A 72,089-nucleotide genomic window follows, 5' to 3' on the forward strand; every position below is an offset into this window, starting at 1 on the left:
TGCTTAAAGAGCAACTGTAAACGTTGCGCATTTTGTAAACTTTAGGTTTTTTTTGAAGATTTTATTTGTTTTTGTGGCAGAGAGAAAGAGCACAGTAGGCAGAGCGGCAGGCAGAGAGAGAGAGAGAGAGAAACAGGCTCTCCACTGAGCAGAGAGCCCAATGCAGGGCTGGATCCCAGGACCCTGGGATCATGACCTGAGCCAAAGGCAGCCGCTTAACCAACTGAGCCACCCAGGCACCCCTTGTAAACTTTAAAAAGCCAAGATTAAATGTTTTAAGGGGCTGTATACTCTCTCTCTCTCTCTCTCTCTCTATATATATATATATATATATATATATATATACTGTATACTATACACAGGTGTATGTTTCATTTAGGTTGCTAAGTTGCAGTTGGATATAGTTTATTAGTCCAAGATAGGGAGGCCTGCATTTTATTCTGTCTCTCCTATCCATACATGATGATCTTTGTTGATATATATTGTTATTTCTTGACTTTTCATGAATGGAAAATGGCCTTTGGAGATAGTCAAACCTCAGTCTGAGTTAAGGATCCCTACGTCCTTCCTTCATTCACTCACTCATTTATACACTTTTTAAAGATACTTATTGGGTGCCTGGGTGGCTCAGTCATTTTAGTGTCTGCCTTTGCCAGAGTCCTAGGATCGAGTCCTGCATCCGACTCCCTGCTCAGTGGGGAGTCTGCTCCTCCCTCTACCTCTACACTTCCCTCCTGCTCATACGCTCTTGCAAATAAATAAATAAAACCTAAAAATTAAAAAAATAAAATGAAGATTCATATTTTGTTCCAAGTTTTACATTAAGGCACTAGAGATAACGAGGCCTGTAGCCTCCATGATCTTACAGTCTAATGGAAAGAAAAACTAAGTATAAGAAGGTATAAAATTAAGTTTCCAGTTTAAGCACCCAAAAAAACAATACATATTATATGTGGAAGCAAGTGTGAGAGAGAAGTTCCTGGATTTTTATATCCTATAGAATAAATGCCGTGATTCTTGAACCCCCTCAACCACTTCGAGAATGTAAAATAGGGGCACCTGGGTGGCTCAGTCCATTAAGCATCTGCCTTCTCCCCAGGTCATGATCCCAGGGTCCTGGGATTGAGCCCCTAATGGAGCTTCCTGCTCAGCAGGGAGTCTTCTTCTCCCTCTCCTCCTGCTTGTGCTCTCTGTCACATCTCTGTCTCTTTCTCAAATAAATAAATAAAATCTTTAAAAAGAGAGAGAGAGAGAATAGAAAATAGGGAATGGAGGGGTAGTGAGGTATTTATAAGCATATTTGGAGAAGAATGGTAAGAGATACTATATTTTCATCACAAGCTAAAAGAGAGGAAACTTCAAAGTGACCATGTGAATGTCAGTTGTTACTTCTAGTCACATTAACAAGATAGGAAACAACACAAACACATGGAGTAACTCAATGACAGGACATGAGCGACTTCTTATCTGAATCAGCTAATAATTTTCAAATACTGCAAGAATAAGTCTTTTCTTTCTTCTTTCTTTTTTTTTCTTTTCATAATAAAACTGCTATGGACACAGGAAACTTTTAAGTCTTAACCAAATTGTAAACACTTTCTCCATCACATTTTTAAACCTAGAGTAGACACTGAATAAAGCAATAAATCAAATTTTTATTGTGGTATTGCCAATTTCTGAGGTGTAAATACTGCCATCATGGTAAATTTCAAGCTACCACATGCTGTGGATGAATGCAAATGGAGTTCAGAAGAGGTATGCAGTAGCATGTCATAACATAGTATCTCTACCATATGGATGTAAGAGATGTAAATAACCTCAACAGCATGGGTAATAATAAAATGTATTTAAATAATAAGGCAATGATGATTTTTCAGTATTTATTACATTGATTCCTCATATGATTTCATTGTAGGTTTATGTAATTTCCTTTTTAATAATGGCTATGATTAATAACTCCTTATAAAATTCCTGAAAAAGTAACAATGGGCTCTCACAAGCCAGTATAAGCCACTTCTTGCACACCATTGACTTTAAGTACATTGAAAACATGGGTTTCACTGTCCTAGCTGCCACTCTCAAGCTACTAAAATATGGATTTTCCTCTGTATGAAATTAGTAGTGACCTTTGGTACACCAGTCTCCTCTTCCTTTAATCCAGTGGATACCTTCTGGTCCTAATCTTACTTGGTTATCTTATAGATAGATAGATAGAAAGAATTGGTCTTCTCCTTGAAACCTTGAAACCTTCTCATCACTAGTTTTTCCAATCTCTTTGTCTTCATCCTACCTGTCTGAGGATTCCTTAGGTCTACTTTGAATGCTCTCCTTTCTCCATCAAATCCTTCAATGTTGGCTTTTCTGTATACTGTCAGTACTCATACCTTCTCATATTTCACACTGCTGCTGGAAGTCTCATCTACTCTCCTATCTCTGATAGTCAACACCAAATCTATTTCCACCACTACCCACGTTTGCGATTGCTCCATGATTCCTTTTGCCCTAGAGTTTCACATAAATTTCAAGTTCAAAATGTCCATAATAGATTTGTTTCTTTCTTTTGAAGTCTGCTGCTCCCTTTTAACCCAGTGACTTGAGGGTAGTGCCATTTACCAAACCACCTAACTAAAACCCTGAATGTCATTCTTTATTCCTCCTTTCCAGTAGATTCCAGCACCTATTGGGTCTGACCCTAATACCTCTACCAACTATTGCTTCTCTCTGTACCCACTGCTACTGATAAAATTTTAGTCTAATCACTTCTCCATGTTGTAATAACCTTCTAATTTCCTAACAATGATCCATCCTATACACTGATGCCTCTGTGATCTTTCTAAATCACAGATCCTTTAATGTCTTCCAGGTGGCTTAGATCAGTGGTTCTCAACCATGGCTGCACAAAAGAATTATCTGGGATGATTTTTTTTTCAACCAACTTTATAAATGTATAATTTACACATAACAAAAGATACCTATTGTTCATATAAAGTTCAGTGTGTTTTTAACAAATGTATATACCTGTGTAATCAGCACAAAATATAAAACATTTCCATCATCTCAGAGAGCTCCCATATGTCCTTTTCTTGACAAATTCCCCAAGCATATCCTTCCCTGAAGAGACAACTTTAAGCAACTACCAGCTTTCTACCCATAAAGATTAGTTTTGTCTGTGCTGGAATTTCATATACATTGAATCAGACAATATTTACTCTTTTGCATCTGGCTTCTTTTACCCAAGATTCTTTGGGATTTAACCATGGTGTGTGAATCCATAATATCTTCCTTTTTTCTGTTGAGTAGTATTCCATTGTGTGCATTTATCAAAATGCTATCCATTCATTTTTTGACAAACATTTGGATTGTCTCCTGTTTGGGGTTATTATGAATGAAGCTTCTATGAACATTTGGGTGCAAATATTTTTGTAAGCATGTTTTCATTCCTCTAGCATGAATCTTAGGAGTGGAAATGCTAAGTCTTATAATCGAATCTTCAACTTTAGAAGAAACTATCTCCCAAAAGGGCTGTGCTATTCTCCATTCCTAGCAGCACTGTGTGAGTGTTCCAGGCAGAAAGCCAGAGCAAACACAGCTCATCTTGCTTAGTTCCCTTCTTTGGGATATCACAGACATGTACTTCCTGTTACTCAATATCCAAAAACAATAGTTTCATGTACTTTGTCTAATTTTTTAATTGTTGGGAGAGGGAAGACAAGTCTAGTACCAGATACACTGTCATGGCTAGAAGCAAAGTCTACTTGTAGAGCATCTTTAAAAATATGAGCTTGGGGCGCGTGAGCGGTTCAGTAAGTTAAACATCTGCCTGTAGCTCAGGTCATGATCCCAGAGTCCTGGGATCAAGCCCCATATCAATCCTGCCTCTCCCTCTGCCTGTGTGCACGTGCTCTCTCTCTCCTTCTGTCTCAATCTGTCACGTAAATAAATAAATAATCTTTTAAAAAAATTAAAGAAAATCAAAACAAAAAGTATGAGCTTGAGTCCTACCCCATACAAATTAAATCTGAATTCTGGGGTTAGGTGGGGAGGGTGAGGAGGGAGTTCTAATATGGACTCTGATGTGCGGCAGCTTTGGAGAATTCCTGGCTCAGAGATAATGTTCAATCTCTTCACTAAGGCAGGATCTTTCAGAATCTATCCTAAGCCTACATCTCCTATCTAGATCTGTACCCTACAACCCATTGTTATCTTTTGTCATTTCTTCTAAGCTTCAACCACGCAGTACTTCATCAACAAGGACATGGTATCTCAACCCAATGCCATTCCTTGTGGTCCCTTTTGGTTCAAAGTCTGCTGAAAACACTTATCTGGGGCATCTGGGTGGCTCAGTAGGTCAAGCATCTGCTTCATGAAGCTCAGGTCATGATTCCCAGGTCCTGGGCTGGAGTCCCACATCAGGCTCCTTGCTCAGCAGGGACTTGCTTCTCCCTCTGCCTCCTGCTTCCCCTGCTTGTGTTCTCTCTCTCTCGCTGACAAATAAATAAAACAGTTAAAAAAAAAAAAAAAGGAAGGAAGGAAGGAAGAAAAACAAAGCAAAGCAAAGCAAAGACAAGAAAAGAAAAAAGAAAACACTTTTCCTTTAAGGTCAGCCAAAATGTCTTGGCTCTGTGGGACTTAAAGAAGAACCAGGAATTTCTAGGGCAGTAAGTTGTATTAAAAAGAATACTGGGACAACAAATGCCAGGCTTAGTATCTGGTACTGCCATTCACAACAGGTGAATCTAGCTGTTACTTATCATCTGATTTCCTTGGGTATAACACGATAATAGCAATGCTTAACTAACAGGGAGATAGATGAGATCACACAAGGAATGCACCTAGCATCCTGCACCCAGCATGCACCAAAAGAATATCCTCTTTCACACCCCACATCTCATTCATAACATTTAATGCAAAGCTCTCTTGCAAATTGAATTTTATTATCTTTTACATCTCTCTTTTTCCCACTAGATTGTGAGCTTTATAATGACCAGGGCTACCTCTTTCAACCTTTACATCCCAGAGGCATAAAAATGCCTGGAATAAGGCAGGAGTTTAAACAAATCTCAGATTAATGGAGAGGGCTTAAGCAGTCTCCAGCTCTGATTACAAAGAGATTTAACGATGTTTTCCATCCTCAACACCAGTTCACGCACTGACGGCGACTTACCACCCAATCTTTGGAAGGTAAGATGAGAGAATTTGGCCAAGACTAGAAAAATAAGTTTGCAATTTGCATCAGATGATGCATCCAGAAGATGCTTTCATTGTGGAGTTATAAGAACCTGTAAGTCTGTGCTGCCCTCTAGAGCGGCCTACAGTGCCTTCAGGCGTGCTGAAAAGAGAACACAAGGTTTACGTAGACGGTCCCTGAGGCGAAATTCTCTGAGCCAGTTTTCTTTAAGGAAAAGAGAGATACAAAACTGGACGGCTGGCGCCGGAAGACGGAGACGCGCGCCCCTTAAGAGGGGAAATGGAGGAACGTAGGCACCGCCTCTCCTGCGGTTGCTAGGCAACCGGCCCCGGAAGGCGCGGAGGATGCGTCGGCGCAGGCGCCGGGGAGCCGGTGAAAGATGGCGGAAGGTGGAGGACCCGAATCGGGGGAGCAGGAGAGGTCTTCTGGGCCGCGGCCCCCGAGCGCGCGGGATCTGCAGGTGCGGCGAGCGGCCGAGGGCGGGGCGCGGCGGCGGGTGACTGCGCGGAGGGGTGCGTGTCGGAGTCCGCTGCTGGCCTCGGCTGAGCCCTTGCCAGACCCCACCTGGGGACTGAATTGTGACTCCGGCATAGCAGGTCTCTGGGCGGTGCATCGAACAGTGCTTTTCGAGGAAACAAGTGCCAAAGCCCAACTCTCCGTCGCCCCGGTCTCATTCCCCCTCCACCCGATTTGCATTTTAAGAAGCAACTGTTCGTTTAGAATGGCATTGTGTTGGGGTCAGTTGAATGGTTCACTGGTTGGTACTTCCTTAGGAGACTTACTATAGAAGAAAGCTTTACGGTGCCTGTGAGAAATGAGGATCACTTTATAAGCAATAATGTGTGCTGGTTTGCTCTTTCTTGTCTTGTATGCTGTTTCTGTTTGGATTGCTTTTATATAAAAATGGTTCCTTTTTATCAAATAGCTTTTCCCTTTTAAAAGTGTGAGCTAAAGTATTCCATCCTACAGCTGCACCCTAGTTGTCAAAGCTACCGTCTATGAAACATTGCACAGAAGAAACAGCGAAATAAAATTTCATGGTGACATTAGTGAGCTAAATACGGATGTAGCAAATCTCGCTTTTTCAGATGCTTAACACTGCTTTGCTCACTGAGGCTTTTTTCCCCCTGTCTCATAAGACCATTGATAAAATCAACAAGTAAACAATCATAAGGAACTGTGTAATTAAAAGTAGATGACACCGAATCTACCTGCCTTGGTAGAAAAGTTCTGTTACAGTTACACCTTTAATTCTACTTCTCTGAACAAGATTTGACCACCTGCCATGCAACATACTGCTAAACTCCAGGAATGCAGAGATGAATAGGACATCAAATCTATAGTTGGTGCTGGACACTATGGAAGGGGATCGAAGTGTAAAGGCATTTCTATCTGTTTTTTGCAGAAATAATATATATTGACCATAACATCTTAAGGTGGAGTATGATTGAATGCCAAATTAAGCAGTACATAAAATGAAAAATTCAAAGAATAGAGAGCTCAGTGTCAGTTAAAAGATGAATCGAATGCAGAGTAATTCCAGTGCTTTTAAGTCAATTCAGTAGTAGTAAACAGACTCAGGAAATAGGAAGCTACCATCTGCCTCATCTTTTCTGTGGAAGACTACCATCACTAAGAGGGAACATGGCAGGTTGGGAAAAAATGGAGTTTCTGGTTAGACCCAACTTCTGTTTGCATCTTGGTTCTGTCACTTAGTAGGCTTGTGAATGTAAGAGAAGTGTCTTAACCTCTCTGATCCTCAGTGTCTTTATTTGTAAACTAGGGGTGGTGTTGGTGGTGTCAAGGATGAAATATCCATGAAGTACCCATGCACTCCCATATTATCCTGGCTTTGTACTTGCTTGGTAAATATTTGGTTCCTTTTCCTTAAAGGAGGAAAATACTGTAACTTTAAACTGGTTAGCCCATTCTGTTAAAACTATATAACTTAATATCCTTTGTCTAATTTCATTCTATTCTTCTCATGTGAGAAATGAGAACAGCTTAGCTAGTGATTGCCTAATGCTTGGCAATTTTACAGACTTAATCCAGCAAATTAATATATGATTAATAGTTCAAGTTATTTTGGTAGATGTCCCTTGAAAGAATGCTTCCTCTTCACCATCAGTTAGAAGATAGAGATTTTTTTTTTCAGATTATTTGTTTATTTATTTATTTGACACAGAGAGAGAGAGAAAGCACAAGCAGATTTAATGGAAGAAGGAGACGCAGGCTCCCTGCTGACCAGGGAGCCCATTATGGGGTTTGATCCCAGGACTCCAGGATCATGAGCTGAGCTAAAGGCAGACGTTTAACTGACTGAGCCACCCAGGTGCCCCGGGGATTTTTTTTTTTTTTAATTACTTATCTACTTCTGGTAGTTAGTTTGGTAGATAGACAACTAATTTCTTACAGATGTGATTTGGATATCAGAAACTTTAAGTGTTGGTAATATTTCCTTTGGAATTTAAAAAGAATCTGAAGAACTTGCTAAGAAGCCTGGAAACAACCAAAGTGATGATGTGTGAAGAAATAAAGTATGTTTAAAAGAAATAGAGTAGGTTTAAAAGAAATAAGTAATATTCTTCTCCCTGACTAGTTTTTTGAATAGTGATTACTATTAGATTATCTTGTTACTGTTTCATCTAGCCATGTGTAAGTATACTTTTCAGTAAATACTTCTATCTGGACAGCTTGCTCTAAGAGTCAGTCATTCACAGTATTATAGAGGAAAAGGGAGATTTATTACTAATTGGAACAAGGAAAAGATACCCCTGAGTATGTATATCTTAGCTGCGAGGCAGTGTAGGGTTTTTCGGCATCTAAATCAGGAGACATTCCTCATTTAGCACAGGAGGAAACATGGATGGTTGTCTCCCAGAAAACCTCCCAGCACTGTGAGCCTCTGACTTACAAACTACACAAATCTCCTGTGGGTATCAAACCAAGAGCAGATCATAGCTCGCTTCATCCCCCCAAATTGGGAAATATTCAATGGGAAGGTTTAGGATGGTATTGTTAGTGACAGTGATCACCCTAAAAACCTAAGTGTTCTCTAGTCTTTCTGAACGTTTTCGGAGACCTTTCTCTCTTCTGGTTCCCCTCAGTCCATCTATACACAAGGGTTTAATAGTTGGTTAACATATTTAGTTGTATGTTTCTGTCCCAGTTTTCCTCCAGAATAATATCAAAAGGAAAAGATTTCTGTTCTTAATTCTATATTTCCATACAAGTTGGAGTTGGTGGGTAATTAGTGATAGACTTTAGTACTTATTAGGGTTAGGATGGGGTGAGGTAAACAGTGGCATTCTGTAAGTGAGAAAAGAATAAGAATGTCTGATACTGTGTTACAGTTGCCACAAGTATCGTAATCCTGTTGGACATCAGTAGTTCCCAGTATTGGTTCTCAATTTTAGCGTGCATCAGAATCATCTGAAAGGCTTGATGCAGCACAGATTGCAGGGCCCTACCTGAGTTTTCATTCATTTGGTCTGGGGTGAGTCTGGCGCATTTGCATTTTCAGAGGTTCCCAGATGACGCGGATGTTGCTATTCTATATTTTTTTAAAAATCCGTATAATACCTTCTGGGCAGGTGTCACTCTAGGAATGAGAATTCTGGTAGTTTTAATCTTTTGCTATATACTTGATTTTCTCCCTCTCAGTTACTTTGCTTTCAGGTTTCTTTTCATGTTCTTCACATTTCGAATTCTAGAGCAAAGATTATCAGTACTTACGTACTTTATTCCTTCTGCATAATCGAAATAGCTTCATAATCTAGTTTAGCCTAAGGGACCCACTGTCCTGATAATTCACAGTGATTCATTACTTCACAATACTCATATTTTTGTCTCTTTATTTGACCAATATTTAGTTGTTGTTCTGTTCGTTTTAACCAGTACTTTAGTTTATTTTGATCAGTTTAAATAATCGTTTCCTCTTCTGTGGTATCTTTGCTGTGTCAACTAATATAAATTGAATTTCTTTGTAATATTTACTGATGAACTTATACCATATGATGCTGCAGGGACATCATGAATCCCAGCATTAATTCCCTCTAAATATCATTCATTTTCATCTTAGTAATGCACCATTAATAACTAAGACCTTTTCAACTAGGTGGACTCCCTGCTCAATTACAATTTTCTCCATATTCCTAATTTGTGAATATATATTAATATTTTATTAATATATATTTCATACAATCAAAACACATTATTTGCTTTATTAATTTATTTTACAGAAGAAAATTAGTTGATTGACAGGATTTGTACAAGTCAAACAAAAAACAGACAAGGTACAAAACTATATAGAAGATGTAATCTCAGCTTTAAAATCTACAGCTTGGGGCGCCTGGGTGGCTCAGCTGGTTAAGTGTCTGCTTTCAGCTCAACCAAGCCTCACATCAGTCCAGTTCCCTGTTCAGCTGAGAGTCTGCTTCTCCCTCTGCTCCTCCCCTTCCCTGTGTTTATGCTCTCTCATGCTGTCAAATTTTTAAAAATCTGCAGCTTTATTTATTACCTACATAATTCATCATGAATTTGTTGGGTATCCATGAAGTATTATATTAGAAACAATCTAGGAAATCTAAATTATAATAGGAGGGATAAAATAGTGAGAAAAGTACATAAGCAATGATAATATAATGTTTAATATAAATGTTAATAATAGACTAGCATATACTATGAGGAGTTAGGAAAGAAATACCATTTAGTTAAGAAAACTAGAAAAGGCTTTGTGAAGGATGGCTGAAGTGCCTTTGCAATATAGGTACCATTTCCATTGATGGGATTAGACATCACGTAAAAGTAATTCATAGAGCTGAAGTAATCAGCTCAGGAGGAACTTCCGTAAAGGAATACTGTTCGTAACAGATTTCAGGGAGGTAAAATTTCTGAAAACTTTGGACTCAGGTAGTCAGGCAGAATGTCCATCTCCGTCTCATTTGTTTTGTTTCACTTTCGAGGGGTTAGGGTGGGGAAGAGACTATAATATGTAGATAACACTGAAGAAGGAAATCTTGAGGCAAATGAAACACTGATAATAGTCATTGTTAAACATTTTTTAATATCTTCTAGTAATAGAGCACTTGCCTTGTGCTTTACATGCATTCTGTGATCCTTAAAGTGATACTTTAAGATAATTTTTTTAAACAGACATTTAAAGATGAGGGAACCATGGCTCAGAGAAGTTAAATAACATGTCCGAGGCACACCATAGGAGCCCAAGTTAGGATTTTAATTCAGTTCTTTTAGATTACAAAGCACTTTCATAATTAGGATAGCTAACAAAATTGCCATGCGAGAAATATGAAAAGTTGATGGAGGTGTATGGGAATGGGATAGAGAGTAAAAATTAGGGAGGAAAATTAATTCTTTTGTTTTTGTTTTTCATGTGTGGATGTTTTAAAAGTTGTCTAATAGAATCTTCAAAGAATTGACTTGGTCCCAATTCTTCTTTTCCTTCTAAGCAAAGAAGCCCTGGATGTAGTTTTCATATCTCTTGAATTTCTAGAAGGAGCACTTTATCTGTTTATTAGGGGGGATTTTGTTTTTTGTTATTTTTTTTTCCCCAAAAGATTTTCTGGAAATTATGATCATGCCAATTATGGGAGCATTGAGGGAAGTTTTTGAATTGTTGTCCAAGATAGAACAAAATAACTTAGTGCTGAAATATTTGAATGACTTTTCAAAAGTCCAATTTCAAGAACTGTATTGTGTTTATTTCATTTTAAAGGTACCCAGCCGTATATTTAGAATGCATAATTTGGTAATATTATTTTCTAAAACTTATATAAACCATATATATAACACATTGTCTTATATTTTTAAAAGTTCATGTTCCTACACTTGATGAAACTTATGTGTCAGGTAGAATTTTAAATAGAATAATTTTAAAATTATTTTATGTGCTTGGTTTTGAAAACTTGAACAGCTAAATGAAAAAATTTTTATGAGATCTGATGAGAGCAGGCAGATATTAGCAGATATTAGTGTGAAATATCTTCAACTATTTTTTTTTAATTCTAGGAAAATTGTAGGCTCAACTTTCAAAATGATCTGTTACCAAATACAGTTTTTGAAACAGTTAAATAATGAATTGAAAATAATTAAGCAGTTATTGTAACTTCAATATATTACAGTATTTTGGTTAATTTTATCAAGTGAGAGATACATTGGTTTTATTTTGGAAGAGGGTCATCTGAAACAGCACCCTTTATTTCTCATTAGAAATTTATACTACACAATCACATGTTCTAGTCATAATTTCTACTTTTGTAGAATAGTTTAGTCCTACTGTTACACTTCATAACAAATTTGTTGTTTTATAGTTGGCCTTGGCAGAATTATATGAAGATGAAGTGAAATGCAAATCTTCCAAATCTGATAGACCTAAAGCTACAGTCTTTAAAAGCCCACGAACACCACCTCAGAGGTAAGTTTTGTTTTGGTTGTAAATACTGTATTTCTTTTTAGTTCACCAATTCTAAATTATTTTAAATGGTCTTGGGAATTTTCTTTAAAACTATGATTTCTAAAATAAATATTATTTAGATAGCACTCCTAAAATGGTAGTAGTCAGAAAGCTAAAAGAAACGGAAAAGTTGGGATGCCTGGGTGGCTTAGTTAAGCATCTGACTTTGGCTCAGATCTTGGGTTCAAGTTTCGCATCAGGCTCCTTGCTCAGCGGGGAGCCTCCTTCTCTCTCTGCTCTGCCACTCACCCTGCTTGTGCTCTCTTTCTCTGACAAATAAGTAGGATCTTTAAAAAAAAAAAAAAGAAGAAGAAGAAGAAAGAAAGAAAGAAACAGAAAAGTTATCTTAAATACCTGATACTTCGGTAGACATCATAAAGACATACACTGAATAGTACTTTTCTTAGACACAGTGGTTCTTTTTGAGTCATAGGATGCATTGAGGATCTGACAAAAGCTACAGCCCCTCTCCCCACAAAACAGCATTTATGCACAATTTTGTCAATTGTTTTTAAGGATTTGTGTTTCTGAAAACCCACTCACGGAGCCCCTATGTGCCTTTTGCCCTCCATTTAAGAATCTAGAACCCGGGGCACCTGGGTGATTCAGTTGGTTAAGCCTCTGTCTTTGCTAAATTCATGATCCTAGGGTCCTGGGGTTGAGCCCTGCATCCATCTCCCTCCTTGGTGGGGAGCCTGCTTCTCCCTCTTCCTCTGCCCATCCCCTAACCCCCGCCCTCACTCAGGCTCGCTCTCTCACTCTCTCAAATAAATAAATAAAATCTGGAAAAAAAAAAAAAAAAGAAGAATGTAGAACTTCAGGAACCTGTCTATGTTTTCACTAAATGATGACACATCTAATAAGTGATCTCTATATAGTATTTGCTACTGTTAAAATCCCCGAACTAGAAAGAGAGCCAGCAATGAGGATTCAAGAGCTAGGTATACTTTATTACAATGAATTTTCTTGTTTTTAGGAATATTTTCATTAATGTCTTTTTTTTTTTTTTTAAGATTTTATTTATTTGAGAGAGAGAAAGTGAGAGAGAGTGTGAGAGGGAAGGTCGGAGGGAGAAGCAGACTCCGCATGGAGCTGGGAGCCTGATTTGGGACTCGATCCCAGGACTCCAGGATCATGACCTGAGCCACAGGCAGTAACTTAACCAACTGAGCCACCCAGGTGCCCTATTAATGTCTTTTTAATACTGCAAATCTCCTTACTGGGGAGAAATTTCGAATTTTTCCATTACGTTGTATTCACAGAAAGTCTATCATTTTTACCAGAAATTTAAAAATTCACTGGAAATCATCTTTCTTTTTTGTGTGTCACTTTCCACTTCCTTTTTTCTGTAGGGGAGATAAAAATGACATACCTTTTTGGACCTGAATGAGAAGAAAGAATATTAATTTTTTCCCAGACTTTTTGTTTTCAGACCCATAGGTAATCAAAAGATTAGTACAATGAATATATGCTATATATGCTTCACCTGTATTCACCAGTCGTTAGCATGTTACATTACATTCATGCAAGTGCTCTTTTACTCAACTATTTGAATGCAAATTGCAGCCATCATAATACTTCATCCTTAAATACTTCAGCTTGCATCTCCTAAGAAGAAGCACATACCCTTTATAACCCTGATAACATATTACACCTTAGAAAATGAACAGTGATTTCATAAAATCATTTAATATATAGTCCATAGTCAGATATGTCTTTAAGCCTTTTTCGGATTTGGTATCTAACCAAGGTCTATGCATTCCTCTTGATTATACCTGTTTTGAATCTCAATCCAGAGCATTCTTCCCACCTTTTTGTTGTTTGCTCTTAGCTTATTATATAATCTAAAATTTATTAAATTGAGAGATACCTGGATGGCTCAGTCAGTTGAGCCACAGGCTCTTGAATTCATCACAAGTCATGATATCAAGGATGTGGGATTGAGCCCCTGTTGGAGTCTGGGCTAAGTGCAGAACCTACTTGAAATTCTCTCTCTTTTTCTCTCTCCCCCACTGTTGCTCCCCCTGCTCTTTCTCTCTCTCTAAAATACATAAATAATCTTTTAAAAATAAAATAAAATTTATTAATTGACAATCAGATTTTTCATTTGGCAGTGGGCCCCACAAATTATGTACCCAGTCCTAGATGCAGCCACATTATGGACAACCTTGAAAGCCAAGGGGAGTTGTATTTGTGTAGAAGGCACTGGAACACCACTATGTGTTTTTAAATGTAAATTTTGTGATAAAAACTATATAGTGATAAAAGCTTTGATTCTAGACATAGATATACGTCTGTTCTTTTTTTTTTTTTTTTAAGATTTTATTTATTTATTTGACAGAGAGAGACACAGGGAGAGAGGGAGCACAAGCAAGGGGAGTAGGGGAAGGAGAAGCAGGCCTCCCACCGAGCAGGGAGCCCGATGCGGGTCTCGACCCTAGGACCCTGGGACCACAACCTGAGCCTAAGGCAGAGGCCCAACCCACTGAGCCGCCCAGGTGCCCCGATACACCTCTGTTCTAATATTTTTTCTTTCTGTTTTAATAAGGTCTTGCCAATGGACATTTTTTTTTAAATTCCCTAAGCTTCGGTTTTATCTGTAAATCAGGGATTATACCATTGTTAGGAGGATTAAATGAGCACATAGTTACTCCTTGATAAGTGTTAACTATTATTATTACATATTTTTAGAAAAATAGGACTGGTGATACAGTGCAAAATTAATAGTAATGGGGAGAACAAGATAAGGAGAGAAATTAAGAAGAAAACAATTACGTTAATCTAAAGAATGTGCTGATAAAATTTAGATTAAAATTTTATCAATGGAATGAAGGAGAAAGATGAAATCAGTGTGGGACACCTCCAAAGAATTTATTTTATTTTATTTTTCTTTTATAAAGTTTATTTATTTATTTATTTATTTGACAGAGATGAGAGGCAGGTGGTGGGGAGCCGGGAGGGAAGCAGGCTCCCTGCTGAGCAGAGAGCCCCATGTGGGGCTCAATCACAGGACCCTGAGATCATGACCTGAGCTGAAGGCAGAGCTTTAACCCACTGAGCTACCCAGGCAACCCCAAAGAATTTATTTTAGAAACTTGATGACATGGGATATCGAGATTAAGTGAGTAAGAAATTGAGACCTAAAGGTTCTTAATCTGGTGTGCAGGAAAAAGTGTGATTGTTAATGGGAAGGTCATGGCAGTAATACAGGTTTAGTTTTGCAGAGATTAACTTGATTCAGTGGGTACTTTTTTTTTAAAGATTTTATTTATTTATTTGACAGATAGAGATTTGACCACCCAGGCGCCCCCAGTGGGTACTTTTAAATCGAGTCCCTCAATGGGGCGCCTGGGTGGTCCAGTCAGGTCTGACTCTTGGTTTGGCTCAGGTCATGATCTCAGGATCACGAGATCCAGCCCAGCGTGGAGCTCCACATTCAGCAGGGAGTTTGCTTGAGACTCTCTCTCCCTCTGCTCTTCTCCTGCTCACTCACACTTTCTCTTCCTCCCTAAAATAAATAAATCTTTGAAATAATTAATTAATTAAGTACCTGACTATCAGTCACAGAGTGCTAAAAACGTATCTGAGAGTCATCCACAGAGGAGGTTGTTATATGTGGGAGTGCACAAATGTTTTGATGATCAGAGGAGTTTATGTAGAGAGCGAGGGTCAAGGATAGATGCATACTTAATTATAAAAGAGGAGAAATGGATGGATTGTGTACCGAAATACAAAAGGAAATATAAATAGGAAAATAATATATAATAAGGAAAACAATAAAATGTAATATAAAAAGAAAACAATAAAACTTCTGGAAGAAAATAGAGCATCTCCCTGACCTTCTAGGTAGGCAAAGATTTCTTAAACAGGAAATAATATCATGGGCCATAAAGGAGCTAGTAAATCTTTTCCCACATCAGATTTTTTCCTGTAAGGTCTCTAACCATGGCTGATGTAAAAAGGAACTATATAGTTGTACTTTCCAGAATAGAGACATGGGACAGGGAAGGAAAGAGCTACAGCAGGAAACTTTTCCTTTTGTTTTCCTTTCCTCTTCCTCTTCCCTTTCTCATAGCTGCCTTCCATCAGAGCTCCTCCTCATACTGCCACTGTCTTAAGAAGCAGCTATGAGGAGCTCCTGGATGGCTCAGTGGGTTAAAGCCTCTACCTTCAGCTCAGGTCATGATTCCAGGGTCCTGGGATCGAGCCCTGCATCAGGCTCTCTGCTCAGCGGGGAGCCTGCTTCCTCCTCTCTCTCTCTCTGCCTGCCTCTCTGCCTACTTGTGATCTCCGTCTATCAAATAAATAAATAAAATCTTAAAAAAAAAAAAAAAGAAGCAGCAGCAGCTATGGTATTGTTTGGCCTTGCTTGCTACACCAAGTCCTCTGAGTCTAAGCTTGGCAGGAAGAATTCCGCTGACTCCTGCATTGGGTAAACTCACCTCTGTACTTGCCCAGTACACTAGCAATATGGACAACCGCCCACGCCACCCCTGCCCCCAGCAGTTACAAGTTAGTCTTATGTTCATAGGGTTCTGCTGTTGGATTTGGTCTCCATGTGGATTTATTCTCCAGGTGGATGTTTCTTTACTTACACTGAATTGAGAGCTACCCGCCTTTCCCTCTTTCCTGTTCAGTTTTGCATGTACTAATTTTGCAGAAAGTCTTGAAGGTGATCTCTATTCCTAGTCTCTGGTGCTGATACAATTTTCCCTCTTCGTTTTGTGAGATAGTTAGTGCAAATTTGGAACTGGATTGGAGGGTATAGGTAATTAAACATATGAGCTTTGATTGTTACCTTATTCTGGCAGTCTCCATGTTGATATTTTGTTAGCTGTATTTTCTGATATTCTTTTTTTTTTTTTCTGATATTCTTAACTGAAAAAAACCTTGAAAGATAAAAGTAGATGAAATGTTATGTAAAAAAATTAGGTGAATTTTTATGTTCCCTAAGACCATTAGGAAGTTGGAGTCAGACTAGAAATTAGTCACTGTGTAGCTAATACACTGAAAAAAATTGTTTGTGGTCTAAATTATTTACCTTTAACATAGGGAAATTATAATATTTGAATCCAAAAATCTCTAGGGAATAAACCCACTATTGTGGCTCTTCACTAACTAGGTCGCTACTGAATATGGATTCCTCAGGGGAACAGACTTATTTCTGCTTGTCAATATTGCTTTGACCACCACACCAAAAGTGCCTAAATTGTGCAAGAGATGCATTTGATAAGCAGTTACAGAAGGGGGAGGGAAGAAGTGACAAGCCAGTTCTCATGTGGAATGCTGAACTTAACTGCCATAACTTCCACAAACTCCATGAGGAAGTATATGAACTATTTACTATTCCGTTCCTTAATCCCATTTTGAAAATTAAATATTTCCACAGAAGTCATAGATATGGCTCTTTTTAATTTTTTTTAAGATTTTATTTATTTATTTGACAGACAGAGATCACAAGTGGGCAGAGAGGCAGGCAGACGGGGGGAAGCAGGCTCCCCGCTGAGCAGAGAGCCCGATGATGCGGGGCTCGATCCCAGAACCCTGGGATCACAACCTGAGCTGAAGGCAGAGGCTTTAACCCACTGAGCCACCCAGGCACCCCGATATGGCTCTTTTTAAATAAAGTTACTCCCTAAGACTCTGTAGCTTTTTAATTTAAAGGAGTTATATTTGTTTTCTAAGTTTCTGTTCATGAACTTTAATGTTTAAAGGTTCTATTCAAGTGAACATGAATACAGTGGATTACATATAGTTCGACCTTCAACTGGGAAAATTGTGAATGAACTTTTCAAAGAGGCAAGAGAACATGGGGCTGTCCCTCTGAATGAAGCCACAAGAGCCTCCGGTGATAACAAATCTAAGGTAAGTGCTAAATTTAAAAACTAAATTTTATATATATATAGATATAGATATATAGATGTATTCTCTATAGATTTTTATATTATTTGCAGACATTGTTTTTCTAACTATATATGTCTATTTTAAGCATTCACTCTGTTTTTATAAGATTACAGCATTTCTATTAATGATTGAAAGTTGCAGCAATTTTTTACATCTCTGTGAAACCTTTCTGTTTACCTTTTTTTTTTTTTTTAAATAATTATAGATTCATGTGAAATTGCAGAAAGAACACAGGTCCTGTGTATTTTTCACCCAGTTTCCTCTAAGTTATTAACATAATTATAGTACAGTATCAAAGCCAAGATTTGACATTGATACCGTGTATGTTTACAGTTCTGTCATTTTCTCACATCCAATGATTTGTATAATTGTCAACTCAATCAAGATGCAGTTCTGTCATCACAAAGATCTCCTTCATGGTGTACCCCATTTTAGTCATACCCTCGGCCCTCTCCCCCATCATCTCTAACCTCTTGCTACCCTAATCTGTTCTCTATCTCTGTGATTTTGTAATATTTAGAATGTTATACAAATGGAATCATATAGTATGTGACCTTTGGGATTGGCTTTTTTCACTCAGCTTAATGCCCTGGAGGTCATCAGAATTACTGAGTGTCTCAGTAGTTCATTCTTTGTATTCCTGATAGCACTCCATAGTATGGAGAACCACACAATTGGTTTAACCATTTGCTTATTGAGGCATATTAGAGGTGTTTCCGGTTTAGAACTTTTAGAGATAAAGCCACTGTGAGCAACTGTATACAGCTTCTTGTATGGATATTAGTTTTCATTTCTCTGGGATAAATGCCCAAGAGTCCAGTTGCTGGGTCATTTGCTAAGTATACGTTGGTTTCTTAGAAACTGCCAAACTCTTTTCTGTAGCGAGTGACAGATCCAATTTCTCCATTCTTGCCAGCATTTGGTATTGTCACTATTTTAAATTTTAGCTATTGTGATAAATGTGTAGTTATAAATCATTGTGGTTTTAATTTGCATTTTCCTAATGGCCAGTGATGTTAATTAGCATGTTCCTAATGTCTAGTGATATTGAATATCTTTTCTAGTGTTTATTTGCCATTATCTTTCTTACCCCTTTCAGTAAAATGACTTTGGCCTATTTTCAAATTGGATTGTTCCTGTTGAGTTTTGAGAATTCTTTATAATAATTTCAATAGTTTTGAGTCCTTTATCAAATATATGGATTACAAATATTTTCTTCTAGATTGTCGCTTGTCTTTTCATCCTCTTACCAGGGTTTGTCACAGAACAAAAGTTTTTAATTTTGATAAGGTCCAGTTTATCTTTTTTCTTCCTTATGGATTGTTCTTCTGGCCTCTTACCTAAGAACTCTTCATCCAAACATAGGCCTCAAAGTTTTCTCCTGTTATCTAGAAAAGTTTTATAGTTTTACATTTTACACTTAAACTTGTGATCCATTTTGAGTTAATTTTACATAAGGTTTACATCGAGGTTTGTTTTACTATTTATGGGTGTCTACTTGCTATACCACCATTTTTTGAACAGGCTCTTCTTCCTCCATTGAATTGCTTTTGTGCCTTCATAAAATTATATACATCTTTTATACAGCTCTTATAACTATCAACTGACATAGTACTGGTTTACTGAGGAAGACATGAAGACATCAAGTGTCTTTTTGTGTGTAATTGTCATAATATTTTTAAAATTAACATTTTCAGCCTGAGTTTCTGCATCATAATCACATAATCACCGATATGGCCTCTGGTATTACGGTTCCGTAAGTTTCTTGTATGCCTAGGCATGTGTCTTTTGAAAAAGCCTGTCTGGTGATTGTGACAGACCTCCAACTGTTGTGAACCGTTGCCGAGAATCACTCTTCTTATGAAACATAAATTTTAGTTTTCATCTTGTTACTGACTAACAGCTTACAATTCTCTTTCTGTTAAATCTAAGGTAATTTGCGTTCTTGCAGGTTCTCCGACTCTGTAAGAAAAATGTGGAATTGACATATTGATATATTTAGTCTATAGAAAAGAAAGCAGTATGGTCATTAAAAGCTCATTTATGATATGCATGGTGATTAAAAGGAATGGCATTTTTACCTCATGAGGTACCTTCCTGAAAAATAGAAGACCTTGTGATCAGTATAGTAAAACAAAAAGTACAGTCATAGTTGATTGTTCCAGTTGAATAAAAGCAGCTTATAAAATAGTTATGGAATATTTCTTCAGGGTACTTTATACCTATTTACAAAATTCTTCCTTTACACGTGTAACTGTTACTTACTTTGTGAAATACGTTTTTTAAACATAATTTTTATGATAAAACATCATAAAATATTAGTGGTAGCTTTTTAAAATCTCTTTATACTTTAAAATATATATTTTGGTATATGACTGTATTTTTTAATTTAAGAATGGCCTAAATTATTTCAACTTCTGAGTCACTAATGTTTTTATGGGGAGAAACATAGTTTCTTCCTTGAGTATACCCCTCTGTAACATAAAACCTTCATTTTAATATAAAATTTTCCTGGAAAGTATAAGCTAGTTTGGCTAATTGTAGTTGATCTGGTTTTCAAATATATCACACATTATCATAACATTTTGCCCTATAAACCATAGTAAATTTTTAACTCATTTGCTGTGTATTTCAGTCATTTACAGGTGGAGGATACAGATTGGGTAATTCTTTTTGTAAGCGATCTGAATACATCTATGGAGAAAATCAATTGCAAGATGTAGGTACAGTAACCAAAATGAAAAGCTTTAGATATTTGCCTCTAGTTATTACTGTTTTTAAATTTAAAAATCAGTGATATAAATATAATCTATATGTATTTTTCTGTTATTTTTTGAAAGCATGGATTTTAAAATGACTAATGTGTAAGCTTTAGTCTCAAGTTTTATATTTTGCACCTCAGTTGTGCCTTGCACTTAAATTGTAAATATCTTCTATATGTTGAAAGAATATATGATTCACTGTCAGAATGAACTTTATTTACATACAGTAATAATTATTATAAGTAGAATACTGTCAGAGAATTAGCTGAGTTGTAAACAAGGAAACTCCTAAGGTCATTCTTTGTTTTTGCATTTTAAAATTTGGAATTATAATTTCATTTAAACATGTTTACTTAAGCCATAGGGGGTCACTGAAATTCTGGCTTACCCCTTGACATAAATATTTAAGCCCTGTGTAGCAGAAAAGAATATAGGTACAGTTGAAAGAGAAAAATGGATGTGGAGTAGCAGCTGGAGGCTCTCATTGCTTTCATTTTTCTCAATGAACCAGAATAATTGTACATCACGGCCAGGATCTAGCTTTGGCATTTCAGCCATTGTCGATTTGTTAAGCCTCATACAGATCTGCTGAGCAAATACACTTGCTTTCATTTGCATCTTTATTTTAACAGTAACTAAAGTAATATGAATAACACTGCATTTTAAATAAAGTAAGTGGTTTATGTTGTGAATATGTTGTGAAATACCACATAAGATTTGAAGCTTAAAATTATTTGATGCAGGTGGATTCTTTTATTTCTTTATCTTTTTTCCTATCTTCGAAAGGTTCAGATTTTGCTTAAACTGTGGAGCAATGGTTTCAGTTTAGATGATGGAGAACTGAGACCTTATAATGACCCACCAAATGCTCAATTTCTGGAGTCTGTTAAAAGAGGGTAAGATATATTACTTGTATTCTATTTGTTACTTAGGGTGGGACTTTTTTTCTTAAGATACTGGAATATATTTTATAAGTGATTGCTGGGGGGAAGGGTATTTTTAAGTATCTAAAGGACATGTTGCTATTCATAAGTCTTTGGTTCTTAATTTGATGGAGGGGGCAGTAGACACTGGTCACTTTCAAAATATGATCAAGCGATGGTCCGTTCTGAGAAGAAACATCTTCATGTAATAAATCAGTACAGTTGATTAGCCTGTAGCTGCCTCCCCACTAAGCCACTGTCCCGCGCACTGTTAATAGGATGCCTTTCATTGCGTGTGTGCCTGAAATTCAGCACATTATATTAGAAATCTTTTAAAGTGGGATGACTGCTGGCAGAAGATTTCAGGTTAGTTTGAAGTTAAGATTTGTGAAAGTCAACCAGATATACAGTGCTCTGACCGATGGAAAGAACATCATAGCTCAGCTCTTCTTGCTAGAGGATGAAAAATCAAGTGATTTTGTTAGGATTATAAAAGCTTTTCTGCATTATGCTTTCACTGGCTGACAATGCAATCACTCCTAAGTAGAAATACAACCAAACAGAAGGTTGGTGATGAACTGGAGATTTAAGAAGCAGTGAAGGGACCGGAGTAGAAGGTTATACTCCATTCAGGAACTGAAGCTGGGACTTTTCCATGTGATGCATATATCCAAGGAGAGTAGCTGAAGTGGAGTGGAGGTGAAACAGTAGCATAAAATCTGGATTTGAATTCTACAAAGATAAGGTCAAGATACCAAAAAATGGCAAGAAATGCTGTAAGCAATATGCTGAAGTCATTTGAGAAAGGTGGGAAGCTGTCCTAGGAGGCAGTATGTGGTAGTGGTAAATATAAGGAAATAATAGTTTAAGTCCGTGTTGTGGACTTGGAAACCTGCAGTCACTGGGAAGAGCTGGGAGTGACTGGTTAAGGGAGGTGTTTGTTCATCTGCTAAGGGAAGATCAACATTGCTGTTGAAATTGATGCTTATTTCAAGATGTTAAAAGACAAGAGCGTATTGATGATGGATGTATTATAATGTAGATCAAAACTCATTTATTCTTAAATGAAAATAAGCCATAATCTTTGTGGGCAGTGTCCAAGCAGTCCTGGTGTCCTAAAAGAGGTTTTGTTTTTGTTTTGTTTTTTTACTATATCCTGAACTATAAATTATGATCAAGAACAATTTTTGAAAAGACTCCTTGAAAAAATGATTGACGTTAGATAGTGGTTGTCAACTGTAGAATCACTGTCCTGTACTTACGACAAATATTGAGTAACACCATCTTCACTGTCCTCGAAGAACTCGTAGATAATATAATCTGTCCATGCATATTATTTTCCCAAAAAAAAATAAAAATTTCATCTTAAATATATTGAAATAAAATAATTTATCATAAAATTGTATGTATTTCAGTTTATAAATGCTTTGGTCTGACTACACCAGAGCATAATAAAAGTAATCAGATAGTTTGCACCTATGTGCAGTCTAGCATTTCTCAAGAAAATGTGACAAACATAAAAACAGAATAATGAGGTATGTGAGGTTGGCAACGTAATTACTGTCAGTGGTGTTGCAGTCAGGGACTTGATAATGTTCCAAACAAAACAAAGTGCAGTCTTCTCTCAGTTTATATGGTACATGTATTCCTGAAAATTTTATAGTGTATTAATAAAATGCCCCCCCACCAAAAAAAGGTTTTTTGCTTCTTTGGAAAACAGACTCTAAGCCTGAAATTTTAGGATCAGACATTACAGACACTGGTGTCATCCATGCACAACTCTAGCAGGGCATTCGGTGGTTCTGTGGAACCCAAGACAAGACTTTATTAGGCAAGATGAATCCCAGTGGCAGTGCTTCTTGTATCTGGATCCCAACCCTGAATGACAGCAGCACTCATGAATCACCCAACGATCAAAGACCACCTATCCATTTTCAAAACTTCTTCCACAGAGTTTAGAAATAAATATCTGCATTAACTATTATGTCCTTATAGGAATTTTCTAGTGCTTATTTAGGTATAAATTGCTATCTTGCAGTTTGGCTTTCTAAATGTTAAAAGCCCTCCCAAGATCATTGTGACAGCAAAACGTCCCTCTAGTGAGAATCACTAGGAATAAGGTGATGCAACTTTTTTAAAATTTTAATTCCAGTAAACATACAGTGTTAGATTAGTTTCAGATATACAATATAGTGATTGAGTGATTCTGTGCATCCCCGAGTGCTCATCAGGACAAGGGCAGTCCTTAATCCCCTCACCTATTTAACCCATTCCCCCACACCCATCCCTAAGATAACCATGAGTTTGTTCTCTATAGTTAAGAGTCGGTTTCTTGGTTTGTCTCTCTTTTTTTTCCTTTGCTCGTTTGTTTCTTAAATTCCACATATGAGTGAAATCATATGGTTTTTGTCTTTCTTTGACTGACTGACTTATTTTGCTTAGTATTATACTCTGGTTCATCCATGTCATTGCAAATGGCAAGATTTCATTCTTTTTTATGGTTGAATAATATTCCTGTGTGCGGGGGGGGCACATCTTTTCCATTCATCAAACAGACACTTGGCCTGCTTCCATATTTTGGCTATTGTAAATAATGCTGCTATAAATACAGGGATGCATGTCATCCCTTTGCATTAGTGTTCTTGTATTTTTTGTGTAAATACCCAGGAGTGTAATTGCTGGATCATAAGGTAGTGACTTTAACTTTTTGAGGAACCTCCGTACTATTTTCTACAGTGACTGTGCCTGTTTGCATTCCCACTAACAATGCACGAGGGTTCCTTTTTCTCCACATCCTCATCAACACTTATCTCCTGTGGTTTTGATTTTAGCCATTCTGACAGGTATGAGGTGATACCTCAGATGACACAAAGAAATGGAAAGACATTCTATGCTCATGGGTTGGAAGAATAAATTTTGTGAAAATATCTGTACTACCATGCAGTCCCTATCAAAATCCCAACAGCATTTTTCACAGAACTACAACAGACAATCCTAGAATTTGTATGGAATGACAAAAGACCCTAAATAGCCAAAGCAATTTTGGAAAAGGAAAGCAAAGTTAGAGGTATCATAATTTGATGCACCTTGAAGAAGAAAATATCTATAGGGACTAATCAATCATCATGGAAATTTTCATATTATAATTTAAGCAAAAGTTCCTGTTTTCTAGTATAGCTCACAACTTGATTATAGTAATGTCCATAGTGTAGATTAATTTTTTTTTACGTTAACTAAAACCTTTTCCCCTTTTTAAAAGAGAGATTCCCTTGGAGCTTCAGCGGCTTGTTCATGGCGGCCACGTGAATTTGGATATGGAGGACCATCAGGATCAAGAGTACATAAAACCTAGGTTGAGGTTCAAGGCTTTTAGTGGAGAAGGACAAAAACTTGGAAGGTAAAACCCTAAAGTGAGAAAAATACTTGTCTTTGCTCAGTGTGACTTTTCTTTGAGAATCAAAAAAGCAAAATAACCTAGAAAGTAAAAATTAAAACAGGAACCCTGAAGACCTTGCTGATGGAATTAGATATGCTAATCTAGTGATGACGTTAGTACCGAATACTTCAGTAGCAGTTACCACATTTCTGGCCCTGTAGGTACTTTGAACATACACTAACTCACTTAATCTTCACAACTCCTGGATGTAGATCCTGTGATGACTTCATTGGCTAATGCAGTACTGTGCCCTAGTGACTGAACTAGCGAGCAGTTATTTTGTGGGATTCAGACTCACACACTACTTTTTACCATTGTGCCATCCTGCCTCTTTCTGATTACATGGGCTCAAAAGGGGAAATTGTTAAAGGTTCTTGATGAGACTGAACAATAGGCATCTTAGATCACAGCTATAAGCATGCCTGTCTGTCATAAGTAATTGCAGCAAGAGCAATGTGCTGAAGTTGGTTGTTTTCAGAATATGTAAGCCGCCGGACTCTTTCAAGTTAGGGAAAACCAGCACATAAAACACTTAACAAAACCTTCATGTGTCCAGAAAGTAAGTTTCTGAAATGGCTCATTTACCAAGATTTCCAGGCAACTACTGAACAGAAAAAGAATTAAAAAGAAGCAAACAGAACAGAAATGGAAATAATTCCATTGTCTTCCATAGCTGGCAATCTTACTGCAAACAGAACATTACACAGATAGAAACTAACTTAATTTTTTACTGTAATATTACAAATAATTGTGGGGTAAACCTAATGCAATAAAAATTCTACCCAGGTCTTTCATGTAGTATCATAGGAACAAGCAGATCATAGGGACAAAACTGCAAATGTACAGTGGCACAATAAACGGTACAACTGCATAAAAATTAGCTCAGTGAGCTGGAATAGAGCCCAACATACTTAGAAAATTACAGAATCATTTTTGATAAGCAGGGCTAACAAGTAGACTTTTGCTTTAGGCTTTTGAGCTTGTGCATATGATGATACAGATCGCGAGAGGAAGCAAATGTCTCTGTTTAAGAACATTCGCTTCCTGTTTCTCACACTGTGCAGTCCAAAAGATTCCATTTGCCACTCACCCATTCTGGCCACTAAGCCTGAGTTTTGACTTCATCTTGATCCCTGGACCCTTAAGGGTCCTCTTCTCTAAAGCCTAACAACCCCTTCCTTCTTGCGTTTGCTTCATTTTCTTATCCCCGCAGTTCTGCAGCCCCTTGCCTTACTGTTCAGCCATTGGATTTGTCTGCCCCTGTGCTGTTGGGTGCTGTTGGGGATGTCCGCACCCCATGCTAAGAATGCGAACTGTGCCTCGCCCACTCTCAAAGGGCTGATCCCAGACGTTCCCTGCCCCCATCTCAGCAGATTTTTTTTGCTTCCAGCTTTCCTGAGAAAATGGAGCCTGACAAGAATTACTTTTCCAATATATTCCTCTTAGCCTCGAAGTTTATTAAATCCATCTTTACTACCCTCTCTTAAGTTAGAAGATGTTTATCTTCCTGACCAAGGGACTCACTCTTCTCATAACCACCCTACGTCCTGTCCTCCAATCTGCCTAGAAAGTTTGTTTTATCAATTCCCTCTTTTTAAAAATTCTTTTAATATGATACTTGAAACATACAAGCAGTATTTTGAAAATACCATTGTATTTTGATCAGTTAAGGAGAATAAGGAGAAAGTTTTAAGTAGTAAGCAGGTATAACGTTGAAGGCTAAATAGTAAAGTTATTGTAACTTTTTAAAATGTGTTTTTATACACTGCTCACTAACCAACTTGCTCAACCGCCTATCTCTGTGGCTCTGAGCCTGTCTTTCAATCTCTCTGACTCTGTTGTTTTCCTATAAAATGATATGGTTGGCCTAAACGATCTTGAAAATACATTCCTGTCCTCAAATGTTATTATTCCACATAATTTCATTTTGACATACACACATCTTATAAAGAAACACATGAAAGAGCTTTCCTTACCTAGTATCCTTACTTGGTACTTTCTTTTTGTATTTTGAAAGCTTATCAGGTCAGAATCTGTTTTAAATAGAAAGCATTGAAGTACAGAAACCGCATCTGACTCACCTCATCTAATAGAGGTAACTTTTCCCTCCCTAGTTGTTGTTAGGATAGGAATTACAAGGCTAATAGCTGCCTTTGAGGAAGTTTCAACTATATAAAAGCACCGTTTGAAATGCTTCTATGTCCTCATTAACTTAATCTTTACCACTGTGCTGCCAAGTTGTCTGTTTTGCAGATGAAGAAACTCGGTGTTAAGTGACTTGTGCAGGGTCACACATCTAGCAAGTGGCTGAGTCAGAGTCCTGGAATCAGGCTTCTGGATCCTTGCTGTTAATTATTAAGTCACGATTCCCTCATTCATACCATGATGTAAATGAACTGACAAACACGGTGGTGGCTGTGATGGTGGTAGTGATGATGATGATGGTGGTGATGATGATGTATACACCTAGTTTTCAGTGAGGCAGAGGAAGATCGAAGTCCTTTGCATTTAGTGTCCCTTCCCTTTGGTTTTTGTACCTCTCCCTGTGTAAGGGACACAGACCCTTGACATAGTGAATCATCTTCTGGTAAACGGTTTAAGGTCCTCAGTTCCAAACTCGAAAGAAAATTCCTTAAGACTACCTGATCAATGATTGCAAATCATCATTTTCTTTTTTATGTTTTTATCATATATATTCTGAAGTTGATTCTAAAATATGTATTAAGAAAAAGCTAAAGAAAGGGGAAGTGTTAGCAATAAGTACAAGTTAATTTTTCTACCTTACTGTATATTTTGAGAAACTTTGGTAGGAATAAGAGTCAAGATGAGCAAAGAATGCTCCTAGAACTTATATGCTAATAAATATGTTCTTACATTTTTCGGAAGAAAATAATTTGTAAGATGCCATCTGAAACTCAGTATTTGAAAAAATAGACATTAAGACTATTAAATAATCCCTTTAGGTAACTTAGAGAAGATTAAAATTTGACAAATGTCTATAAAGAATTTGGCTAAATTTGTTTTTAATTTGTTCTCGTTTCTTAATCCAAAAGGATTTTTTTTTTTTTACACTGACTTTCAGTTTACAATTACAGTTCATTCTGCTAGTATTAGAAGTCACTAAGATAAAGTGGTGCTAAGGTCATTAGTAATCAAGTTCCAATGGTAAGATGTCCTATCAAATAAGTTTCATGATAAATTAGTCACCGTAGGGGCACCTGGTTGGCTCAGTTGGTTAAGTGTCCAACTCTTGATTTTGGCTCAAGTTGTGATCTCAGGGTCCTGGGATCGAGCCCTGTGTTGGACTCTGTGCTCACTGTAGAGTCTGCTTGTCCCTCCCTTACTCCCCAACTTGTGCGCACTCTCTAAGATAAAACCTTTTAAAAAATAAATCTATCACCATATATAAAACTTCATTCCTCACTAGCACATAGAAATTACTTCTCTTTTATAAAGCAGTAACTACAGAAATCAGATGTTTTTAAGTAATATTAGGTAAGTTTAAGCCAATAGTTTAGTGTTGATATGTACAAAAATAGCTGGCACCTGTTGAAATATTGTTGTAGGCACTGTGGGACTTAATGATAATAACAAACCTACATAACATCTTATTATTTCCCCTCCCCATTTTATACATGATAAAATTGGAATTCAGAGAGATTAATTTACTTCCTCAAGTTTATGCAGTTGACATAGCTGGGATTTGAAACCAAGTCTGCCTGTACTCATAGTCATTCTTTGACATTAACTCAGAGTTGCTCAGATTTCTGAGTAAAGACTGTTGTGTTAAACAGCTTCATGGAATTCAAAGGGATAAGGGAGGAAAGAATACAAAGTTAAGCTTTTGAAAGAGATTGGATAAGCTAAACTAGAATCATAGGCTACAAAAGAATTTTAATATAACAAAGAAGTTAGAAGAAGTATGGGAGACTCAAAGGAATCCATGTTTTTCCTGGTCCAGAAGTCATAGGCAGGAACACTTGAGAATCAGCGATGGGTTTCAGTGGTTACTCCACCGTCTTCAGTTTGTTGCATCTTATGTATTCAGATACGTATGCATCTGATGTATTCAGATTCGTGTTCTAATTCTTCAGTTCTTCTTTCTTAGCCTTACCCCTGAAATAGTCAGTACACCTTCATCCCCAGAAGAGGAAGATAAGTCAATACTTAATGCAGTTGTTCTTATTGATGATTCTGTGCCAACAACAAAAATTCAAATCAGATTAGCAGATGGGAGTCGTTTGATACAAAGATTCAATAGTACACACAGGTAAGCTTGTTTGTGATTTCGCACACGGTCACTTATCTTATAAAACTATGTGAGTGAGTAATGAAGAGTGAGAAATTCTTTACATACACTTCTTAAGTTTTTGAGAGAAGAAAAATACTTCAAAGGCCTAATAGGTGTGTGAAATACTTAGCATTTGAACATACTAATGCAAATCCAGTTATCATTCAAAAATAAGATTGTTAAAAGTTGCACTTTTGCACTGTTGCTAAAACCATGTGAAGTGGGATCAAACTTGGCTTAATACGGTAAATATAGTGAAACCTTATTTGGACTTTACTCATTTAAGAATTATGATAATTCTGATTGGAATTTTCTACCTTAGCATACTCTTCACAATATAAATTTGTAATGTAGATAAAGTATAATTGTACTATTGTCAAGTACTTTATTTTTTTTTTTTTGTCAGGTACTCAAACTTTTTAAAATGTCACTTTAACATTCATTTATACATTTGTTGTACTAATAATGTACCAATTTTATTTTTTCCTTAAGGGATGTATTTATAATCTTAGTTGAATTGCTAGGCATATGTGAAGGTCTTTAAAAAAGGATAATTTTTAAAAATTGTCCCTATGACTTAAACCTTTCATAGTTATAGACTGACCTTGACACAGGCCATTCTGGGGTACCTTTTTTTGGGTCACCTGCTGCTAAGATATTTTATACTCTGAAAGAAGTAGAACCTGCACTTTTAGCATAATAACATTGTTGACATTTATTTTATGTATAATTCACCTAAAGATTGCCTCTGTTTACAGAAAAAGTAAATACAAGCTACACTCCAGAGTTAAAGCTCACATTTTATCTGTAATCCAATATAAATCCATCCATTGAAATAATGTAAATTTTTTAAAATTACAACACATTTAAATAAGGATTAGAATTGTGATTTATATTACTATCATCTAATGTTAGCTAAAGGCTTACATGAAAATAAAACTTTCATATCACAAATTATTTTTATCTTATTTCTTCAGGATCCTGGATGTCCGGGACTTTATTATACAGTCCCGTCCTGAATTTGCGACTCTTGACTTTATTCTTGTGACTTCATTTCCAAATAAAGAGCTAACAGATGAAAGCCTGACACTACAAGAAGCAGATATTCTTAACACTGTGATACTCCAGCAACTAAAATAATACTGCTCCTATCCATGCAGTAGCATGTAGGAAAGATAATGTGCCATAATAATAAGAAAAATACTTAGAGCATTAAGAAAACAAAACTATTTTTATTATTTATACAGATAAATTTCAGTTTTATTCTTATCCTGTCTTCCAGCCTTAATCTAGATGAATTTGAACCAGGAATAGATTTTGAGATAAATATGTTTGAATTTTTAGTTGCAGGGCTGGTTTATGTCGATAGCTTGTAAATATTCAGGCAGACCAATTTGTTACGTGCTCTGGGTTAATGTAACAACATTTGTTTGCAGAGGAAATGAACAGAACCCCATTTTGATAAATGTGTTTGGTAAAATTTGCACTGAAGTTTCTTGATGGTGCATTGATCAACAGCCATCAAGAAATCCTCTGATCAAATTGGAATTTTTTCTGTGATATATGCCGAAAAGTATCTATATTCTGATTCTGAAATATGTTGATCATATAATTATTTCTCCTATTAAGATTGTATGCGTCCTTTTTACTTACTGATTTAGCTGTATTACTAGTGTCAAAAAATACGGTTTGGCCTTGTATTTTATAGAACTATGACCATCATAAGCCAGAAACAAGAAAGAAAGGTCAGCAGTTCTTGAGAACATCCGTTAAAGAGCACTTTAAAATAGAGTAATTACAATCCGTCCCTGAGCCTGCCTTGATCACATTCATTTATTTATTCAACACATTTTTCTAAGGGACCCACTATTTATACTGAACACTGTTCTAAGTGTTCAATCCAGAATGTATTCTACTCCAGGGCAAAATGAGTGTACAAATTCAGAAATGTAAATTCTGTCAGCCAGACTGGATCTAAAGAATTACCAGCAAAAATATTTGCATTTCTGCCAAAGCCAGGTATTTCCTATATGAAGTAGGCTATATCAGGAATGATAGAAAAGCTTTTTCTTCCTCCCAGATACCATTTCATCTTCGGTCACCACACCTGGTGGGGTTTCTGTAGCTGCTGTAACAAATTACTATAAAACTTAGTGGCTTAAAATAGCAGAAATTTATTATTTTGTAATTCTGTAAGTTGGATGTCCAACATGGGTCTCACTGGCTAAGATAAGGCATTGACAAGGCTGTATTCCCTCTGAGAGGCCCCAGGGGAAGAACCATTTCCTCGTGTGTCCAGCTCCTAGGGGCCACCTGCATTCCTTGGCCTGTGGCCCCCCTTCCCATCTTCAAAGCCAGTAATACTACATTCTGACCCTTCTCTGTCATCACATCTCTTTGACAACAGCCAGGAAAAGTTCTCTGCTTTTAAGGACTCGTGATTGGATTGGGCCCACCATTAGTTCCGGATTATCTGCCTGTCATCAGGTCTGTAGTAACCTTAGCTGCCTCTTTAATGTCCCTTTTACCATGCAAAGTGACATATCACAGGTTTCTGGAGGCTCCAGGGGTGACTCCGTTCCTTGCCTCTTCCAGGGCTCTTCTCATCTCTTCACTCTAGCTCATCTCTCCAATCTCTGCTTCTGTATTTACATCTTTTACTACCTACTGTATTTCTCCTGCCTTCTTCTTACAAGGACCCTTGTGATAATTTCCAGAAAAATCTCATCTCAAAATGCTTAACTTAATCACATTGGCAAAATCCTTTTCCTGTGTAAGGTCACAAATTTACAGGTATGGTGATTAGAACATGAATATTTTGGAGGCCATTCTGACTACCACAGTCCACTCTTGCCCCAAAGATTGACATAAGGTCACCCCATTCAAAGGTGCTCAAAAGTGTCAACCCATTATAGCATCAAAGTGCAAAACCTTATCTGAATCTCACCAGCTCAAAAGTCCCAAACCTCATTTAAATCATCTAAATCAAGTATGAGTGAGGGTCTGAGTATGATTCCTGGGACACAATTCCTCTCCATTTCTGTACCTGTGAAACTAGAAAAACAGTTATCTCCTCCCAAATATAATGGTAGGACAGGCATAGAATGGGTTTATAGACATTCCTGTTCAAACAATGGAATGAGAAAAGGAGCTATGCACACTCCATTAGGTGTCACATCTCTGTGGTCTGGAGCACTATCTCCTGGGCTTGTGATGTCCTCTCAGAGTCCTCTTTCCTCTTTCATGAAAGGCAGCAGTGGTTTGCAGCTGAGTAGTTTTATCAACTTGTTTCTTAACTATGGAATTGTGGGAAGTCCAGCTATCTTTCATTTCAAACCATCTTCATCCTTTTCAATTTAAGATAGCAGGGTCTGCTGGTTTAACATTCTCCAGAAACTTGGGGATCTTGTGTGCCTGTTAGGGGGATTCAACTCTTAAACCAGAGGCCCAGGTGCAAAGCATTCATAGGTAATCTCATCTCTCTTTTTGGCTTCTTCAGCGAAGGCTGGGAGGATCTTTGAGTCACACCCTGTGTCTCTTCAAGGATCTTTGGTGTGACAGAAAACTCAGGCCTTCCTCAGGTGTTAGCCAAAGGCTGTATAGCTGTACCTTCGTCTCTCTTCCTAGAGACGACTTCACTGACAGCGAATCCCTTAATTGGAATGTCTTTTGTCCTTTGGATAGGCCAAGAATTTCCAAGTCATTGAGTCCTGTTTTCTTTATATTTAACAGTTCTTTCCTCAATTTGTCTATCTCTACTCACGTTGTACTATAACCAGCAAGAAGAAACCAGTCTGCACCTTGCACACTTGGCTTAGAAGTCTCTTCAACCGAATGTCTTAAGTTTATCCCTTACAACTTGCTTTCCACACAACTGCAGACACATTGCAGCTAAGCTTTTTGCCACTATATAACCAGAATCTCTTTTCCTTCACTTTCCAACAGCATGTACCTCGTTTCCCACTAAGTCCTCATTTCTACCAGGTCCGCGTTGGCAGCACCTTTAACGTCCCATTTTCTTCTAACAGTCTGTTTACGACAATTTGCATAATCTCCCTGGCAATTTAGGTGCTCTCTACCATGCTCCTTTCTTCCTCCAGCCCTCACTAGCATTAACATCCATAGATCTGCTAGCAGTGTTCAAGGCAATCCTGCCTCTTTCTGCCATCCTAAAAATTCTTCCAACCTCTACCCACTGTCTCATCCCAAAGCTATCCTCTCATTTTTAGGTGTTTGTTCCAGCAGCGCCCCATATCCAGGTATCTGGGAAAGTCTACTATGCCTATTCACTGCCACTTGACTTGAATGTGCCAATAGGAGATTTGGAATTCACTTTCTCTCGGGGCTCTGCTTATTTCAAGGAGGTGAACTGACCTGTGGTAGAGGTTTTCCTACTGGCAGTGCTCTCAGAACTCCCACAGGATGGAAGTGTTGAAATCACCACCTCAGAGAAACTTGTTCTCAGTGTCACAATGCAGAGTGAGAAGATTATTCCTAATAACAGGAAGCCATGCACCTCTCCAACCAATTGACAACTTGGAGATTATATAAATAATAACAGTTTAAAATGTTACCAGGGATAAACTACATTTTCATAGGAGCAAAATCATCTTCCTTAGGAAATACACTATTCAAACAAATGAACATTTTAAATAAGGGCACTGCCCTATTTTGGATTAACAAAATGTGGTGAAGGGATTAACCACACCCTATAAAAGTATTTGAAATGTTACTCCTGTAGTTTCTTTTTATCATTTAGATGGAGTGCCTATAGACGCACATACAAAAGCGACTGCCATTTTTGTATATGATAGTCTTCCGAATGTAGAGATTTATATTAGGAGGGAGAATTAAACATTCAGAATAACACTTTCACATGTACTACATAGTGTTTTGCTTCCTTAGAGTCGTTTTCCTGAATTCTACTATTGCAGTCACTATAACTTATGAAATTTATAATCATCCCAAAAAGATTATGTTACAATGAGCAGGTAGACAACCATGTGTGAGGGCAATTGTTTTGCATGACCTATGTAATCAAAAAGTTTTAAGTGTCTGCTTTACCAGTAAAGAACATGTTCACTGAAAGTCATTGAAAATCCTTTTCAAAATTTCCTTGATTTGCAGTTTTATTTGAAAGACTTAATGGATTATTTTAAAGCATGAATAACATTAGCTGTGGTTTAATTTCTTGTGATGCATCTTTTTGAAAAGAACTGAATTGTAGCAATGTTATCTCTATTTCCTGTTACTCTTGCTGTTTTTAATTCCACCAAAATAAAGGTGCAAATTTTTCTTAATTTTTTGCCACAGTGGATTTCTGAAAACCTTGTCTCAACATGAGTTGGTAAAGTATGTCATTATTTTCCCCTGAAAGCGTTTTTTGTCCCCGTTCAGTGATACAAATTAATATATCATGTATGTGTCCAACATTGTCATAAAGACTAAGAAATTCTTTGTCATCTTCTGTACCATTTTAAGTTAGAGTGTCTTTTAATTCCAAGGAAATGATTTATAAAAGGAGCCCCGGTGCATATGTATAACAGTGTGTGTGTGTGTGTGTGTGTCTGTCTGTCTGTCTGTCTGTCTCCCCACATAGCACACAAAAATTAGTAGGGGTAGCAACATAATCATATTTAAGACAGTGGCTTTTCTTGCCTTAAGATTGGGAATAGAACAGTATTTAAAATGAGTATGTGTCCTTTGTATTTGCTTTTTGGTTCGTACTTCCCTTATCTACATAGTGTACCTTTCAGTGTACTCTTTAGAACATTGTTAATTATGAAGTGTCCCATGTTGTTCCCACATTTAACAGCTTCCCCTCTTTGTTCGTCATTTTTGTCTTTGTGGGACAGACTTGTTTCTTCTAATGTTAACAGTTTTTATCATTTTTAACCCTAGGATCGGGAATGGTAAAAAATATGATTTTTAGTTTTCTATCAGAATCTGTTGATTAAAAAGCAGCAACTATAAACACTACAAATAGAACATTGGTAGGCTTGATAGTGAAAGCATGAATGTAGTTGAGTACAAGCAGAGGTCTTGTTCCCAGAGCCTGGAATTTTTTAGCCAACTCTGAGCTTCTGAGCGTATAAGGAAGTAAGGTGGAGTAACACCTTTTTTACAAAGAAACATTCGGGGCTTCTGGGCAGCTCAGTTGGTTAAGCGTCTGCCTTCAACTCAGGTCATGATCCTGGAGTCCCAGGATCGAGTCCTACATTGGGCTTCCTGCTCAGTGGGGAGTCTGCTTCTCCCTCTGCCCCTATTCTGCTTGTGTTCTCTCTCTCAAATAAAATCTTAAAAAAAAAAAAAAAAAAAAGAAAGAAATGTTCATCCTGTGCAGTCAGATTTAACATTCCCTGAGGTGAGGGAGTTGGTTTTATTAATACAGTAAAGTCATGTGCAAATCAATGGTTTCTATATGCCTATTATAAAATACACGATGGGAGCGCGTGGGTGGCTCAGTGGGTTAAAGCCTCTGCCTTCGGCTCAGGTCATGATCCCAGAGTCCTGGGATCGAGCCCTACATCGGGCTCTCTGCTCTTGGGGGAGCCTGCTTTCTCCTCTCTCTCTCTGCCTGCCTCTCTGCCTACTTGTGATCTCTCTCTGTCAAATAAATAAATAAAATCTTTAAAAAATAATAATAATAAAATAAAATACACAATGACATGAAGGTTAGGTCTTTTTTTCCCCTTGAAAACATAAATGTCCATACTGTAAGTAGATGTTACTGTCTGAAACATTGTGTACATAGGTATTCTATGGCAACTCAAATGAATCTGACTTTATATTCTTTAATTAAGCATGTGTGTGATTCATTTGTAATAAGAACTATGTATCTTAGATAATAACTGCTTGGGTTGAACATTTATTGAGGGCTTATCAAGAGCAAGATCCTATCTTGATAGCATGTTACTCATGGTCAACGTCCCTTTGTTAGTTTGTCACCCTGACCTCAGTGTAAGTGTGACTTCAGAGAGGACTTTCATGAGGCCTCAATCCAAAATCATGCCCTTGTCTCTTCATCACATTACTCTGCTTACTATGACGTTAGCAATGCCTGATACTTTCTTGTGAATTTGTTTGACTTTTGTCAACATCTAACATGGAGACAGTCTTTCCTGTTCCCCCTGTCAAATGATGAAAGTTAAACTATTTAGTAACAGCATGACATCCTTTATCCAAGGAAGACAATCCAGGGATTGGGGGAGTACAGTGCCTCACGAGCACTGGAGCACTGATGCCAAGGAATCTGGGGCAAGAGCAAGCTTTATAGCTGGTAGAAGAGGCAACTTGGAAGTGCATGATTGCCAGGAGGTACGACGGTTTCCTCATAAGGCTAGCAGGGCCTACTTCCCAGGGTGAGGTAAGCAAGCTAAAGCTGAGCTGGAGCATTGGGATTGGTATGTGTTGTTTCCTTGAAAGGTACTTCCCATAAAGGTTTCAGATTGTGACAGACCAGGCCACTGGGCCATCCTACATTTTGTGGCTCCAAAGCCATCAGTTAACTTTAACACCCCAGATCCTCAGAATGTGCATTTGTGAGAGCAGAGATTTTTCTTATCCACTGCTGAATCCTTGGTTGGTTAATAAATTATTAATAAATCAGTGAATTAAGAATGGGACCCTCTGAATGTTGGAAGAATGTATGCATTAATATTTTAAAATTGAGAGATACCAAAATGCTAACAGGGTTGATACTGGTGATAGAAAACATCTTTATACTTGTTTGGGTTTTAAAGGAGGGAGAAGAAAAAGTGTTCTACAGGAGGCAGAGCTGATTCATTTCCAGGAGTGGTAACACCTATCCCTATAAGTGAGTGGTCCGATAGTTCCCATGGTAGAACTGGGGTAAAGAGAGGGAAAGAATGCCCTCCCTACTATGAAAAACACCCAAGATTGTCTGAATCCCAGTACTAGGTGTTGTGATTCTACAAACTGAAGGATAAGGAAGAACTTCGTTCTAGAGACATGGTAGAGACCCATCGACCCATTATGTTCTATTCTATTACTCAGAAAGGTATGCTGCTTACTTGTCATGTGATCTGATGTTTATAATATGATTTCCTTTATGGATTTTATCTTTCTATCAGAGATGAAACACCACCAGCCTCATAGTAGCTATTATTTAATCATATGACTTTCAAATCATTTATTTAAACATTTTAGCCATTAATGTTTTTTTTAGAATGTGACACCTCATCATTTGTCACTTTAATACTGGTAGCTCAAAGATGGAAGTTGACTTAAATGAAATTTAATCAATCAACTGGGAATATGCTTAAATACATGTAAACTAGTTAACTGAAAAGTTGCAGAAAGTCAGATGATACTAGAGACTTTACTTAAACATCCCTCGTGCCTTTGAAATGAAACTAGTTTGAGGAACTGTTGACTTTGGCTTGACTCTCAATTTGGCTGAACTTGCAAAGATAATTCTCATTAGTCACTTTATATTGTTCTTGTTTTCTAAATTAACTCCCATTACCCAATCTTCCACGCAAGCAAAGAAAGCAGAAATGACCTGGAGTTACAGATTTCCAAATAACCTTTATAAACAGACAGGTATATCAATAAACATGTATGAATTTCAATGTTCTTGAAATTATTTTTCAGAGAGAAAATGATGTTTAAAATTCTAATTTTGATATTCTTTAATTGCACCATTTTATGTATATTAAAGTACCTAGTAATTTAATTGGCATAGATTTTTTAACATAATATAAATACAAATCTTAGTATGTTTGACATTTAAAATGGCACTAGAGCTCATAGTTATAAGAGATCAAGGGTTCTCTATGTGCAGCCCTTGAAATAAATGACTTGTAACATAGAATTGTATCCCTAGGAATCTTAATCATTTTGTTTTAGATGTAATAAAAATAGCAAAGAGGCTAGATTTGATTCCAAGTCACACACACAACTCAGTGGGTGTGTGGCATATATTCATTTGATCTTATCTCCTCAGATGTGAAAGACCACTAGATGATTCACAAACTGTATTTATTTTTTTCTTTCTCTAAATGATTATTTTAAATAAGATGATCTACCTTAATCTATTAATGAAAAAAGTTATGAAAGATGTTTGCATTTTTAGAAGTTGTAAAGTTTATGACTTAAAGTTTTTCATTTTATACCTGCAGATATGTCCCCTAATTCCACTTCTGGATGGTTCTCCAATCAAGGCTAAGATTTTTATTCAAATAACTGCATTTATTTTTTTGAAGATTTTATTTATTTATTTGACAGACAGAGATCACAAGTAGGCAGAGAGGCAGGCAGAGGGAGAGGAGGAAGCAGTCTCCCTGCTGAGCAGAGATCCTGATGCGGGGCTCGATCCCAGGACCCTGGGATCATGACCTGAGCCGAAGGCAGAGGCTTTAACCCACTGAGCCACCCAGGCGCCCCAAAATAACTGCATTTAATTGCAAAAGCATGTTTGGTTTTTTTTCTCATTGTTCTTCCTTTATAAACAATAGTCAATGCTTACTTTGACTCAGAGTATCTACCAAAACATCTAAAAAATTCTCATATTAAATATACGGGGAGGTGGGGAATAATGGTGGTGTGTGTTTTCCAACCAACACACTTTCACTTCCATTCTTATCTCTCTTGCCATTCTCTTGTCAGATTTTCTCTTTTTTCTCCACATACTTTGAAATATTACTTCCTAAACTTTCTGACTTACTGGGAGCTTCCCTTGGAGCAAGAAGTTCTCCATCCTCAAATGGAAGAAGAGTCAAATGCAGGAAAGACGAGTTGGGGCAAGCCTTCATGAGCACTGTGGGAGACAAGCAGAATCAATGTTCTCCCCATAGTTGTCATGGGGAAAGAAGTGAAATGACTTGGGAAGATCACACTGTGAGCACAGATGAAGCCAGTGAGTGTCTCCTTCTCTTGGTGTGCTTCCGTTTCCAACATCCAGCAGTGTCGGCAACAAACATTATCCTCACTTCTTACTAATCATCTACAGTGTAGAGACAGAGATAGCAGGACACTCATTTTATAGATGACTGATAAAAGATTAAGTCATTTTCTAAAGGATATTTAGCAAATGTGGCAACTATTCAGCACTTGAAGTAATTTTCAGCATGTTAAGACTCTAAAAGATACTCAGCAAATATGGTAACTCTTAACTTCACCACCAAAACCACCCTCAGATAAAATGTTAATCTATGATGATTTGGTAATTTTTGTGCTATGTAAGTTTTTGTGTGGAATATTCAAATACAGTTCAAAGCTTTGTTATATTTTTTTTCAGTGCTTGCTGTCTCCCTAGCAATTTTATTCATCAAGACTCAGTGAGGCATAGGGACACCTGGGTGGCTCAGTTAAGCATCTGCCTTTGTCTCAGATCCTGATCCCAGGGTCTTGGGATCGAGTCCTGCATCAGGCTCCTTGCTCATCAGAAAGCCTGCTTCTCCCTCTCCCTCTGCCTGATGCTCCCCCTTATGCTTGTGCTCTCTCTCTCTCTCTCTGACAAATAAATAAACAAATAAATAAAATCTTTAAAAAAAAAGAATCATAAGGCAGAAAAGCAGAGTATTTGAAGGGCTCTGACTCTATTACCATAAGAATATATTTGTTGGGGCGCCTGGGTGGCTCAGTGGGTTAAGCCGCTGCCTTCGGCTCAGGTCATGATCTCAGGGTCCTGGGATGGAGCCCCGCATCGGGCTCTCTGCTCAGCGGGGAGCCTGCTTCCTCCTCTCTCTCTGCCTGCCTCTCTGCCTGCTTGTGATCTCTCTCTGTAAAATAAATAAATAAAATCTTTAAAAAAAAAAAAAAGAATATATTTGTTTTTTTTAACTGAAGATAAGAATATCAAATTCTTTTTTATGTTGATCTAGTGAATGAACACTGGTATCCTTACTCAGCGGTAAGCCAGAATATCTTGAAAGCCAAAAAGTTGATAAACCTAGAAATTTGAAAAGTTCTTCATACAGGCTTTTAAAAATCATAGGTACTAAAAAAACAAAAACAAAAAACATGGCAGGAAGGTGAGGATTGGGTGCCGGTAGATGGTTACCTTCTACATAAGAAAAAAATTGAGATTACTATAGCATCTATCATTGCCTGCCAGCAACTAACAATATCAAAAATGCTATTGTTGATTACAGTTTAACTCTCACAAAATGACTCCAGTCTTACAAAACAACTCAGCATGGAAGATGGAAGAAATGCATTTCTACCCACCAATACATATGTCTGTGGAGGAGGAGCCATGTGAGGTAGAAAAGTGAGTGAAGAATTTTTTTTTCATATGTCATCATCTGACAAGAAATTTCTAAGGCCACAGTCCCCATTGATCTTCACAGTGGTCAAAGTGCTGCTGTTAAAACAGTATCTTATAGTACCCTTGATAAGTTAATACTACATCAGTATGTGGGAATTTGGTTACTTATTGTCTCCACCAGAGGGTGTATAGGCCCTGGGAAAAAATTTACAACATTCTTTCTCCCTTAGCTGTTCAAATAAAGTGAAAGAAGAATATAAAATTTACTTATTAAAATAAGAACTGGGAATTACCCAGACATCAATATCATGTAGCACTGCTTTTTCTGACCTGTAGTATACATAAGGAATACAGGGCTAAATATAATTCACATTTTCAGAAATGTAATGATATGAAATGAAAAATATTGATATTGATAATGTCATATAATAGGTGTTGGGGTTTTTTCAGTGTGATAGTGCCCAGATGTATAACATATGTTTGTCATATGTCCATAGGCCATCCTCCCTGGAAAGTATTTAAAATGCCCCAAGTGTCTTAGCTCCCTTGATAATGCATTTTCCATTTTAATGCATTGCCCTACAAGGTTTGTCCTTTTTTTTTTTTCTTTTACCCACATCATATTCCCTCCCGTTTTCCTTGACTAAAAACTGATTACTTAAATTTCAATTCTTACAGTCACCAGTTCTTCCAGAATTGTGTGTGCAATTTTATGATCACCAAGCCCACTAATAGAAACAGAAGTGGCAGAATTATAAAATTAAAATGGAGAGGATTTGTGTAAGAGTTGGATGTCCTAAACTTATCATCATGCCTCCACCACCAACTCTCTAAGTCCCAATATTCTTCTCTCCAGAACAGAGATTAGAACGTGGTCCTCCAGTTCTTAATTCTGATTCTTTCCATGGAATTAAGTGCTGACCAACATAACATGCTGACCATTTGTTGGTATCATGGAGGTAAAGATGGTTAAATGATACAACTCAGTGGAAGCCAGTAGTAAATCCATAGAAAATATAACTTGTGTTGTTTATCCTCTTCCTTTTGGAATGGTTTTCTGGCACTACCCTACTGGTAAAAGAATTTGAGAATTCTTACTAAAAGCATTTTTAGTCTAATAATAGTTATAGACCAGCTGGTAAAGTATAGTGTTAACAAATAGGTTAAAGATAATTTCACATGTCAATACAGTGTTCCTAGTTTAATAGCTTTTTTAAAAAAAAGTATGTTAGTGTCTAACTGTACAGATCTAGTCAACAAGAATGATGGCGTCTTCATAAAACATTTTTTAAATGTAATTTTTTAAATGTAGAATATTTAATGATGTGGAACAATTCATGATAAGAACAACGTCAAATTGGAAATGATTTACCGTAGGATGACCGGAAATACCATAGGATTTACTTAGGAAATACTAAACAAACCAACAAACTTCTTATCATCTCTTATCCAAATTTCAGTCTCTAATATTATTCCTCACTAAAAAGTCACCAGAGCCCCTTCAAGAAATGGCTGGTTTCAGGTTCAGGAAAGGGAAGTACAAGGTGAGTCCAAGGTATCGTGTGACTAAAAATAAAGAAGTTTTCAATGACCAATGGATTTAAGAGCCGGGCTGATGTGATTCCCACTGACACCATTATCAGCATCAAGATTTTAGTTAACTGAGGACACCTGGGTGGCTCAGTCAGTTAAGCATCTGCCTTTTGGTTGGGTCATGATCCCAGGGTCCTGGGATTGAGTCCTGTGTCTGTTTCTCCCGCTCCCTCTGTAGCTCTCCCTGCTTGTGCTCTCTCTCTCTCTGTCGAATAAACAAACAAAATCTTTAAAAAAGTGGGGGGGGATTTTAGTTAACCAAAAGACATTGGGTCTACAAAGATTTCCTAAGTCCTTCATGACTACCACATGAGCCATTAAAATTTCTTTGTCACCATTTGAGGAAGCCATTAAACCAACTCCTCAGTTTGAAAACTGATAAGTAAAGGGAAGCATTACACTTTTACTCTGCCTTTCACATAGACCTTTATTTCTAATAACGAGTAGTCCTAGCAATAAGTGAAAGCTGTACTTTACAGAAGAATGCCAGCTAATAAATGTTGATAATGATAGAAATATAAAATTTTGCACCATTTGAAGTCCCTAATGAAATTACTATCTCAGACAAGGATTATCAGCTGATATTAAAATTATCATATGATTGATTTATGTTGTTTGCCCAGGGCACATCAGAAAATATACTCTCATCACAAGGGGGAAACCATGATTGCACAATGGAGAATAAGGCCATCATCACCCTAATTCATTGACCAAACTTAGCACCCCCAGTGGTGGAACAACTAGGAACTACACATCTTCTAATGGGGTGGCTGTGGCGTAGATATATGTCTACACATGGTGTACTCTCAACTAAAATATTTGACTTGAATCTGTCAAGTCTTTATATGTAACTTTCACTTAACAGGAAATATATAAAAGAATAAGTTAAAAGTTGTCCAAAAAAAAAGGAATCAGACAAATCTAGAAGATGAAAAGTTACATGACAGATACATATCATGAAGAGATTCTTCTAGAGTAAAGAAGGGGTAAAGTATACATCTATGGGAATGTGCACTGGAGTAGATTCTGATTTGGATAAACCCACTCTAAATGGTATTTTGAGGGCAACTTGTGAAATATGGACTGGGCATATTGAAAATTGTGATTAGTTTTGTGAAATATGATTAATATTTTTAGCTATGAAGAAAAAACTTTTTAATCCATACCAAGGTATTCAAAATGTTAATGCTCGTTAATTACAAAAATGGTAATGGTCGTGGAGTATAGGCTTTGGTTTGATCCCCGGCTTCACCATTTACCAGCTGGTCAAGGCATGCAAACTCTATGCCTGAGTTACCTCGTTATGTTATAATGGCAATTATATGAGATGAGATGATGCATAGTTTAACAACTATCTACTGCAATTTCCCCATTAACTTCCTGATGGTTCATCTATTTTTCTATCCTAAATTTTCAAAAATCTCTTCTTTGTTCCTTTGTTGTAAGCTTTCACTTGACTTCATTCTGATTTCTACTCAAGATTCTTTTGTTCCCTCTGCACTGTGAGGACTGTGAAATTATCTTTTGTTATCTCCGCACCACTGAGTACTCTGATTACATAATCACTCACTCCTCTTAGGACTTTTTGTCACTGAAGAATTCAACAGTCCCTGCCACTGTGTCACTTGGTGACTGTTCATTTAGGACAATATCTTTTTTCTTACTGACTCTTCATAATGTCCTTCAGCTGTTTATTTCCTAAAATAGTCCTGCCCGATTTATTCCCATCCATTTGTTCAATCTCTCCCCTTCTCCCCCTCCCACTGTTTCTCATTCTATTTCTTTCTGTCCATGAAAGAGATGTAAGGGAGAACAGTTTTTCTCCTTGAACATTCCTATACTTCTCTTGTCTTCCTGACTCCTTTATCTTGCTCTTCAGGGGAAACTGAATCAAGTGTGCTTTGTGTAAACCTTGAACTACCTTGCTGTCCACTCTCCAATTCTCTCCCAAGTGTGGGCCCTGACTTTTATTATCTTTAATGATCAGAAGCAGCCATGATAAGGTCTTCCTTAACCTCTTCTTTCTTTTTTCCTTCCTTCCTTCCTTCCTTCCTTCCTTCCTCTTTCTTTCTTTCTTTCTTCCTTTTCTTTTTCTCTTTCTTTAGATTTTATGTATTTATTTGACAGAGAAACAGAGCGCAAGCAGGGGGAGCAGCAGAGGGAGAGAAGCAGACCCCCCTCCAAGCAAGGAGCCCACTAAGGGGCTCCAGTCCAGTACCCTGGGATCTTGATCTGAGCTGAAGGCAGATACTTAACCGATTGAGCCACCCAGGCGCCCCAACCTCTCCTTTCTTAACTAAATCCAAAATACTTGTTGTGATCTCTAATTTTCAGACTTTTCAGTCTCTCGAGGTTGTGATGAATGGATCCTAATTTGCATATAACTGGCTTGCTTGCTTTTCCAATGATGTATTTAACTATCTCATTTGATTGCAGCTACTTGCCCTCCTCTCCCACCTGTCCCTCATTTGCAGAGGAGGAATTCCTTCCCATTCTTTCATCACACTTATTTTTTCTGTTCCTGCAATTTCTGTGCAAAGAACAGAAACATTCTATTTTCTGGAGCACATTCACCGAAGAAAACCAATTCTGATGAAGAACCCACTTTGAGAGATTAAATGAAAATGATGATATGGTAAAGGCAGTTCATTCCTTTAAAAGCTCCTACTTGTTTCTTTAGGGATCTGAATATATAGATCAGTATATAGTTAGAGTCACTAATACATGACAAACTGAGCTGTTTAGATCACAAGCCACCAGAGATCCTCTCTACCTCCAGTGTAAGAAAGTCAGCTGTTTATTGATTGGGGTGGGAGGGTACGTTATTGTGCTTCTGCTTCCCTGTGCCCTCGCCATCTCCAAGGGGTCAGGTCTCAGCTTCATCCCTTGCACTCCTGCTTGTCCTAAGTGGCCCCAGAAAAGAGACTCAGAGCTCTAGTATCTTCATTTGTAAAATCAAAAAGAAGCGAATAGTACCTCCGAAGGGTAAGATAATTAAAAGTTATGTAAAGATACTTATGTATCTCTCTCAGAGAGAGAGCGAGAGCGCAAGCAAGAGACACACGTAAAATCCTTCTACCAGGAGTAACTGTGATTTCCCATCCTTCTAACTTCTACATGAGATTGGTTCTAACTTCTATTTCATGTCCTATGGAAGTCAAAACCCCTTCCCAACTTTATCCACATTGGTTTTATCTTCTTGAGCATACTTACTCTAAGCTCCTTACTTCTAATTAATCAGTTCGATTTATGAACAGCCATCCCACTGGTCCTCATAAGTGGTTCCTATTCTACACAATATTGACACAGATGTCGAACTTGGACACTTCTTGTGGTTTCATCGCCCTACCTTCACCCAAAACCAAAGCCCAGGAAAAACAAAACCCCGCATGCAAGCCTTTCCTTCGGCAGCCAACTTGAATAAAAGAGGATTGCAGAGGGAGAGGAGAGAAATATCACAACAATGCAACAACTTCAGCTGAGCACTCAGCAAGTCCTACACCATCCATCCCTAGGTTCTTTGGCCCTCTTGTCCCATGCTACACCTCCAGGCTTATGCCATCGTGCCAGCTTTCTCCTCCTGGGTAGGAAGTTAGCGCTCCTAACCAGTCCAAATTTTCTTTCCAGGTAAAGCCAGTTCCCTCTTTTCTTTGTCTAATTACATATTTGGCCCCTTCACCAAGCCAACTGAGGTCCTTAGTAGAAAAGGGTGAGGAGTTCATCCCCCAGGATTTGTTTTCCTTGGAAGTTGTAGATAGCATAGCATTTTCCCCATACATTACATAATGGTTTGAGTTCTTAATGAAAGTGTGGCTACAGAATCAGGTTTTGTTGTTTTTTTTTTTAAATGCCATTTACCTAGAGTTTATAGACATAAGACTAGGGAACTACCTCAAAATAAACACAAGAAGTAGAACACACAAGATCAAGGTTATGTGCAAGTGCAGTTTGGTTTCAATGTTTCCAAATAGCTGTAGTGATTTAAAAAGAGGGAGAGAGAGAGAGAGAGACCTTGATAAATACTGTTCAAGGTCTACTCTTATCAGTAAATGGCCTTGATCTTGGCTATTGGGTCCAGAGTTGAACAGGCTATGTATATAACCCCTGGCTTATGTTGACTTTGGAAGATTTATACCCCTTCAGTGACAAAATGCTTGCCATTTCCAAATTTTCTAATATATATACAATGCATGCTTTACTTCTATTAATTCTTTGTCTCAAGAGATAGAGTTATGAGTTTAACTACCCTTTTGTTTAAGCCTATTATTTATAAGCTTTGAAAAGTGTGCCATTTCAGGGTAAACAGAACAAGGAGAGGGAAATAATATCAATTCAAATACTATCATCTCAACAGAACCACCTTTGGGTCCTCCTTTGAGAGAGATTTTTTTAAACACATAGTACCTAATGCGTGGCCAATATCAGGTGAACCCAAGGTGAACTGGAGGCTGGGGTGTGGAGAAAGTTCTTGCTATCGTTCTTTGAACTTCAATTAAGCAACCAACAAAAATAGCATGTCCTGTGACTTCAGATGCTTGAACCAGTTTTTCAATTACGTTTTGGTAGATTAACACCATGGCAATGAGCTTGTTGGGTTACGTGTTTAAAATTTAAAGTTATCTATTTCTCAGGGGCGCCTGGGTGGCTCAATGGGTTAAGCCTCTGCCTTCGGCTCAGGTCATGATCCCAGGGTCCTGGGATCAAGCCTCACGTCGGGCTCCCTGCTCAGTGGGGAGCCTGTTTCCTCCTCTCTCTCTGCCTGCCTCTCTGCCTGCTTGTGATCTCTGTCTGTCAAATAAATAAAATTAAATTTAAAAAAAACTGTTAAAAAGTTATCTATTTCTCAAATGTTCACGTCTCATATGGGTTTCTGTAGACACAGCATGGCTTAGAGGAAGGAAATGACTATAACCCGCAGCCTCGTCTTTTTTCCACCACTTGCCATCAGTGGGACACTGGGCAGATCACTTCATCCCTCTAAAGTGCTAAACAACATAAGAAATGATTATGCCTCTGCTGTCTATTGATTTGAGGGCTTTCTTGCTTTCCTGACCACTCTCTGTGAAATAGGGATCATTCTTTTCAGTTTTTCTAAAATTTGTTTACATCTTAAGGGGTCTAGCTCTTTTTAAATAAGTAGAATTCGATGAAAAATAAAGCTATTCTGTTGATAACTGTCATGATCTTAGAGTCATCTCCAAAGCTCCTGTCGACATTCGACCATAATAATAACATGCTGACTTAGAAGCCTACTGATTTCTCCCGAAATAGGAAATCAATGTAGATCAGTCCTTCTGAAGATTCTTCCAACTTTGATGATTTCTTGAGGATTGTGATCAGAATGGCAAGAGAGAAACCAAATATAGAGACAACATGTTAGTCATTTATACCCTTAATTAAGAATTATCTGAGGGGTGCCTGGGTGGCTCAGTGGGTTAAGGCTCTGCCTTCGGTGCAGGTCATGATCTCAGGGTCCTGGGATGGAGCCCCGCATCGAGCTCTCTGCTCAGCAGGGAACCTCTCTCTCTCTCTGCCTACTTGTGATGTCTGTCTGTCAAATAAAGAAATAAAATCTTTTTTTAAAAAAAGAATTAGTTGAATTTTCCTTTGAATGAGTTATCTTAGAACTGTTTGGGCATATCCAAGCTCATAGATGGACGTAACCTATTGTATGCAGAAAGCAGGCTTTCTGTGAGGGCTACGCTGCTTCTAGCCCAGCATTTTATAACCCAGTTTCACTTCTGGCCAAACAAATCATGGCCCACCCAGACTCAAGGGGAGGGGAACTGACTCCACCTCTCAAAGAGAGGAGTATCATCTTTAGTCGGCCGCAAGTTCATTTTCCAGAAACATCACTCTCAAACCTTTTTACCTCAAATGACATTTCAGAAAGCCATAATGGATTGGAAGAGTAACATAGGCAGGATTTGATCTAAGATACAGAGAAATTGTATCTTTGTTTTGGAGGTAAGCATACCCTAATGTAATATAATATGGAATAACATAGCACCATGTGAATGCCCTATTTTAAGGATCCACTTTCCTTGTTAATGTGGCTTCAGAAAATTCCCACTCCAGGTTAGGATAAGTTATTTCATCAATATTGTGGGTGGTTGGATAGGGAGAAGAAATAAAAATTCTTCCAAAAAGAACTAATGTTTATGTTTGTATCCAACAGTCACACTGAATGTGAAAAATCATGTCTCAGAGTCTGGTAGTTGTGTTTTATTGAGTTTAATAAGCAACTAAGGTGCCTTCTTATTTTCAGTCTAGAGTAGCATCTGAGGACATTGCCTTGATGTTCAAGGCTTTGCAGATAAAATCAGCAGGCTACAAAACAACAACAACCAGTGCAGAACTGCTCCATCTTTTCAGAGCTACAGGTTACACAAACTTGATTTGTCACCTTTGGAATCTAGCCATTGACAGAGGTAATTGTTCTGTAACCAGGCCCCGCAAATGGGAGCTGCCCAGCAGGTGTACCACGAATAGGTGACTAGAGTGCAGAGACAGACAGGACTGGGCAAGCTGGCTGAGTGCTGGATTAGTTAGAGCCCTCAGCCCAACTCCCCAACCAATGACCTCCAGCTTCAATCAGGCCCTTCCAGTTACCCCCATGTGTCTAAAATAGAATAATTTTCTATGTGTACCAAGTTAAGGGAAAAAATTAAAAATGACCAGCCTGGCTAATAGCTATTATCACATTTTTAAGCATCCAGGTTAGAAGGTCATCTAGTCTAGTATCTAGACTAATCTATCAAAAAATGTATTCGTTTTCTAACAACAGCAAGGTTCTAGAACATTGTCTTACCAGTTGATTTTTTTTTTTTTGTAATTTTGGTAAAATACACAATAAAATTTACCATCTTAACCATTTTTAAGTGCACAGTTAGTAGTGTTAAGTACATTTATATTGTTGGGCAACCAATTTCCAGAACTCTTTTCATATCACAAAACTAAAATTCTGTATCCCTTAGACAACAACTCCCTATGGCCACCTCCCCCAGTCCCCAGCAACCACAATTCTCTTTTCTGCCGCTATTTGAATTTGACTTCTCGAAGTACCTCATGTGAGTGGGATTGTACAGTATCTGTTTCTCGTGACTGGCTCATTTCACTTAGCATAATGTCCTCAAGATTCATATGTGTTGTAGCATGTGTCAGAATTTCCTTCCTTTTAAAAATTGAGTGTATTCCATCATATGTGTCTACCACATTTGTTTAACCTACTTATGTTTTATGCATGTTTTTATTATTGATACAAATTTACCTGACCTTCTGGAGCAAGATCAGGGTATCTAGAGCCATTGCATTATGACTTACTGTCATTTATTATCCCTCTTAAGTAAATACATCTGCTCAAAAGTCAGCCACAATATTGGGGGTTTTTCTGAGAGGGTGCTTTTTTGTTTGTTTTTGCTCTTGCCTTGGTAATGTTAATGGGTGTTATCTAATAAAAATGGGACAAAAATTATTAGAACTCTAGTCCAGGCCAAAGAACTTGAGTGTCTATGACATTGGTTGGAATACCTCGCTGGTTGGATTCATTCTAGGATTATATCAGTGAAGACTCTTGGTTGCCAAGGCCTCGGGGCGTCTCAGAGAATCTAAAGAAAATCTAAGGAGTAGAAAGGGAAGCACGTATCTGAGCTGCAGGAGCAGCTGGACCAGGAATTCAAATGGCATCAAGACCTCTCTTGAATATCTACTTTTCTCTTGTCTGCCAGCCTCATCCGTCTCTCTTTCTGTATCCTGGCCTTCTCCACATGGCAGGAAGTAAAGTCACTTCAGGACATAACTGAACAACCTTCAGCTCCTCACTGACTTTAGCAGCCTTCGAGGAACTCAGACTCCCCAGAGCCCACTTCAGATATAACCACGCGGACAATGAACACCCTGTCATGAGGGGATCCCAGGGCCTGGAGAACATGAACAAGGGATTCTCCACCGAGAACCTGATCAACGCCTTCTTGAGGGGCTGCATACACACCACCAGATACACAATCCTTACAGCCCCTGCCCTGAGAGACTCCATCTTTGTAGAGAAGCAATGGCTGCTTGGTGTCCTCTTTTTCTGAGTGGGGGTTTTTATTGCAGTTACCAAGCCATGTTCTCAGCCAGAACATAACAAAGCAGAGCCACTGTGTGGTGTCATCTTCTCACGGTATCTCCGATGATACAGCTCCATGTGTCTGATTCCTCTGTCCCAATGACCATCCCCTGTCCTGCTTCCCTCCTTCTGCTCACAGAGGGCTGGGACAGCAGAAAAAGGGGTGCTCCACTTGTCTCCCCTTACCTGCTTTGTCAAACTCAGCTGGCATGCCTCTGATCCTTCTTTCCTCAGAAAGCGTTCCTTTGCCATCTAATCAAGGGCTAGTGAGCTGAGACGTAGCTTGTGGCTTCCCAACATCCTTAGCATGTGAGTGCTGGTCTGTTGTGATCTGGCCCTGCTGGAACATCCAAAATTAATCATCCATCCTCAGCACACTCCCATCCCACAACCAGCTGTTCCTAAATTTCATCTGCCTTTCCCTTCTCGCCAACAGTAGCAGGTATTTGGGGCTTTGCACTGAGGCTTTCAGGGCACAGATCATGGCCTGTGGGCACAGATCATGGCCTTTCCTGGCCATGAGTCACTTAATTTCTCTCAATCTTAGTGTCCTCATCCAGAACAACAACAACAACAAAAAAAGATAGTAACAGTATAAACCTCATACAGCAATCGAGAGAGACAGGTGAGGCAATCTGTGAGAGCCCTCAGTGCAGTGTCTGTCTAACCCATAGTAAGCAGGCAAACCATTTACCATTAGTAGTAGTCCCAGTTCAAAATACTGGGTGGAATTAGACACAGGAGAGTTCAATCTGATGTAATAAATCAAGAGATGTGATCTATGAAAATCTTAATAGAATTCCTGTCACTTCCTGTCACTAAATTTCATTAATTGTAATTACTTCTAGGTGATTCCATTCTCCTGGATATACTCATGGGTTGGGGGGGTTGGAGTAAAGGGTTGGAACCTCTTTGGAATCCTCATTCCTGCTATGACTTGAAAAAGATGTATTCTAGGAGATGTGCCTCTGTGTCTTATGTGATGATCCTTATTAAGAAGTTGGAGGTTGACCTCTGATTTCTCTTGTTCCTATACTTTCCAGCCTCACAGGTCAATCACAAGACTGTTTTCTTTGCTGGCAATTGCATGGTTTTCAGGGCTGGTGGGAGGCATACCTGTACCCTAAAATCAATAATGACTTGCAAAGATATGTTTACTTTGACTTTAGTTCTATTGGAATTCTGTAACCTTGGGCAGTTCTCAAATATATTTTTTCTGAAGGGCAAAGTCAAGAGGTTCCCCATCCCCTATCCTCTTCTTAGGAGTAGAGATAGAGGACCATCAGAAACAGGACAAAGCTGCTGCTCTGCGGGTTCTGAGAATTTCAACTTGTGGGACTTTCGTGGTGAGATTTTAGGTTCCTCCCATCAACATCTCGCTCTCCATCCACGGTCCTCTACCATGAGAGTGGCATACTGGCCATGCTCTCTCTGGGCAGCCATTTATAGTTCTGCCATTTTGGTTTTCTTTCACTACTACCCCCCTGTGGATCATGCACACAACAAAGATATTACCTACTATGTAAACCCGTACAGGAAGTTCTCATTCTTATCCCCCATAATATTCTGAAACCTGGAGCATTAAGCAATCTCTTGTAACAATAGTCACGATTTCTATAAGGCTCATTTAGGGCTGCTGTGCAGTGCTTTAAGTACTCACTGACGACTCGTGGCACCTCTATGAGGTAGCTGCTTTGTTATCCCCTTTTCAAAGGTAAGGAAATTGAGCCACAGAGAGATCGAGATCATGAGGCTAGTTAAGTGGAAAAGCTGAGAAGCAAATGCAGGTATCCTGGTTCCAGAATCAGACTGCTAGCCCCTGTTTTAGCCCCTAAAATGGCCCCAGTGATCCCTGCCTTCTGACCTTCAGGCCCCCATGTGGGAGCTGAAGATTTTGACTTGCCTCTAATAAACAGAACAACAGAAGTGATGAGATATTACTTCTGAGGTTAGGATATAAAACAATGGCAGGTTCCATTTGGGGCACTCCTTCTCGCTCTCTTGGGTGACTCACGCAGGGAAAGCCAGCCTCCATGGCATGCAAGAGCCCTGTAGAGAAGCCCACAGGAATAAACAGGAATACAAATTTCTAAATCTGCCAACAGCTATGGGAGTGAGCCTGGCAGCAGATTCCTCAGCCCCAGTCTGACCTTGAGATGACTGCAACCTTGGGGAAGACCTTGAGCCACAGGTACCCCACTAAGAGGTCTGGACTCCTGGCTGGTAGAAACTGTGAGTTAATATTTGTTATCATAAGCTACTAAGTTTGGGGGTAATTTGCTATATTGCAACAATACAACCGCTATCCTATACTGGGTTTTTTTTTGTTTTGTTTTGTTTATTTTAAATAATACAAGATATTACAATGAAAATTTGTATTTCTTTCTTTTGTAATTTTTATTTTTTTATTGTATTATGTTAGTTACCATACAGTACATCATTAGGTTTTGATGTAGTGTTCCATGATTCATTTTTTGTGCGTAACACCCAGTACTCCATGCAACATGTGTCCTCCTTAATACACAAAGAGAATTTGCCTTTCTTAATAAAGCCTGTAGTTAACGGCAGCACTTAGCTATTTGTGGCGCTTGTATTGATGGCTTATTCCAAGCAAGTCTTTTTGTTCCTATTTAAGCAGAATTACTTCTGTAACAACTTCATGATTGATTTTTTTTAAATGTATCAAAGACTCTGAAATTCTAAATCTCTTCACTGCTTCCTGATATTGAATTCCTCTCTCAAAGAAACCTATTTGTCATGCCTAACTCACTGGGATTATGTGGACAACTTTTGGTTACTGAGGAGTGATCACTCTGTATGGTATAGGCTCCATGAGATTGTGTAGTAGGAAGAATCACCCGTAGGGTGACCCAGTCTGCCTTTCCCATCTGGTGTTTTCAGTGTCTTTTTTTTTTTTTTCCCACTTTCTTTTCTCTTTTTCGTGTGTGTGTGTGTATGTGTGTGTGTGTGTGAATCTGTGTGTGTGTCTGTGTACAGGATATCTATTTATAATTTTCTCATCTGGTACAATGAACATATTCTGACCTGAAACTTTCCCCTAGATTCCTACAAAATGATCAAATGATTTTCATTCAGGTTCACTAAATTTTTTTGTATTTATCAGGTTAGCTTAGAAATGGTGAGGGACTATGATGGTCTTGTCCATCTGATTTGTACATTTTGTAAATGAATTTGAGCTAAGAAACTCTTTAACATATTTATCAATAGAAGCCAAGGATGTATATGAACCATGAGTTATCAGCCTCTGTTCCTTCAGTCTTTGCCCCATAATCACAAAAGAATCCCCTCCTTTGAGGATTTACCATCACAATTTTGTTGGATATCTAGGAGGGCCCCTCCACCATCCAGAACATTTAGTAATCGTGGTTATGCCAACTGATACTCTTGTGCAAGAGCAAGGCACTTACCTAGTGGGTGGACACCTGAACATCAGCCCAACATCAATATGTTAATGCTTTGCAGCAGGCATATTTTATAGAGGAATCCTACGTGGCAGTGGTATTTATAAGTTGATGTGGTCTTAGAAACATCTTTGAGTACCAAGGGGCCAGTTAACCTGTTTGGTTTTGTTGTTCTTTTGTTTATCCTCAAAGTCCTTTGGCTTGGATCATGTTTAGTTTGCCATCGAGCCTGGAGATTGTTCATTCTATGAAAATACCTTTTCCTTGCTCTTTTTAAATAGAAGATGCAAAAGTTTACTTAAATTATATGTGTGTGCACATGTGTGTTAATCATGTCTTGTTGGGGCAGGGCTTCAGTTTTTTACACTCTTACCCATCAGCCTTGCCACTACACTCAAATGACTTTAGATTCAAAAGCTAATTTACCAAGGGTTGCCTGAGTGGCTCAGTCGGTTAGGTGTTAGACTCTTGATCTTAGCTCAGATCTTGATCTCAGGGTCATAAGTTCATGCCCAGTGTGGAGCCTACTTACAAAAAAAAAAAAAAAAAAAAAAAGGCTGATGTACCAAAGATAGAGCGATGGTTACATTATTTCACCAAGAGTAACCAAGGTGAATACTTCGCAAGCAACTGTTGACCCTACATCTCCTGCCAAAATTTCAAACACCATGAGACAGCATTGGAAGACGTCCAGTGAAAGTTGTTAGTTTGGAGCACTGAGGGCCTAGGGTTGCTTTACAGGATTTATATGGCACATGAGGGTTGATAAGGGCAAACAATTTTTTGATGAATAAAGCAAAAAGCTTGTTTTGTAAGTGAGCAGTCAAATAGAAGAGGCAACTTTCGTGTCCCTGAAACAGGGCCAACCTCCAAAGGACATTTGTCTCCAGGCCCGACTGCAGGGCCTTAGGAAGACAGCCTCATCCATCTGCCACTTGAAATCCTCTGATATAGGATGAGGTCCGTTCGCTTGGAAATTAGAAGTTGCATTTTAAATACCTGCTCCTCCCCTCAAAAAATGCATCATGTTATTTTAAATTCAGTCTTAGGTATATGCAGTGTTGGAATTTGATCTGTCTGGACTTCTGAAACAATTGAGCTCAACTCTGAACTCTTCGAAGGCAGGATTGGGTCTTTCGTCTCTGTAAATTACCATTCCCGCACCATGTCCAGGCAGGCTGAACTCTCAGCAACTCTTGACTTGTTCGTGAGTCAAAGATGGACATAGGAAAATGAGGAGGGGACCACCAAAGATAAGCTTCACTTCATAATTTCACCTTGCCTTGTTCTCATGTGTCAGGCTAACATCATGTTGGATTAGTCCAACAGTTCAACAGGGGTTCATCTCATTGCAGGAATGCTATAGGCTCTCGGTAGTTATGATATTTGCTATAATTAGCTGCTAAAAGACCCACGGCCCTTATGTAAATACGAGGTACCAGATGAGACAAGTATTTGTTCTGTGACCCTACTAATCCCACAAATACCGGCTTACCCATTGGGTGATGGGAGTGGGGAGAGGCCTCCTTATGTGAAGATATTTATGCCGTCTTTCTTACTCTTGGGGCACTGAACAAATGGGTAAGTGGATCACAAAGCAGAAAGGGTCAGGATCAGTGCCTATGTTCTAAGAGGAGAGCTAAGCGCTGAATGGGAGAAAGGGCTGAGAAAGAGTTGTTGCTGGTGCTTCTTAGCCTCTTTCCTCATCTCAGGGTTGCACACCTCTTTCCCTAGAAAGCAATTGACCGGACATCAGCCATTACTGGAATGGCTGCTTGGGGGTCTCATTCCTGTTCCCTTCACAAAGAGCTGATCAAAGGATTAGAGGAATTTTGGTAAATACAATTCTCTTCACTTTTTGCATTTCAGTGTTTTCCATTGGCCCTCATGGTTGCCTACCAAGGCACCTGCCCAGCTGACCACCTTCCCTTGACTTTGATTCTGAGGGGAGCTAGAGTGGAGCACAGAGCTACCCTCAGCGGAGAACTGAGAAGCAAAGCCTCAGAATAGAACTTTGTGAAGTTGCTGTAAACTTTTGGGAAACAAGGTTTGTGGGGGACTATTTGGAATGAGTTAGCACATGGGACTGGTTGGAATTTAAGATAAGTCTTTATGAAAGCAAGTGTCAAGGGAGGTTGGAAAGGAAGTAAACAAGGAGGAAAACCTACAACAGTGAGGCACTTTCAGTATTAGAAAAGACTGGGATATGCCCGTGTTTTGGTGGCATATATACAATAATGTACATTTATTTCTCACTGATGCAACACCCAAGGCGAGTCAGGCAGCCCTTGTCCATCACATACTGGCCTCCAATGTGTGATCTGCAGTCACCACGGCGAGGGAAAAGAGAAGTGGCCAATCCTGAAGAAGTTTCCTTAAAGCCAGCCTGGGAGTAACTGACAGCACTGGTGACCTCATCCTGTTAACCTTCTGCTAACCCAGTCACCTGGCCCCAACCTCACCACAACAGAAGCCAGACCAGGTAATATCCCATGTGTCTAGAAAGAGAATGATGAGATGGAATTTTAAGACCTATAGCATTGTCTCTGCAACAATCCACCCTCTGAGCACCTCTAACAATTCTTTTGTTCTTCTCATTCATAGAACGCATGACCCCTTCCCAAGGGAGGCTCCCTAGAGGACTGTAAATCCACTTCCAGCTGAAAGTCTGGGGTCTCTGACATGGACTCCATCACGTTGGAGATACCTCCTTTTGATCTAAACATCTGTGAACTAAAAGGACACACCCTAGACTGATGAACCAAGGTGAAGTAGGCGTAGAGGAAGTGCAAGAAAACACTCCTCTATTTAGAATAGGAAAAAGTGGGAGACATATAGGAAAGAGTTACAACCATTCTGAAATTCCCATGCGAGACACCGAGAAGACCTTCTAATGTTAACGTGGAAACTCCTTAATTAGTGTTGGATCACACTGAGAGGGAATCCCATGGCCATTGTTATCTGAGCGCCATGCCTGAAATGGGTACTGGGAAGTATGCCCTCCCTGGGGGCTGCACAGCTATCTCATACCACTTCTGGTTCACGGGGTTCAAAATGGGAGAAAAGTCTTTACAGAGCCTGTACGTGATGGCATTGGTATTTTGGGCCACTAAGGAAAAAGTAAAATTCATGGGAATGAGAATTGAGGTGTCTTAGTCATTGCCCTCCCCACCCCACCCCACCCCCACACATATTTGTACAGAAGGCCAGGTCAGGGTGATTCAGGAACCCTGTCCCCCACTCCATGTCCCCATGCCAAAGCTCCCGGCCATCCTTCCCAACCACTGCTCTGTATGCCCTGCCTTGTTCATTGGTCACATCGGCCACATACAACTCTTTTTAACTTATTTCTTGCTTTCTTTCACTTTCCATTCTGGTATGGACTCAATTATGTCCCCCACCCCAAAATTTGTATCTTGAGGCCCTTACCCCGAGTTCCTTAGAATGTGACTATTTGGAGATGGGAGTTTAAGGAGATAATTAGGGTTAAAAGAGGTCATATGGGTGGAGCCCTAATCCAACATGACTCATTCCTTAGAAAAAGAGGAAGAGACACCAGCAATGTGTGTTAACAGAAGAAAGACTATGGGAGGACAAAGGGTAGTGATGGCCATCTGCAAGCCAGGGAGAGAGGCATGGGGGAAACCAAACCTGCCAACACCTTGATCTACGACTGCCAACCTCCCAGTGTGTGGTATTTTGTATGGCAACCTTCGAGAACAAATACACTGACCCGTCACATTTTCTCAAATCCCTCTTTCCATTCCATGATTCTTTTCCCACCGCATCCTTACTACTAGTGACACAGCTGAACAGAAGTAAATTAAATGGATAAGCTTTGAGGTAAAATCAGAAATAAATTTCTGTTTCTTGTTTTCCTCAGCTATAAAGTAAGTCAGCATCCATAACTTGGAGGCTGTGATTCTAAACGATCTCCTGGAAAAGCGCCTCCTTCGAAAGTATCCAGATGACCTCTTCAGATTCTTCATACTCCATCTCCCATCCTCTGCTAAGACATCTGTTTACAATTTAAAATATTCACATTTCAACAACATTTCCCCCTCTCTTTGCTTTTGCATTGCAAAATTATTCAAAACAGAATGACCCATGTGTTATTATGAATGAAATTAGCTTTTGTTTGTTTCTCTGAGAATTTAAATCCCATTTATAACATAGCTTTTTTCAATAAAATATGTTCAGAGTCCCGAATATTCTATTCACAGTGCATCTTTGGAACATATTATTTATGAATTGGGACTATCTAGATTGAGTTGAATTGAACCCTGTTTGATTGAAAGAAGTCCTATGTTTCAATGCTATTTCTTTGGCAGCAAGCTTTAGTTATTTGTGAGACAAGCAGCCTGACCTAATTGTAATTGAGCAGAAATCTTACGAGGTGGTGGGCATTACAACTGCATCCTCCAGAACTAGAAAACTATGAAATGAATGGGTTAATTCATTGTGCCACAAGCAAAGGGCTGATTATTATTTTTCAAGATTTGATTTATTTATTTGAGAAATAGTGACAGCGAGAGTGATCACAGAGGGAGAGGGAGAAGCAGGCTCCCTGCCGAGTGGAGAGCCCGATGTGGGGCTGAATCCCAGGACTCTGGGATCCTCACCTGAACCGAAGGCAGACCCTTAACCCACTGAGGCACCCTTCAAAGGCCTGATTATAACCAAAAATCAGCCTAGACCCTCAGCAGGGTGAGAATTTCTGAAACTTCAACACATAACAAAATAGAGTATAAATAGAAGGTAAATAAGACATTAATGCACACTAAAAAGCAGCAGCCTGTGCTCCATTTCCTATCTCTGCCACTGCTGACCAGGCCACCTCTCTGTCTCTGAGACCCAGGCGCAGACCGCTCAGCTGGGCACGGGGATGAGATCCTCTCCACCTCCGCTTTATCTTAGCAAATAGTGAACCCGCTTTATCACGCAATCTGGGCCTGAGCACAGGCCAGATGTGTTGTCAATTCTGTGTGTAACTCTTGCCCAATATTTTAATAGAGTGAGAAATCAATAGAGAAAAGCAAAAAGGTCTGCTTAGCAAAGCAGCCAAACAAAGCATTTAGCTTATGGAGTCTGGACTAAGAAAAACAGGGACACCACCCCCACCCCACAAGCAAAGCACCTCCATCCACATTTACCTCATTCATTCCCTTCGCCCCTGGCTTCAAACACTTGACCTCCTACTATGTGCAAGACATCAGTTCAGACCTTTGGTGAGCTATAGAGGGGAAGAAAATATAGTCACCCTCCCGGGGAACAGGCATTCCCTGGAATCACTCCAAAGAAGTGATAAAGTAAAGGCACTAATGTCCGTATTTCTGAGAAACTGATTGCTGAGTCTGCCCGATTCTTGTGTGTTCATGCCATAGCCTCCCCCACCCCCAGGACACGTGCCCTCACTCCTCAGGGACAGCCCTGGACAGACACACATTACTTGGAGCACCAAATATGTCAATACCTGGACCTTATCCCGACCATATTCTCACCAGCACACTCTTAAGTAAACTTCTGAAGAAAAATAGTTTCCTTACACATTTTCCCATGTGTATATATTTTTATGTTTAAACAAGCAATTTCTGTTTCCAGGGGAGTTTAAGTGAATTTCACTAATTTTCCCTCCAGAAAAGGAAAACAAGATTATATATAGACGTGGCGCTAGTGGGGAAGAGAATCAATCCCGTCTGGGACAGCCTGGTTCCCTAGTCCCTTTCTCCTCCCCAAAGGTCCAGAGGAACCAGAGAGCAAACACCAAATCGGGAACTTGGAAAGGAAAATAATTATAGGGGCGCCTGGGTGGTTCAGTGTGTTAAGCATCTCCCTTCAGCTCAGGTCATGATCCCAGAGTCCTGGGATCGAGCCCCGCATCAGGTTCCTTGCTCACTGGGGAGCCTGCTTCCTCCTCTCCCTCTGCTGCTTCTGCCTGTTCATGCTCTCTCTCTCTCTCCCTCAAATAAGTAAGTAAAATTTTTTTTAAAGGAAAATAATTATAAATGAAAGGCCTAATTAAAATTACTCTTAAAGTCAGCTTTCTTGGTAAAAGGCAAATGTGGCAAAGTGAACAATTGGTGGATCTGGATGAAAGTGGAGGGTGGTCTCAGTGCTCCTCTAACCTGTTTCTCGGTGCTTGAAATTTTGCAAAATAGCACGTCAGGGAGGAGATCATCTTTTCTCCTGTAAGCTCTCCCATCTCTCAGAAACTCACTTACACAAACTCACCATTCTTAAAACTGTCATTCTTTAATCCAGAGTTAATTGGTTCTAGAACTGCCATTTCTAGATGCCAAGGGGCATCTATTTTCCAATTAACTTGACAGCAGATTGCTGGATAACATGGTTCCTTAGCAAATGGGGTTGAGGATACCAGAAATCGTATACTTTTTTCTTTTTTTAAGATTTTATTTACGTATTTCAGAGAGAAAAAGAGAGCAGGGGGAGCAAGGGCAGCAGCAGGCTCCTCGCTGAGCAGTGAGCCAAATGTGGGGCTCGATTCCAGGACCCTTCAATCATGACCTGAGCTGAAGGCAGACACTTAACACACTGATCCACCCAGGTGCCCCATTGTATACTTTTTTTCAAATAAAGGTGGGAATTTTATAAAAATATAGTAATGTTAAAGTTTATGAATGTTTTAATTTTTCTATTCTAATTTTAAATGATTTTCTATTCTAATTTTTTTCTATTTTTCTATTATGTATAGTTCTATAGATAAAGAAATGGACTTTGTGGAGTCTATGGAACCTATAGCCTCTAGCTTGGAGACTGAGGTCCTTAATGTTCAGTGTATACTGGTTAATTCAGTGACTACAGTATTTGCTGTACAAACGGGAGGTTTCCAGACCCAAGCCTGCCCTATCCCTTGCTGTGCACCCTTTTTAAAAAAATGGCTTCGCTTTCACCGGAAGCCAGTTTCTAACTAAAATGAGAGCTTAGAATAGAAGAACAATAGCAAGTCTAAGCTATTGGCAAGGCAAAGGAATGCCTTCCAGCATGCAGGAGAGCATCCTTTAACATAGGGACATTGAATGTGATGACACAGTAGCTCCTCACAGGCTCATAGTTGGAGTCGGCAAAGAGGGGTCCCCAGCATCCTAGCAACCCTGGATCCACTGAGTATGGCCAAGCAATGCTCCCAAACAGTGGAGGTTTTAGGACAGAAATGACATCATGGATTTTGTTTACTGTGGCTTACCCTCCATGACCTGAGTTTAAAAAGACAGACTGTCACTTCGACGTGCCACCAAGTGAAAAAAATGCTGGCTCTGGAGTAGGAAAAACTTGGATTCCAATACTCTGCCACTTGCCAGCACTATAACCTTGGGGCAGTGACCTTAACCTTTCCGGAGTTCCCTCTCTCTCCTATGTAATATAGGGGTGATAGGAACAAGCACCCCACAGAACTCCTACGAGGATCCAAAGAAATTGTGCAAGGAAAGTGTTCAAGCTTGGACCTGGACCACAGTAACCCTTGGATACATTTAGCCTTTGACATATCTCTTTTAGGCTTTACAACCTAATATGTATTTGAAGCTTTACAAACACATGGTCTCTGTTGCAACTATTCAGCTCTGCAACTCCATTGCAAGAGCAGCCCCAGACACGAACACAAAATGCATTGGCTCCGCATCCCCATAAAACTTCACTTGTGGTTGGGGAAAATCTGAATTTTATGTAATTTTCATATGTCATAAAATATTTTTTTTATTTTCTTGCAACCTCCTCTTCTCTCTCTGCCTGCCCTCTGCCTACTTGTGATCTCTCTCTCTCTCTCTCTCTGTGTCAAATAAATAAATAAATAATCAAAAAATTTTTTTAAAAGTGGGGGAAGCCTGGGTGGCTCGGTGGGTTAAGCGTCTGCCTTTGGATCAGGTCATGATCTCAGGGTCCTGGGATCAAGCCCCGCATCAGGCTCTCTGCTAGACAGGGAGCCTGCTTCTTCCTCTCTCTCTGCCTGCCTCTCTGCCTACTTGTGATCTCTCTCTCTTTGTCAAATAAATAAATAAATAATCTTTGATTTTCTTGCAACCCTTTAAAGATGTAAAAACCATTCTTAGATTTCAGTCCATCAAAAAAAAAAAAAAAACAAAAAACAAACAGGTGGAGAGGCACCTCTGGCCCACAGTTGTGACCAATCGCTGACCCCTGCTCTATAAGAAAAAAGATGCAGAAAGATGTATAGACCCGTCCACTATGCTATCAAATATATTAGGGAACTGCAATTAGAAATTTAGTTGAAAACAATTTGTTATAAGACAGAATTTCATTCATCTTGCACTATATCTAAATAAGTTTACTTTTCTTAATATATAAAATAACCTACATAACCTACAGTAATATTGAATAGCCAGATTAAAAAATCTTCAATGGCAAAGGAGATTTTTGAGTGAATGACTATTTTACTTTTTCTAAGAGATGATTAATGAACAAAACTGTTGCAGCTTGTCACTAGGTGAATGTTTTAAACATTCTCATGATTTAAGAACTTAAAATTACACACATTCATACTTTTATTTCTGAAAAGTGCATCATTTCAAAATTATCTAAATGTTACAATATTTTCTCAGTATTTGTATACAAGAGAAAAGGGAAATATAATTTACATATAAATACATATATAAGAGGCACCTGAGTGGCTCAGTCAACAGACTCTTGATTTCAGCTCAGATTGTGATCTCAGGGTCATGAGATCAAGCCACAGGTCCAGCTTTACTGGGTATGGAGGCTGCTTGAGATTCTCTCTCTCCCTCCCTTTCAGCCCCTCCCCCACACTCCCATGCATGCACACTCTCTCACTCAAAAGAATATATACATACAAAAGTATCAATAAAAGTGGCATAAATGGTAAGTCCAATGTTTAAAATATTTTACCAAAGGAATGTTGTGAGCAGTATACACTACTATCTAGCCTTCAATTATTTTTCCTTCAACTACAAGTCATTTAAAGATAAAATGTATTTAAATAAAACACAATATTTAACGAACTCTTTGTATGTTTCATATCCAAGGCTTTCAAATGGTAATTTTCATCGTTTTCATTTTAAAAGCTATCACAGGAGAGCTACATTCTCTTCATTGATGCATGGTTAGTAGTACCAGAAAAACTACCTTCTCTGAAAAAATCTGTTTAGTATGGAATCTAATGAAAATATAGATAAGATAGTTGAAACCTGACACAGACATTAGAGTTTCCAGCAAAAATACATTAAAGCATGAAGAGAAAATATTAAAACCGTATTTAGTATTTTCAGGACACCAAAGTCACAATTTTAAAAGCCCTAATACTGCCTACAGGGAAAGCTGAAAAATGTTTTCTTTTGATTAAAAAGCATGATAAAATCATTTAATATATCTTTTATAATATACATCTACATTTGACTGCGATGGGGAGCATGTCAGGTGTGGATTTGGTTGTACTAAGAGCACATTCCCATGTGCTTAGATAGTTACGGACTTCAGGCTATGCCAGCACTCACCCTTTTCCTTTAAAATAATGCTCTAAACTTCCTGCTATCTTTAGAGAGGCATGAAACTATCACAGGTGCTGGACAATACAAGGTTTATGTTCTAAAAAAGAAAAGAAAAATATATTCTATATCTAGTCGAAAAATCATGTGGTTTCACTAAAACGTGAATTTGTACCTTTTTCATAATTATTGGGTTGTTTTTATAAAAATAAAGCTGTTTCCTTAGGAAAAAAAAAAAAACTTTTGCCAATTGGAATATCTTCATTGTGGAAAAAAAAAAGACATTTTCCTCTGAAAATAATTTCAGTGCCTGGCTAGATGAACATTCACTGACTTATTCAAATGAAAACATATCATTGTGCTTCTAGAAACAAGGTTTTTTCACTAGCACAGTCTGAGATAGCATCTGGAAACTGCCACCAAAATGTTTAGATTCAGAAGCAAGCATCCATGTATGGAGCTGGACCACGCTGACTCAGTGCCACCATTGCCAAAGGCGACTGTCCATGATGGTGTTCTGCAGGCTGGTAACATCATCTCATGTCCTCTGCTTCCAACCATATGTTCACAAATGTTTGAATTTATATTTAAACTCAATATCATTTAATGGTGGTAAAACACCCAAGCCTGCACGAGATTGGTCCAAAGGGGGACATTTAACCTGGCTGTCCACAAGCTCCAGTTCAAAATAGGAAAGCATCAGAATCAAAAACTGTTTGATTTCCTGGACAGCAAATATTCTTCCCGGACAAATTGTCGCTCCTGACCCAAAGGGCATGTAGTAATACTTTAACTTTATTCCGTTATTATAGAAGGTGGTCTTTGTCTTCCCATTTTCGTCAAGATATCGATCGTATTTAAAGGTCTGCAATAAAAATACAAAGAGAACACAACTATAAGCTAGTTTTAAAGGAATTTATCTGTTTCTTGACCTGGATGCTCCAAAGAATAATTTTCCTTTTTAATCTAATCTAATGGCAATTTAGCAAATTCCCCACTTCGACTCAGAAATTAATAAGGAATAGGAGTTTAACAAGAACTGAGGGGAACATAAAAGGCTTTATTATACCTTCCATCCTGCCTGGGGGACCATTTCCTCCATTAGGGCAAAACAAGAAGGAAGAGTTCAGATTAGAAACTAGAAGAGACATATATTAGCCTCTAATTTCCTGGATTTGGGAGCAGGCAGTTATTAAGGGAAAAGAAAGACAGCAGCTTTATAATCATGATTGTAAACATAATCTAGCAGAGATGATGCGATGACAAGTATCAGAAATTGTAAAGTTCAGACCATCATCCAATTTTTCCAAAATCTATGAATATTGGACATAAGTAAGAAGACAATGCCTAGGGGCGCCTGGGTGGCTCAGTGGGTTAAGCCGCTGCCTTCAGCTCAGGTCATGATCTCAGGATCCTGGGATCGAGTCCTGCATTGGGCTCTCTGCTCAGCAGGGAGCCTGCTTACCTCTCTCTCTCTCTCTCTCTCTCTCTCTGCCTGCCTCTCTGTCTACTTGTGATCTCTCTCTGTCAAATAAATAAATAAAATCTTTAAAAAAAAAAAGAAGACAATGCCTATGGCTTCAGTGATTAAAATCAATTCTGCAATAGTAAATGTCCTCATTATTTTAAAAATGTATTTATTTATTAAAGAGAGAGAGAGTACACCTTTGGTGGGGAAGTGCAGAGGGAGAGGGAGCGACATAATCTTAAGCAGACTCCCAACCGAGCACAGAGCCCAACATGTGGGGCTCCATCTCATGACCCGTGAGATCATGACCTGAGTCCAATGTGTAAGCGACTGAGCCACCCAGGTGCCCTGGTAAATTTCCTCTTTATTTCCATCTGGGTGAACATCACCTGGATATTGAGTTTTGATGAACAGTCACTTACCAAAGGGTCTGGGTAGATTTCTGGATCGAAATGCATCAACTGCGGATAAAGAGCTATGATGTCATCTTTGCGGATGTTATAAGAACTGTCCTGGAGGTGCAAAGTGAAGTCCTCTTTAGCAGTCCGGATGTTCAGGGAGGCACTGGAAAGCCTCAGAGACTCCTTGATGATGCTATCTAAATATTTTTAAAAGACGAAATGAGGAGGAGGAGGAAAGGAAGAACAAATCAATTAAAGACCTCCTAAAATGGAGTCTGAAATACTGCTAAGAGCTTATGACACAAGAACAAACTTGTGAACGAACTAGGGGAAGCTGGCCAGATAAAACTTTCCCGTTTGTTTTTTTTTTCTGTTGCCACTATGCCGTAATCAGTGATTCACTTGTGTCTGAAAGTCGTTTTTACCTGACAATCTGAGTTTATAGTAACCATTTCATAAACATATAATCTTTGTGATCATCAATGACAACTAGACTTTTATAACTTTATGGAAAAATAATCTTATTTCTACATGACACTAGACATCTAATACAATTGGAGAAATCAGTAAATCACTTTTATGTGAATTATTCAAAGTTTATTGCTTCTGAGATTTAATATACTGATATCATTTTCATACAGAAATGTTTTTCCAGATGTTTAATGCCACTTCAGTTCAGTGTTTCCAAGACCCCATTTTCATGATTATGCCCCCTGGTGGTGTATGATAATGCCCTACTGTCTGGTAAAGATGTAAAGGGGCAAAAAGAACCACCCTGCAAATAGCTAAAATAAGCAGATCCAATGAGAGGGTCTCGCCCGACCTTCCAGCTTCTCATATTTTAACGGTCATATGATCATCATATGATCGTGTGTAAAATCATAACATGTTAGCCCTTTCTTTTACAAATGAGAAAAGCAAGTCCTCCCAAAATGAAGTGACATGTTTGGGGTCTTCCGTGGTGGGCAGAACCCAACGTAGAACATATGCTTCTGGCCTCATGGTCCCTTCCACTAAGAGCTGCTGCTTCTAACATGCACGGGGCTCTTTCCTCAAGAGAGAAGTCGCAAAACAAAAAGAAAACTCTTCATAACTAAAAAATAGAGTACTTTTGTATTTCTGTAAAACACAGAGATGCAAAAAAAGAAATGCAAAATAACCATCTATCTCATCACTCAACCCATGCAGCAAATCGTGGTGTCTTGATGGTACTTGATGGTACTTTTTCCTCCTTTATTTCATGAAAATGAGTAATATGCTCCCATTAATCATAACATCCGTGGTAAGGATAATAATAATAAAGAAGACAGAGTAAGGCAGGGCAGAGAAACAGTTGAGAAGGTAGGGTCAGGAGGCCCACATTAACACTGTATCTGGTTTCAACATTCCATCCCAGGTATGAACTTAACCTTTCTGTGTCAATTTCCTGATCTGTTCTATAGAAACTAGTCACCAGTCATAGGATTGTGGTGAGGATCAAACAGGACAACGCATAGGAAATACTTAGCTTAATGCCTACAGGTAAGTGCATAATAGATATTGATGATTACTATTTGTGGGACACAGTAAATGAAATGTAACGTAGTAAGCATACCTAACACGGGCATGTCATTCAGTTGCATTTGATTCAAACAAATAGGACTGCCGTCAAAGCTGATTTTCTGGCCAGCGTTTTCTAGTGTTTTATTCACTTCTTCAGTAGCAGCTTTCATTGCTTCAGGGCTCCTAGCAAAAGTGGAGAAAAGAAGAGATATACAGAAAACAAATGTTTTCTACACCAAAAGATCAGCAAATGGATAGATGTTTTCCCCTTCTTTTAACTAGGTGGTCAAGATACCAGAGAAGGTAGGAAAGGGACGTTCCCAATTACTTTTTACTCCTTTTATAATTGTGTCTAAGTCCTTGGATATTAGCAAGAATTGTTGCCTTAAAAGATTTTGGGGGAAAAAAAGGATTTTGCAACACAAAAGTAAAACTTGGGCATATTTTATAAATAAATGATTCTAATAAAGATTAAATGGTCAAATTCATCATATACATAGCAATTGAGAAGGAAAATTGCATGTGAGATAACAATTATAAAATATTAGCTACTTGCAAATGGATATCAAAATTTACTCTTAAAACCCATACTATGATTTCATGTAGAACAACAGTTTTTCCTTTCTTATATTGTTCTAGCACTTTAACTTGTAAAATGAATGTATAGTGCGTTTTAGTGCACGGACATTTACTGGATTCTTAGTGCCATGGGGAGGGATTTATATAACATGACTGCAGTAAATTCAGTCTCAGAAATGTTGACTGATAGGTGTATGTGTGACTGTCATAAAAGGGCTACTGTTTATAATATTACACTGATGTCATAGCCTTACTGAAAATATATGAATTTATTCTGGATGGAGGTCTCTCAAGTAAAAACTTGGGAAGACATTTAACATTTGAGACAGATCAGTATTGGGTTTTTATATCTGATATTTTTTCTAATTTTTTTTTTTTTTTTTGAGAGAGAGAGAGAGAGCACACACGCACGCATGCATGAGTGGGAGAGAAGGGCAGTGGAAGAATTTTGAGCAGGCTCCATGCTCAGGGCAGATCCTGATATGATCTCACAACCCTGAGATCATGACCTGGAAAGAAATCTAGAGTCAGGCGCTTAACCACGCATACGCCCCTAAATACTTGTTACATTAAAGACATAAAAACTATCAGCCGTCACTGGAAATTTGGCATTCCCATTGCTACAGAGTAGTAATTTTGTCTCCATGTGAGACTAATCATGCAATTTAACCAAAATAATCCAATAAACCATTTGAATGTCAAATTTCCAAAAGACTAACACTTTGGAACATAATCATGTTATGTAAAGTAAATGTTGCATACAGAGTTTTTGTTGCATACATTTAAAAGGTAAAATCGAGCCAAAGCCCATCAATAAAAATCAGTAGGATTGATCCGTAGCTATCACAGTTGGTCAAAGAAACACTAAGACAGAATTAATGGGGTGGAAACAAACTGTTAATACACAAACAACTAAGGCATAGGCACTGCTCTCTCGCTGTCCATGAGCCAGAATCACTTAAATACATTTTTATGATTATGAAGACAGAATTCATCAATTTAAGTAGGCATGTCATGGGGAACAGCCTGGGGAATTCACGCCCAGGTGGCCCGAACTGACCCTACACAGTGCATTCTTTCCCCCTAGAAAGGTCTCTGCTTTCACAAGATGTGTGTACCAGGCACGGTTGCTTATAGTTTTGTGAGGACTGGATGAACTGATACTTGTTAAACATTTATAAAGTAAATGTCACCTTCTTGATCGATAGCATGATAAAGTACCATGACTCTTTTTTTTTTTAGTTAAAATAGTAGCTTTTCTACTTTCAATTAAAATAAAGAAATAAATGGATAAATTGCTAGTTACCTAATCATTTGAAATAAGCTCCAGAAAGTCGCCGGAATGGTGTTTGCTTGGGACGCCCAGAGGATAGCAAGGTGTGTCTTAGCCTTATCCATGTCGTCTAAGGTGGAAAGCATGTCATTCAGAAACCTGACCAGTTCTGAGATACGGTCTCTCTTTCCGAGGTTCTCATGCCTCAAGCCCTCTGCCAGTTTTTCCCTAGCGTGATGTGCGGTCTTGAACACATGAATAGGGAGGCCTGCTACCAGAGCCGGAAAGATTTTGTCAAATTCCTTGAAGTGGTCAAGGTTATTCAGAATGAGTCCTTTTTGTGCATCTTGCCCTGTAAGATCTTTGCCAAAGAGAGTTAAATACCCAGCTTCAAACATCACTTGGTAGCAGAAGGAATACATCCCTTCCGTCACCCAGGCAGACATCTTTGATTTAGATACCAGTGGACGTCTCATGACAAGTTGGAGGTTCTCCATCATGGCTTCTGTGAGGGAATTCAAGCCATCGCCCTGCAGGGTTTTGATGAAAGTTTTATTTATATTATCAGTGGTATTTCCATCACTTGGGTCAATGCTTCTGTGCCCAAATGCCTGATGACAAATGAAATGTGTGAAAAGAAGAGATTAAACTAGATGCAGTGCTAGAAAATGGCTGAAAAACAGATTAGATACTTTCATAATTCTCTACTTGTTAAAAACAGGGCAGGAGGGAAATTGGCCTTTGCACATACAAGTTCCTAGCACTTTCCAAATAAATGGCCAAATCCTACCCTTCCTGGAAGGCCAAGTTGAAATTCCAGCTCTTCAGGGAAAGGTCCCTCAACCATGCAAGTTGTCCATTTTTTATTTTTCTTATGCTACTGAATCTACTGGCAGGTTAATTTGGTATTAATTCGTATTTGTCTGAATCATCAGTTCTCTTCTATATTTTTTGCTAAGCGATGCCAAAATATCTGGTCACTTGCTTAACAAAATTAAACAATTGTGTGGCAAAAGTGTGGTAAAACAATTGTTCAGTGATCACTTTCCACCACATGTGCTCTGGGAGTTATGTAGATAACTGACACGGAGATAACTAACATGTCAGTTATGTAGATAACTGACATGACTGACACGAAGGAGTTTGTACCTGTCTTTCTGATACAGCACCATCTGGATCAGTAAAATATTTCATTTTTATTTCATTCCAGGTGATTAAGAAATGACAAATATATGCCTATGTTGACTTTTGAAACGATTATTACCAAGAGGTTCTGTCTAATTGGATACATTGTATTTCTAAGAATCTCCATGGAAGGGTAACTCTCTTCAGTATCTCTATTTTTAAGTCTAAGAACATCAAAAGGCTAAATAGACTGACATACTAAAAAATAGAAAACAAGCAGAATGCTGTATAAATGGGAAACTGGTTACCTTTGCAGAAGTAGTGAAGTGAAACTTTTTCCAATCCAAGTATTTCCCATGGCACAACACCTTCTGGTATGACAAGGGATTTGTGATGAAGTGAACATAATTTCCCATCAATCTGCAGGTGAAAACGTGACCATGTTTCCTTTGATTTGCTCTCAGGAACTCAAGAGGATTGGCACCAAATTTCAGAGCACATCCCAGGTATGGAATCAACCCATTCTCCAGAGGTGGTTCACCCATTTGTCTGTAAGACACAAACATATGATGAGAATGGGAAATTATGCATTTTTTTTATTTACACCTGATTTAATCTTTTACTACTGACTTCAAACTTCAAAACTCTATAGTTATAGGTAGTTCTCTTGTTGATGGAACCCTGCTCTTCTACTAAAATAATGGGTTATATTAACCTAGTAACATGATATGTTGATAAAAATGATTGCTAAATCCATCCATCCATGCATTCCACGAGCACTTATTGGATGTCCACTGTGTTGATAGTCACTTTTTCCAGTGATGAGGTTAAAGGATCAACAAGACCAACAGGATTCTGCCTCTCAGTACAGATGAAGCTACATTTCAGTGTTCATATTTTTCCTAAACATCATTTGCCTGAGTCTCTCAAAATGTTTTATTTGATTGTTTTCTTTAAAGATATAGAATACTGAATTGCAGAGAAGATGGCAAAATTGAAGTTTTCAAAATCTTCATAGTTTAAAGATATTATTATTCTGTGATGATTCTTGAAGATAAGAAGAATCTGATTTGAGAAATTAGTTTATTTTAAAATGAAATTAGGTAAGATAAATATTGACAGGATCACCAACTGTGATTCAACACTCTTTCATGCTATTTGTGGTCTCTTTTTTATTGAAGTATAGTTGACACACAGTCTTTCATGCTATTTTAAGTGTTTTTATTAAAGAATATTAATTTTTCATCATAAACTCATATCCCTCTTGACAGAACTACTTAGCATAAAATAATTATGTTCATTTTATGAGTTCAAAGATAACTAAGGTTAACTAAAACTAGAAATTATCAGGCCTGAATTAAAATACCTTAAAGCACATGCATACACACACACACACACACACACACACACACACACCCCAACTTGTAAACAAGAGACAACACATAGAATTCTACATAGCTGAAGATATGCTGTGGGTAATTTTATCTTTTGGAGATTGACATAACAGAACACTGACATAACCCTCCCCAAAATATTCTTTGAGCCAATCAGAAGGTAAATAAATATGGCTATGTATGTGACCCTATTTGTATTTCTTGTCTTCTTGAGCCAATTATAAATAGAAGTGATGTTACCTAAATTTAGTAGTTGCCCAATTTACCATAGTTGATTATCATTAATGAGAAGAAGGTAATAGAATGACCAATGCAGGCTCTGTGCTCTTGTCCAAACCTAGCTGAGACTATACAGTGCACAAGAACTAGCTGAGAAGAGAACATGCATTTAGTCAGAGCATCTATTTAATCCTCATGCTAGAAAGAAACTTTTTCCAAAGCAGATCCCACTTAACACTTGTATCCTTACTAACCCAGACTTCTTCTTTATATCCACCCAGAAACATACACAGAGAATAAAATTTTCTTATAAAATTTCTGTCACCTATGTTTAACAAGTTTGTACATTTTTGCATGACCATGGGTATGTCAATACTAGAAGGGAAGCATTGTCATTCAATCTTTTGTTAGATGTAATAAGATGCCACTTAGAATTTTTAAATCATATTTTAAATTTAAAGTTCTTTCGGTTAAAAAAAGGAAGAAAATGCTAGTGAGCATAAGTACAGAACACCTGATTGATTATATAACAATGAAGGTAAAAGAACTTTAAATGAATGAACTAAAATGTGGCTTAAAGATAAAACTTTCCTTACCTTCTCCTCATTCCAAGAATAAGCCAAAAACAACAGCACACTGCTACAACAATCCCCCAGATCAAAGATATGGTCATCATTTTGCAAATCTAATGCAAAACTTCTGAGGAGGAGAGTCTGTGATTAGAAAGGTAAGGATGTCACTGAACAGAGACTCCAGCTAGACTTATATAAGGTAAGATCCTACATTTATTTGAGTGACCAAAGCAAACAATTAACCATTTGTTCATCCTATTAGAAAAAAAATAAATAAATAACTGGCCTTGAACTAAGTCCACAGGTATCAGAAGAGGTTCCAAAACAATCAGAGACCTGCAATACTTGATAAGTTGAAGGTCTCTCAAACAGATGCTGACTTAACATTCAGATCTGATAACAACAGCTAATTTTGCAAGTTTAGTTTCATGCTTATGAAAAGGACAAATCATAAAATGTTCAAGGTGAACATATCAAATAGCAATGTAAAATATAATAATCTGAAGAAAAATAAGCATATGTTACTGTCAAGCTAGTGGCTGGATCTTGTTACCTTTTGAAGAAGAAATCAATTTAAATGATTAACAAGAGATATGGCGGTCAAGTTCAAAGGAAAGAGAACTGGGTGAAAAGTTTCTGCTGCTTCATGTTTCAGAGCTTTTACAAAATCATAGATATTTTACTATATATAGTAACACGTTACTTA

General features: G+C 38.3%; 2 protein-coding genes across 3 annotated transcripts; one reads left to right on the plus strand and one right to left on the minus strand.

Moving 5' to 3' along the window:
- Window positions 1-5,544: 5,544 nt before the first annotated feature.
- UBXN2B (UBX domain protein 2B) lies at window positions 5,545-33,894 on the plus strand. Of its 2 annotated transcripts, XM_032882596.1 has the most exons (8): window positions 5,545-5,648; window positions 11,518-11,621; window positions 17,375-17,525; window positions 20,200-20,283; window positions 21,113-21,222; window positions 24,509-24,646; window positions 28,794-28,955; window positions 29,954-33,894. In XM_032882596.1, exons 1-8 carry the CDS (start codon window positions 5,568-5,570, stop codon window positions 30,114-30,116), a joined length of 993 nt encoding a protein of 330 aa, XP_032738487.1. In that variant the 5' UTR covers window positions 5,545-5,567; the 3' UTR covers window positions 30,117-33,894. The 2 variants fall into 2 exon arrangements, with proteins under 2 accessions (XP_032738487.1, XP_032738489.1); XM_032882598.1 differs by lacking the exon at window positions 24,509-24,646.
- A 29,171-nt stretch (window positions 33,895-63,065) lies between these two features.
- On the minus strand, window positions 63,066-71,592 carry LOC116882297 (cytochrome P450 7A1). Its single transcript, XM_032882599.1, has 6 exons — window positions 71,408-71,592; window positions 69,507-69,747; window positions 68,107-68,684; window positions 66,274-66,404; window positions 64,701-64,876; window positions 63,066-63,675 (listed from the first exon to the last, which is right to left on the minus strand). The coding sequence occupies exons 1-6, from the start codon at window positions 71,485-71,487 to the stop codon at window positions 63,376-63,378; spliced, it is 1,506 nt and encodes a 501-aa protein (XP_032738490.1). The 5' UTR covers window positions 71,488-71,592; the 3' UTR covers window positions 63,066-63,375.
- Window positions 71,593-72,089: the final 497 nt, after the last annotated feature.

Source organism: Lontra canadensis, unplaced genomic scaffold, assembly GCF_010015895.1.
Source record: "Lontra canadensis isolate GAN:19392208 unplaced genomic scaffold, GSC_riverotter_1.0 scaffold83, whole genome shotgun sequence".
In the NCBI taxonomy this organism is placed as follows: Eukaryota; Metazoa; Chordata; class Mammalia; order Carnivora; family Mustelidae; genus Lontra; species Lontra canadensis.

Excerpts from the sequence above, each read along its gene's own strand:
- UBXN2B (XM_032882596.1), top strand. The coding sequence starts at position 5,568 with ATGGCGGAAGGTGGAGGACCCGAATCGGGGGAGCAGGAGAGGTCTTCT. Across the intron at positions 11,622-17,374 it reads CCACGAACACCACCTCAGAG|GTTCTATTCAAGTGAACATG; the intron begins GTAAGTTTTGTT and ends TAATGTTTAAAG. Across the intron at positions 20,284-21,112 it reads GAGAAAATCAATTGCAAGAT|GTTCAGATTTTGCTTAAACT; the intron begins GTAGGTACAGTA and ends TATCTTCGAAAG.
- LOC116882297 (XM_032882599.1), bottom strand. The coding sequence starts at position 71,487 with ATGATGACCATATCTTTGATCTGGGGGATTGTTGTAGCAGTGTGCTGT. Across the intron at positions 68,685-69,506 it reads ACTTCACTACTTCTGCAAAG|GCATTTGGGCACAGAAGCAT; the intron begins GTAACCAGTTTC and ends ATTTGTCATCAG. Across the intron at positions 66,405-68,106 it reads AGCTTATTTCAAATGATTAG|GAGCCCTGAAGCAATGAAAG; the intron begins GTAACTAGCAAT and ends CACTTTTGCTAG.